Source organism: Rhinoderma darwinii, chromosome 4 (genome assembly GCF_050947455.1).
Source record: "Rhinoderma darwinii isolate aRhiDar2 chromosome 4, aRhiDar2.hap1, whole genome shotgun sequence".
Taxonomy (NCBI): Eukaryota; Metazoa; Chordata; class Amphibia; order Anura; family Rhinodermatidae; genus Rhinoderma; species Rhinoderma darwinii.
The window spans coordinates 317,700,666-317,772,754 of NC_134690.1; the positions used below are offsets into that span (position 1 = coordinate 317,700,666).

Below are 72,089 nucleotides of genomic sequence, written 5' to 3' on the forward strand. Positions count from 1 at the left end.
GCCCCGCTTGTAGCTTTCCCACGCTAATTAAGCACAGGAAAGCTACGAAGCCCTTATACTGCGCTCAGCTTTCTGCCCCTGCCAGGAGTATACTGCAAGGGGGGGGGTCTTGGCGTTTTACTGACAGCAGAGGGCTCTATAGGGGGGAATTATCCCCCCACCATAGAGCCCTGACTAGTTACTATAATGAAAGGTTAGGGGGGTCTGAGCATCTGACTGACTGCTCTAAAGGGGGGGCAGAATCCCCCCCTATAGAGCTCTCTGCAGTAAGTCAGACAGTCAGACCCTCCCCCACCCACACTAATCCTTCCATTATAGTGATGTGGGCTCTATGGGGTGGATTATTCCAGCCCCATAGAGCCCTTTGCTGTCGGTAAAATGCCCAGACCCCCCCTTGCAGTATACTCACGTCACGGGTCCCGGTCCCAGCAAGGCAGGAACTTACCTCATGCTTCTCGTCGCTCCTCCTGCAGACTTGCTCCTCTCTGACTGCATGTGCTGTGTACAGTGTCAGAGAGGAGGAGGAGTGTTTCAGACATTCGGCACGTCTGCTATGTGCGTCTGCATGGCCCCTCCCCCCAGTCCAGTCCGTCCCGGGCTGAAAATTCCGCCCCCCAAGTTTGGGTAGGTGGTGCCGCCTGAGGCTGTCGGCTCACCTGGCCTCATGGCAGGTGCGGCACTGCGTATGGGTACGGAAAGCCATGAGTTCCCGCAAATTGCGGTATCCATACGTCAAATGTTTGGCATCGGCTCAGAAGCTGAGCCGGTGCCATCATCGCCGGATCTCAGCGGTATCTTACAGCTGACATCCGGCTGTAATGGCGGGGACAGAAATTAGCTTTGATCCCCGCCATTAACTCCTTAAGTGCAGCGCTCAAAGCACTTAAGGTGTATGCAGCTCATTGGAACCCCGGCAATGAAATTGCCAGGGTTCCGGTGGCTGCAATGGCAACCGGAGGCCTAATACTGGCCTCCCGGTCTGTTTAGCACGGAAGTCGGTCAGGACCCGCCCGGCGGCGGAGCCTGATCGGCTTCCCTAGCCGCCGGCAAGATGGCGCCGGCTTAGGAGCTGATCCGGCGTCATCAGCGGTGGAAGTCAGCTGTATGTTACAGCTGACATCCATCTGTAATGGCAGGAACTGGAGCTAGCTCCGATCCCTGCCATTAACCCCTTCGATGCATCAATCGAAAGCGATCGCTGCATCTTAACGGTTGCTAGCAGATCGCCAGCCCTGACAGGCAATCAGGACTGGCGACTGCTGCTATGGCAACAGGAGACACAAAGGCCTCCTGCTCTGCCATTACGGAAGCTGATTAGGCCCCGCTGGGAGGCGAAGCCTAATCGGCTTGCTGTCAGTGAATAACTGACAAATCTAATACATTGCACTACATAGGTAGTGCAATGTATTAGAAAAAAAACATCAGACAGTTGGACCTTCAAGTCCCCTAGTGGGACTTGAAAAAAAGTGTAAAAAAAAGTGAAAAAAATAAAAGTTTGAAAACAATAAAAGTTTCAAGTAATAAAATAAAACACGCCCTTTTTCTCTTATCAAGTCCTTTATTATTGGAAAAATAATAAACCATACGTATTTGGTATCGCCGCGACCAAAACGACCTGAGGTATCAAAATATTATATTATTTATTGCACGCAGTGAACAGTGAAAAAAAAACGTAAAAAACTATACCAGAGTTTCTGTTTTTTGGTCACTTTGCCCTACAAATATTGGAATAAAAAGTGATCAAAAAGTCGCACGTATCCAAAAATGGTACCTATAAAAACTATAGCTCGTCTCGCAAAAAATAAGTCAACAAAAAAGTTAAAAAGTTATGGCTCTCACATCTTGGCGACAGAAAAAATACATTCTTTTTACAAAAGTAATTTTATTGTGCAAAAAGTTGTAAAACATAAAAAAGTTCTATAAATTAGGAATCGCCGGAATCGTACTCACCCGCAGAATAAAGTTAACATGTAATTTATAATGCATGGTGAACGCTGTATATAAAAAACTAAAAAAACTATGCCAGAATTGCAGTTTTTTGTTTACCTGGCCTCCCAAAAAATAGGATAAAAGGTGATCAAAAAGTCGCATGTACCCCAAAATGGTACCAATAATAACTACAGCTCGTCCCACAAAAAAAAACAGCCCTCATACCACTACGTCTATGAAAAAATTAAATTAGATATGGCTCCAATAAGTCAGGAAATAAAAAATATGCAGTTGTGCAGGACCAAGGGGAACAGTTCTTCTGTTTCAAGAGGTGATTTATCAAGGACCTAAAATTAGGGAACCAGGAAGGGGAGGTCCCAATAAGAGCCTCTGCAATTGTGAACCAATACTTTGTAAATCGCCAAATTAGGCCTCAATTTTACATGATACACTTTCACTCCTGAGCCTGGTCGAATGTCCAGGCAAAAGATTAGGCCCACATGTAGGGTGTTTCTAAAACCGGGAAACACTGCATAATAATTAGAGAGCTGTCTTGTTATGGTGGCACAAGCTGGGCACCACATATTGCCATATCTATGGAAAAAAAATCCCATTTTCACTCTGCAACATCGAGTGCACACTAATTTCTACAAAACACCTGCAGGGTTAACATGCTTACTACACCGCTAGGTAAATGCATTGGGGGGTGTAGTTTCCAAAATGGGGTCACTTCTGGGGGGTTTCCACTGTTTTGGTCCCACAGGCGCCCAGAAACCAATCCAGCAAAATCTGCACTCCAAATGGCACTCCTTCCCTTCTGAGCCCTGCCGTTTGCCCAAACAGCAGTTTATGACCACATATGGGGTATTGCCGTACTTGGGAGAAATTTCTTTACAAATGTTGGGTTCTTTTTTTCCTTTATTTGTTGAGAAAATGAAAAATTTTGCGCTAAAGCTACGTCTTATTGAAGAAAAAGGATTGTTTTTATTTTCACTGCCCAATTCTAATAAATTCTATGAAACACCTGTGGGGTCAAAATGCTTACTACACCCCTAGATTAATTCCTCAAGGGGTGTAGTTTCCTAAATGGAGTCACTTTTTGGGCGTTTTCATTGTTTTGTCCCCTCAGGGGCTTTGCAAATGCGACATGGCCTCCTCAAACCATTCCTGCTAAATGTGATCTCCAAAAGCCAAACAGCGCTCTTTTCCTTCTAAGCGCTGCCGTGTGGCCAAACAACCGTTTATGACCACATGTGGGGTTTTGTTTTACTCAGAGAAATTGCTTTACAAATTTTGCAGTGCTTTTTCTCCTTAAGTCCTTGTGGAAATGAGAAAAATTAGCTAAACCTATATTTTCTTTGAAAAGATGTAGATCTTTATTTTCAGGGCCTAATTCCAATAATTTCTGCAAAAAAACTGTGTGGTCAAAACGATCACTATACCCCTAGATAATTTCCTCAATGGGAGTGGTTTCCAAAATGGGGTCACTTGTGGGGGTTTCCACTGTTTGTCCCCTTAGGGGCTTTGTAAATGTGACATGGCCTCCGGAAACCATTCCTGCTAAATGTGAACTCCAAAAGCCAAATGGTGCCACATGTGGGATATTTCCTAAAATTGCAGAACCTGGGCAATAAATATTGAGTTGCATTTCTCTGGTAAAACTTTCTATGTTATAAAGAATATTGGGTTAAAAATTAATTTCTGCAAAAAAATATGAAATTTGTAAATTTCACCTCTACTTTGCTTTAATTCCTGTGAAAAGTCTAAAGGATTAAGACATTTTCTAAATGCTGTTTTGAATACTTTGAGGGGTGAAGTTTTTAAAATGGGGTGACTTTTTGGGGGTTTCTCATATATAAGGCCCTCAAAGCCACTTCACAACTGAACTGGCCCCTGTAAAAATAGCCTTTTGACATTTTTTTGAAAATGTGAGAAATTGCTGCTAAAGTTCAAAGCCTTGTAATGTCCTAGAAAAATAAAAGGATGTTCAAAAAACGATGCTAATCTAAAGTAGACATATGGGGGATGTTAGTTAGCAACAATTTTGTGTGTTATAACTGCCTGTCTTACAAGCAGATACATTTAAAGAGGCTCTGTCACCAGATTTTGCAGCCCCTATCTGCTATTGCAGCAGATCGGCGCTGCAATGTAGATTACAGTAACGTTTTTATTTTTAAAAAACGAGCATTTTTGGCCAAGTTATGACCATTTTCGTATTTATGCAAATGAGGCTTGCAAAAGTACAACTGGGTGTGTTGAAAAGTAAAAGTACAACTGGGCGTGTATTATGTGCGTACATCGGGGCGTGTTTACTACTATTACTAGCTGGGCGTTGTGTATAGAAGTGTCATCCACTTCTCTTCACAACGCCCAGCTTCTGGCAGTGCAGCACTGTGACGTCACTCACAGGTCCTGCATCGTGTCGGCACCAGAGGCTACAGTTGATTCTGCAGCAGCATCAGCATTTGCAGGTAAGTAGCTACATGGACTTACCTGCAAACGCCGATGCTGCTGCAGAATCATCTGTAGCCTCTGGTGCCGACACGATGCAGGACCTGTGAGTGACGTCACAGTGCTGCACTGCCAGAAGCTGGGCGTTGTGAAGAGAAGTGGATGACACTTCTATACACAACGCCCAGCTAGTAATAGTAGTAAACACGCCCCGATGTACGCACATAATACACGCCCAGTTGTACTTTTACTTTTCAACACGCCCAGTTGTACTTTTGCAAGCCTCATTTGCATAAATACGAAAATGGTCATAACTTGGCCAAAAATGCTCGTTTTTTAAAAATAAAAACGTTACTGTAATCTACATTGCAGCGCCGATCTGCTGCAATAGCAGATAGGGGTTGCAAAATCTGGTGACAGAGCCTCTTTAAGTTGAGAAAAATGCTAATTTTTGAAATTTTTCGCTAAATTTTGGTGTTTTTCACAACTAAATACTGAACATATCGAGCACATTTTGCCAGTAACATAAGACTGCATGTACCTTGTGACCCCTACTGAGTGATGTTTAACTAAACACTTTAATAAACACAGAGACAACTTGTGGAGAAAAAGTGGGGGTGGCCACAGCTTTTATTAACAATTTTATAAACAAAAGGGAAACCTTGTCCGTTCATTGCGTATTCTATATTATCTTGATATTCCGATGACTATCACCTCGCATGCCGGCCACCGTCTCCTCGGTGGGCATGTCTTAGTTGTTTCGCCAGGTGACCCGTATTTACAAATACCCCTTCAACGAACGGAACAAGAGCCTCCGAACACACCAGCTGTGACAAATGAAAAGCAAAATTACCAACAAGAATGCATTGGAAACAACAAGCTCACACAAACTAATGAACAAAATGGGCGGGCGGGCGGGGGTTCTTATCCAATGCCAGGAAGCGGGAAAAGAGGCTCACTGCGTGGAGTCTCCTCATTTTATTGACTTAACCCCTCCCCCCCCATGTGCTTTCCTTATCCAATTAGCCTTTTACCCACTCAGTATGCTTTGAACTCTTAAAGGAACCCTGACATACAGTCAATGGCTCCCAAACTTAGGCAGCCTGTGATCCCTAAGACTGCATGTACCTTGTGACCCCTACTGAGTGATGTTTAACTAAACACTTTAATAAACACAGAGACAACTTGTGGAGAAAAAGTGGGGGTGGCCACAGCTTTTATTAACAATTTTATAAACAAAAGGGAAACCTTGTCCGTTCATTGCGTATTCTATATTATCTTGATATTCCGATGACTATCACCTCGCATGCCGGCCACCGTCTCCTCGGTGGGCATGTCTTAGTTGTTTCGTCAGGTGACCCGTATTTACAAATACCCCTTCAACGAACGGAACAAGAGCCTCCGAACACGCCAAATGGAGTCGGGTGTACTACTACACCTCACTCCGACCCACCCCCTGAAGCAAAAACAAGGCCCTGTCTATGGCATCCTGCAACCCGGAAAGAAATATGTCCAGCCCAATGTCATTCAAGTGGACTCCATCTTGTAGCATCAAACCCCGATTGTCACCTTCTAACTGGCGATGCCTTATGACCACGTCCCATTTTCCTCTGACGTGCCTGGATACTCTGACATTTAAAAGGCGACGGGTCCTCTCCAAGGATGCCTTATTCCTCGCACCTTTCCATAAAACCCGCGGCACAATTTCGGACCACACCACTACCAGGTCCGGGAAGAAAGCCGCAAATCGTTCAAAGTCCGAGCGCATTATTGAAATCAATTCGGCCACTCTAGTTGAACAAAGATCATTGCCACCGGCGTGAATCACCAAAACCGTCGGTGATTGTGACATTCTGCTAACCGCCACGACTTCCGGCAGGACCTGGAGCCATTTTAGCCCTCGAATACCCCTCCAGTACACATCAGCTTGCTTGAAGCCAAGATCCAAACCTCCCGGGTGATATGCCGCCCTCTGGGCTGCCCAGTAAATATACGAATGACCGATCATCCAAACCGCCGGTCTTCGAACACCTGTGGAAAACATTCGAGATCAACATGTTAACAGATGAGGGCGAATGTACCTTCTAAAACAATCTGACTTCCATCTTCCTAATTTTTTAACTTCTGTCTCAGTCATACCTGCTGCATCTGCCATAGTGGTAGCCCCTATTCTAAAAGAATGAGTGCCAAACTCGTTCGGGGGGACCCCTACCTTGCCGAGACACTTCTTAAACACTGAAGCAAACTGAAATTTTGATAACGGGGAACCGTCCTGATGCAACAAAAAACTGACGCCCAACGGCCGTATAGACATGTATCTTTTAATGGTCCCCACCGGGCAAAATTGAGCATCTAAACCAAAAATCGTCAACCATATCCCTTCCCCCTCAACATCAGTTTTTGATCGACGCACTCTCACCTTTACAGAATCAGATAACGCAACCACATCATCGGCGAACAACGCAGATGGACGCCCTCGTGATTCCGACACTAATTCGCTGACCCGAAGGGCTGCGAAAAACGCAAGCGCAAAAGAACAATTAAACAAACAGGACTCAAAGTCCAAAACGCATACCGAAGCCGTAGCGTCGACTAAACGCCGGAGTAGTACAAAAGACACCGGGCGGCGGCCGTCCGTCGTCCGCATTTCTTTTTTCCAACCCTTCAAAATCTGGGAAAAAATAAAGCGTTTTGTCACGTCCTCCACCCCAATTAATTTTAACGCAAAGGCAACCCCGGATAGACGCTTTCTAGCCGCTGCCGCTGACATGCCTATTACCCTTAACGAACCTAAATACCTTAATGTAATCTGATAACACGTCTGTGGAAAGATCATTTCTTCAGGATGAGCGCAAGCCAACCATTCAGACCAGGCCTTACCATGGCAATTCCATGTTGCTAATGACATTGAATTCTGTAACAGAGGTGCCAGTTGTTCTCCGGCAGGTCCCAGAGAAACGGAGGGCAAGGATATCCTTCCTGATCCGCCCGAGGATGCAATGTCCTGAAACGAAGCCACTGAAAACGAGACAACGCATCAGCAATTTCGTTAATTACACCTGGCACATGACACGCTCTGAAAACGACATTAAACGATAAACATTTTAAAACCAACTGCCTGAGTAAAGCTAATACCGGAAGAGAACTGGATGTCAATTTGTTGATGGCTATTACCGTGCTCTCATTATCTGACCAAAAAAGTATCCGTTTGTTCGCCATCTCCGCTCCCCAAAGCTCCACCGCCACCACGATGGGAAACAATTCCAGTAACGTCAAATTTTTTGTAAACTCTTTTTTTATACCAATCTGCTGGCCACTTACCAGCCGATCATTTTTTGTCCAAAACCGCCCCATAACCATGAGCTCCAGCCGCATCAGTGTATAATTGCAAATCCGCATTCCCCAGCTCCTTTTCCATAAAACAAGAAATACCTTCATATGATGACAGAAACGATTTCCACATCCTCAAATCATCTTTTAATAATTTAGGTAACCTTACAAAATGATGTGGCTTTGCTATACCTGCTGTTGCCATGGCCAATCTCCTCGAGAACACTCTTCCCATGGGAAATATCCTACATGCAAATGCCAACTGCCCTAGCAACGACTGTAGATCATGCAGTGTAGTCTTCTTTGCAAGAAGGCACCTGCCGATGGCTTCACTCAGTTTGTCAATTTTGTCCGCCGGAAGGCTGAGCACCATCTTGCTTGTGTTAATCTGTATACCCAAAAAGGAAAGGCTCCAATTGGGGCCTTCCGTTTTGTCCTCGGCTAACGGAACGCCAAAATTGTTCATAAAGAACCTGAAAGAATTCAACGTGTATAGACACAAATCTTCATCCCTAGGACCTATGAACAAAAAATCGTCCAAATAATGAATTACAGATGAATTGCCCGTTTCCAAACGCACAACCCATTCTAAAAATGAGCTGAACATTTCGAAATAGCGACACGATATGGAGCAACCCATCGGTAAGCACATGTCCACATAGTATAAACCATTCAAATGACACCCCAGAAGGTGAAAACAATCAGGATGGACCGGAAGAAGGCGGAAAGCGGCCTCGATGTCGGATTTTGCTAATAGCGCCAAAGGACCTGCCTTTGCTACCAATTGCATCGCTCTGTCAAAGGAAATATACGACATCGCCGCCTCGTCCGTTGGTATACCATCATTGACTGATTCACCTAATGGAAATGACAAGTGATGAATTAGACGAAATTTACCTGGCTCTTTTTTAGGCACAAGCCCCAGGGGAGAAATTCGAAGGTTAGCTAACGGCGGCTCGATAAAAGGACCCGCCATACGGCCCAAACTAACTTCCTTATCTATTTTTTCTTGTGCAATCATTGGCTGGGATAAAACGGATTTTAAATTAGCAGCAAACATCGAGGCAGGTTGACTAACATGAGGTATATAAAAACCGTGTGTGAAACCATCAATGAGCATTTCTGCTTCCTGTCTCCTGGGGTACCTGTCTAGCCAAGGGAGCATCTTTTTGACGCTCACCGGCGTCCTCTGGCTTACCTGCGGCCACTGGTCTCGTGGCGGTCTTAACTCTCTTGTAACACCGCAGAGCCGAATGTGATCCTCCACATATGGAGCACTCGTGTTTAAATTTGCATGAAGCGAAAAATCTACAATGCCCCTCATTGAATAACCAACACGCACCGGGTCTGCGACCGGCAGACACGGACTGAGGGGGCGCGGTGGAGGTAGAGAGGTAGAGAGAAAGGAATTCTGGGGTCTTTGCGTCATCATTAACTGAATCCACACATCTGTGGCCTTTGAAGACCACCCTATGTCTGGCCGTATAGCTAAACGCCGCCGGAATTCCTCATCGTATCTCCACCATGCCGTTCCACCATGCAATTTGTGAGCAGAGTAAATTGTATCTAAATAAGTAAATAATTCGAAAGCTTTCTCTGGCTTATTTTGACTAATTATGCTAGCCAAGACAGCAAATGCCTGAATCCAGTTCCCAAATGTCTTTGCTACCTTGAGTTTTTTATCTTCCGTGTTATCAAATCTTCTTTCTTTATCTATTGTTAACTGTTCAGGCGACACTAACGACCATATATCTACATATTCACAGTTTTTGATTTTTTTCTCTCACATCGTTATCTACATGTGTCCCCAGTGGGGCGACCCCACAAAAATATGTGTCTCTGAGCAACATACCTTTGTTACCCATAGCCTGCGCAGGCTGCGGCCCTTCCGCTCCTGGTGCATTAACCGGAATCTCTGTCCCGCTCATTTTCTCCAACACATTTTTTAACATCCCATAAATCTCATCACCACTATTTTTACTTTTAATCCATGCTTGACCTCATGCCAACTCACCACTCTGATGCACCACCGGCTGAACCTCAGGAGTCCTCGTTGTGGGCAGCGGAGGAACAACCGTTGCTGACGCTGCCACCGTCTTCTGTCAACCGATCTGCTCCTCCGCCCACGTTGTCTGTGCCCACGAGACTTCCTGCTGTATCTATCACTTGAATCCCCGGTTGAAACCGAGGACGTGCGATAATCCGACCAACTCCTCTGCGAGCTCCGTGAACGACATCTGGACCCTCTACTCCGAGAGCGCTGCCTATGTCTACTTTTTCTATCTCTCGTAGTATGGCACCTGCGGGCATTATATCTCTTCCTACCACGCCTCTCAGATCGATCAGACCCAGAGTCAGAGCATGTGTCCGTTCCACGGCCCTGCTTCCCACCTCTGTGGGATCCACCGGCGGAAACACATCTGCCTATCTGTCCACTAGCTGTAACTTGCGGTGTCCCAGGGATACACTCAAAGAAGTCTTCCTCACTATCTCCCGCTATCTGACTGTCTCTTGCAACACCTGTAGGAGTGCTAACTTCACCATGTTCCAAGCTCCCTTCTACTGTGTCACTAGCCACAATACTGGGTTTCCTCCCAAACCACCTAGCAAGCCTGCCAGGTGGCTTTTGAGCAGCCGGTATCGGCACATCTACACCAGCCGTCCCACTACTGCTTTCTACCGCGTCTGCTACACGCGGGGGTGTGCGCTGCCTCTCCTCCACGGCCTGCCGACTACCCAGGACCGGGGGAGGGGAGACATGGCGGCGAGCACGTACGCTCCTACCGCGAGCCGGCAGTGTTTTCCCCACACTGCGCACTTCTGGCTCTGCTACATGCAGCTGCGCTGCTTGTCTAGAAGGCGCCCTCCCTCGTTTTCTGGGTCTAGTGGGGGATGGGCTTAGACGCGAAGGCGGACGGCACCGCCTGGAAGGCCGCACGCTGTCAGCACGCGGCTCGGACACCGAGCCACATGGTTGTTCTGACCCACCTCGTAGGAGCGGGGTAAGCCATGCAGCACCTTCCTTCTCTATCTTTTCTCTCAGCAAAGCTAACAATGCTTGTTCCGCCATGTTCTCAGGGATCACTCCTCTGTTTGCTACTTAATAGCTTAGGGGTTCTTATCCAATGCCAGGAAGCGGGAAAAGAGGCTCACTGCGTGGAGTCTCCTCATTTTATTGACTTAACCCCTCCCCCCCATGTGCTTTCCTTATCCAATTAGCCTTTTACCCACTCAGTATGCTTTGAACTCTTAAAGGAACCCTGACATACAGTCAATGGCTCCCAAACTTAGGCAGCCTGTGATCCCTAAAGTCCAATGTGTCATGAGAAAACAGTCTCAGAATCGCTTGGATAGGTAAAAGTATTCCAACGTTATTACCACATAAAGTGAAACATGTCAGAGTTGAAAAATGAGGCTCTGTCAGGAAGGTCAAAAGTGGCTAAAGAGGGAAGGGGTTAATGTTAAAAACAAAAAAAACAAAGAATTCTGTTAACCAGTCACAGCTGTATTCCAATATATGTAAACTTTTACATGACCAACACCAAAACAGATGATGCACTAAGAATGCATGGATGGCAGCTGCAGAAGAATAAAAAAAATCAAGGGTTCCAGTCACAAAAAAATAAAATAAAAAATATAATGGAAACGGAAGCAAATTAGTATTGATTTCCTATGGTGGTGGCATTGCATATACAAGCTATAAATCTCAAGGACCCCAATTACAGTGATGGTATTTACAGGAGTGCAGAATTGCTAGCTTCATTTAGGGTACGCAGCAGAAATGTCATTGATTTTAATTATTTAGGTGGTTACTTTTACTGACAAACATAGCCTCACAATGGCACATACAGAACATTAATACACATGCCAGGCAAATCGCATAAATGAATTAAATAATGACCTACTATAAACTTTTCTCAAGAATAGTTTATTGTTGCTCTCATGGGCTTAACTATTGGGGGTGCAGTGGTCGCACCTAGACCCTGAAGCCTGAGGGAGCCCAAAAAGTTCCCCTGTTTCATAGGAGGAGACCAGTACTATAAGGGTATGTGCACACACACTAATTACGTCCGTAATTGACGGACGTATTTCGGCCGGAAGTCCCGGACCGAACACAGTGCAGGGAGCCGGGCTCCTAGCATCATACTTATGTACGATGCTAGGAGTCCCTGCCTCTCCGGGGAACTACTGTCCCGTACTGAAAACATGATTACAGTACGGGACAGTTGTCCGGCAGAGAGGCAGGGACTCCTAGCGTCGTACATAACTATGATGCTAGGAGCCCGGCTCCCTGCACTGTGTTCGGTCCGGGACTTCCGGCCGAAATACGTCCGTCAATTACGGACGTAATTAGTGTGTGTGCACATACCCTAAATAGATATGGTGGGAAAGAAAAAAGTAGAGTAAGTGGTGCGCCTCTACGGTGATATTGTTTCGTGCCATATACACTGTGAAAATGTCTTCAATATTTTTCCTCACCTATTGCTTCCGTGAGTATATATACCATATTTTTCGCACTATAGGACGCACATGACCATCAGACGCACCCATAATTTGTAGCATAAAAGAGGAGAAAAAAAAGTTGCCTTTAACTGTACATTTCCTGCGTAATATTCGGAAAATAGGGCACCACAGTGCCCCAATATTCGCCATAGAAATACAAGATATTGGCAGCCATAGTACTCTCACCCTCCTCTGAACTCATCAGACATCAGAGGTGTGGAGAGGCAGGGGTTAATAGTGATGAATCTGCTGCTCTGTTCTTGGGAGGGGGCGTGGCTAGAAGGTCCTTGCAGATCAGTACCTGCACAGATTTAGACATTCAGACGAGCGTGAATCACGTTTGTGTGCTGTGCATTGAAACAACGCACAGCACATTGATTTCAATGGGGCCATTCACACATGCGTGATTTTGCATGCAGCGAGAATCCGTTGAGTGAAACTCACCACATCTCCTATATTGGTGCATGTTTGTGCATAGTAGTTGCCCATTGAAGTCTATGGGTGCGTGAAAACAATGCACTGAACACTTGCATCATCCGTGTCCTGTGCGTTATTCACGCAGAGTTGCAAAGCACATTGGGACTTTAAAGAGGCTTTATTACTCCATTATAAGTGCCCTATCTTCTACATAATGTGATCGGCGCTGTAATGTAGATTACAGCAGTGTTTTTCTTTTTAGAAAAACGATAAATTTTGATGGAGTTATGACCTATTTTAGATTTATGGTAATGACTTTCTTAATGCCCAACTGGGCGTGTTTTTACCTTTTGACCAAGTGGGCGTTGTGGAGAGAAGTGTATGACGCTGACCAAACAGCGACGATCACATTATGTAGAAAATAGGGCACTTATAATGTGGTGACAGCAGTGGCGGATTATCATATGGGCGATTCGGGCGGCCGCCCGGGGCCCGAGGCTCCCAGGGGGCCCATGGCAGCCCGAACCGCACATCTTCCAAACCTATTCAGCGCGCTAGCGCTGCTAACTTCCGAAGATGAGGAGGGGAGGAGCAGGGAATTGGCCGGGAAAGGGGTAGGACACGCCTCCCTGACAAGTGCGCCATTGAGTAACAGAACAGCGACGGACGGCTGTTCTGTTACTCCAAAGCTGCAAGAGAAGAGAAGAGCCGGGCGGTCACCGGCGCTGAGGTTAGTTATCCTCCTACCCAACTGGTTCCCGACCGCTGGCTGTATTTTTACGGCCAGCGGTCAGGGATGGGTCCTTAAAACCCGAGCCATAGACTTTCTACGGCTCGGGTTTTAACTTGCTGCCCGCGCGATCGGGCAGCTGAATGTCGGGTCTCCGGCTGTCAGTGACTGCCGGGGACCCTGAGGAGAGGATAGAAGCAGCTTTCGCTGCTTCTGTCTTCTCCGATGTCTTCTTACACAGCGTTCAATGAACGCTGTGTATAGGAATAGAGACAGCAGCAGCGGCGCTGTCTCTATTCCTCCCGGTGATCATGTGACTGGTCACATGATCACCGGGTGCCGTTAGTGACAGACTGTTGCTGGGTCTAACTAGACCCAGCACAGCCCTATTAGTGCCAATCGTCACTATGAGAGGGCTGATTTCCCCTGTAACTGGGGCTGCTGTGCAGCCCCAGTTACAGTGGAAAAACCTGGTGTAAAATAAAGAAAAAATATATATAAAGTTCCCCAAAGGTCTTCTTTGACCTTTGGGGGACAGACCATAGTAATAAAAAAATAGTAAAGTAAAGTGCAAAAAAAAAAGAAATAATAAATACACATAAAATACCCACCCCAAAATAAAAACGTTCCCCCCCCCCGCCAAACATTGTTGTAACGCTAGCGCTGACCCAATTACCCTAATATAGACATGTAATATATTAAAATTTACGGTAAACAATGACGATTACAAATAAAAGGTCTATTTTAGGGTAAAACTGTTATTACCAAAAAAAATAGCTGAAACGTAAAAAAGCTTATTTTTTTACTATTATTTTCAAACTTTATGAATAAAAATTCTAAAATAGCAATTGTCTACGGAAAAAACGTCGCAAAAATCACGTCGTTTTTTTTTATTTTTTATAAAAATGTGTGTTTGGTGCAACTTGTAATTCCGTTTTATTAAAAAATATTTTCACTTTTTGAGATACAGCTGCTTTGTATCCTGTATCCGTCAGGTCAGCAGGACTGACGGGATCAGTGAAACGGGCCCTGCGCTAAATTATAATCTTAGATGTGATAGATTTGAGGTGGATCCTGCGTGTCACTGATCCTGTCAGTCCTGCTGACCTGACGGATACAGGATACAAAGCAGCTGTATCTCAAAAAGTGAAAATATTTTTTAATGAAATCAATCAATCACACACATACTTTATATATATATATATATATATATATATATATATATATATATATATATTATAATATAAAGTTTTTAAATGTGTACATAACCTTGTGGCACTATATACAAGGGGGAGCGCTGTGTGCCACTATATACAAGGGGGAGCGCTGTGTGCCACTATATACAAGGGGGAGCGCTGTGTGCCACTATATACAAGGGGGAGCGCTGTGTGCCACTATATACAAGGGGGAGCGCTGTGTGCCACTATATACAAGGGGGAGCGCTGTGTGCCACTATATACAAGGGGGAGCGCTGTGTGCCACTATATACAAGGGGGAGCGCTGTGTGCCACTATATACAAGGGGGGGGCTGTGTAGTGCTATCCACAGTGGTATGTGTGTGGCGCTCTTTATAGGGGGGGCTTTTTGGTGCTATTTACAAGGGGGAGGGCTGTGTGGCGCTCTCTACAGGGGGGCTGTTTGGCACTATATAGGGGGCTGTGTGTAACGCTCTCTATGGGGGGGGATGTGTGATATATAGAGGGGGCTGTGTATGGCGATATCTATGGGGGTGTGTAATATCTACAGGGGCTGTGTGTGGCACTATGTACAGGGGGCTGTGTGTATGTGGTGTTTTACAGTGTGTGGTATTATTATATTCAGGCGCAGTGTTTGGTGCTATTATATTTAGGGGTACAGTATGTGGCACCATGATAACTTTATTTTCGTTTATAGGTGTGGAAATGTTGGAAAAGTGAGGAGACGTCTGAGTGGCAAATTCTGCAGAAATGAGTCATGGCCGGGAGAAGTCGTCATGAGCGCTGGACCGGATGGAGAAGAAAAGAGGAAAAAAACTACTAGAATCTGAGACGTCGTCACCTGTGAGTCACTAGATTTATAGAGAATCTGTCACCTCTCCTGACATGTTTATTATAGGAATCCTTGTATTTCACAAAAAGTCTTTCTGCAGTCCAGGACTGATAGACAATTCCCCTTGTCAGGAGGTTGTGTCCCTGCACAGTGTGATACTGTCAGTATGTAGGGACACCGCGCTGTGACAAGGGAAATCGTAACACTGTTAATGCTTGCCCAAAAAGGTAGTGTTAAAAATAGTTACGGCGCGGCAGGGCGGCGGTGAGGAAGGGGGGCCCAAGTTTGGGTAACAGCCCAGGGCCCATGGTCTACTTAATCCGCCACTGGGTGACAGAGCCTCTTTAATCCCAAATTCGGGCAGTCTTTGTTTGCAGCGTGGGCAGAGGAGGAATAGATCAGTTCTGTACGCAGCAAACTCTCATCAAGCAAGCAGTGATGCCTCAGTCAACTGATGTTGAGAAGTTAATTACTTTGGTCCAGGAGAGGCCTGAGTTGTGGGACTGCAGGTCTGATTTGTAGAACAACCGTCATAAGAAAGACAAGGCATGGGAGGCCATTTCAAAAGCCATGTTTACTCAGTGGACTAGTGCCAGTCCTGCTGAAAGAAACAACTTTGGTAAGTAGAAGCATAGTTCAGACTGTAAATACTGTATGTAGCTGCCCCATTTTTTATAAAATATGATATTGTTATTTTTTCAAAGCCATGTTGTCCAGATAGAAACAGTCTCTTTTTTTCCCTTTTGTCATGTGTCGCTGTTGATCAAGGTTTTGGTCAATAATTTATTAATTGTGTAAGGGCCGGTTCACATCAGCGTTGGCTTTCCGTTCATGGGTTCCGTTGGAGGTTTCCGTCGTGGAACCCCTCAACAGAAAGTCAAACGGAAACTTTAGCTTCCGTTTGCATCACCATTGATATCAATGAGGACGGAAAAATTGCTAATGGTTTCCATTTGTCACCATTCCGGCACGTTTCCGTTTTTTTGATGGAATCAATAGCGCAGTCGACTGGAAAACCTCAGACGGAACCCCTGAATGGAAAGCCAACGCTGATGTGAACCGGCCCTAACATGGGGCCCTGATAGAGACGGACTCAAATATTTAAAAGTAATAAAATGGCCTCATAGTACATCTACACTTTATATTTTTGCATTACTTTGCAGTTATATATTTATTTTACTATTCCAGTGTTTGATATTAACCCCTTAATGACCAGCCTATTTTAGACCTTAATGACCAAGCCATTTTTTACGTTTTTCCATCGTCTCATTCAAAGAGCTATAACCTTTTTATTTTTGCGTTGACATAGCTGTATAAGGTCTTGTTTTTTGCGGGACAAGTTTTTAATAGCACCATTTTGGGGTACATAGAATTTATTGATTAACTTTTATTAACTTTTTTTGGGGGGAATAGGAAAAAAACAGCAATTTCACCACACTTTTTTGCGTCCTAAATTTACGCCGTTTACTGTGTGGTATAAATAACACAATAACTTTATTCAGTGGGTTGTTGCGATTGCAACGATACCAAATTTGTATAGATTTTGTATGTTTTACTACTTTTACACAGTGAAAACACTTTTTTTTCAAAATTATTTGTTTTTGTGTCTCCATATTTGAAGAGCCGTAACGTTTTTATTTTTTTGCAGATGCAATTGTAGGAGGGCTTTTTTTTGCGGGACGACTTTTAGTTTTTATCGGTACCATTTTGGAGTAGATGCGACTTTTTGATCACTTTTTATAACATTTTTTTTTAAGGCTGGATTCAAAGAAAACAGCAATTTTTGCAGGTTTTTTTATTTTATTTTTTACGACGTTCCCCGTGCGGGTTAAATGATGTAATAAGTTGGGGTCGTTACGGACGCGGCGATACCAAATATGTGTAACTTTTTTTACTTTATTTTGTTTGTTAATAATAAAGCAGTTGGTAAGGGGGAAAAGTGGGTTTTTCATTTTTTTTTTCACTTTTTTACTAGTCCCACTAGGGGACTTCATCCGATCGCATTTATAATACACTGCAATACTTCTGTATTGCAGTGTATTATGCCGGTCTGTGTAAAACGGACAGGAATCTGCTAGGTCATGCCAGGGGTATGATCTAGCAGGCATTTACTACAGGCAGGCCTGGGCGCCTTTATTAGGCCCCCGGCTGCCATCGGAGACACAGACACTCGGCGATTTTATTGCCGGGTGTCAGTGGGATGAGAGGGAGGGAGCTCCCTCTCCCCAAAACCACTCAGATGCGGTGCACGCTATTCAGCACCGCATCTGAAGGGTTAAACGGGTGAGATCGATACTAATATCGATCTCACACATTCGAGCAGGCTCGCCCCCAGCCGTCAGCTACCTCTGGCAGCTGAGAGCAGGGAGATTTGATAGCTCCCTGCTCTGTTTATTTATTCCGATGCAGCGAGGTAAAAAGTCTATTGCATCGGAATAAAGCCCGTTAGTGACCGACGTAAAAACACTATGGGGCGGTCACTAACGGGTTAAAGTCAGATGGAGAAGCACCAGGGACCAATACCATCGTGAAATGAACACAAAAGGGAAAAAACAGTTTTGGAACTTCGTGGGTAAAATATAAAAGAAAATTTAGCCTTTAAAAAATGTTCCCGAATCTAGAGTAAAAAATCAATATCGCACAAAATATGTAATAAATGTCTGAGAGATTTGTTTCCCACTAATATCACCTGCACAAATGTCTTTGAAGGGTACCCTAAACACCAAATTTCAGAATTTGATCCTGATGGAAAAAAAACTGTAATACATGTAATATTAATAATTATAATTTCTCATTAAAAATTAGCTCAGAGGACAACGTAGTGGATTCAGGAGGAAGACGAGTGTACAGAGAGGGTGGCGAAGAGGGATGTGGAAGATACCACAAGTCCAGAACAGGAACAACAGGATTGCTAGATTCCTGTGACATCACCTGGGCCAAGTCTTCAGAGCCCTACCACTCCAGAGAATACTTCTCCCTCCAGAGCTGCACCAAAAAGAAAAAAAAGAGTGGAACCATCCACAGCGACCCAGGCAGACACAAGGGTTTTAGAGTACTTGTCACGACATCAGCCTAAGGATGAGGTGGACACATTTGTTCGGTCCATATTTGAAGCAGCAATGCCCCCCAAATGACCCCATTGAGCGCTTTACTGCATTGGAGCACTGGCGGCTATTTGGCCACGCTTCTCCTCAGGCATATGTGCCACAGAGCTATACTTCACCACCTCCTCCTATTCCACAGCATCGTCCATATTTGCAACGCCAAATAGCTCCGGAACCTCAACATTTTTATTGTGGTGGGTACTGCCATCCACACGATCTTTATGCCAATCCACGTCCTTGGCAGTCTGCTGCGCAAGCACCCTCAGAGCGAATGGAGGCAAGTCCATCAACTGTTTCACCATCCTCTCCTGACTTGTATCATTCGTATAACGTTATTTTTATTTATTAACAGACTCTGCCTGTGACTGTTATTTTGTTTTATGTTTTTGGATAAAGTATTGTGTTGAAATTTGTGTTTTTACTTGTTTATTGGGAGGCTCAACTTTATTTTAACCCTTTCCCGCACCTTGGCGTAAATGCACGTCCAGGTGAGCACCTGGACGTGCGGTTACATCCACGCTTTAACAGTTAACTGCCGCGTGGCGCTACACCGCAGCGGTGGTTAACTGTGCAGGGTGTCTGCCCTGCTCTCTGTGTTGCCGATCAGCGGCCCATGGCCACTGATTTCGGCAACTAACCCCTTAAATGCAGCTGTCGATTGCGATCGCCACATTTGAGAGGTTTAGAGCAGATTAGCAGCCCCCACATGCATTTGTGGGGGCTGGCAATCCTTGTCACGGCATCCGGAGGCCAGACAATGGCCTTCGGGCTGCCATGTATAGAAGCCTATGCAGACCAGCCTCTGGCTGGTCCTCATAGGCTTCCTGTCAGAGTGATTGTCACGTCACAATGACAGTTAGAATACATTACACTACGTAGGTAGTGTAATGTATTCCAGCACCGATCAGAGCTGCAAGTCTAAATGTCTCCTAGTGGGACAAGTAAAAAAAGTAAAAAAAAAAAGATAATAAAAATGTTTTAAAAAAGTGTAGAAGTAAAAGTTATAACTTACATAAACAAAAAATGCTTTTTTTCCTATAATAAGTCTTTTATTATAGGAAAAAAACAAAGCACACATATTTGGTATCACCGCGTTCATAACGACCCCAACTATAAAACTGTAATATTATTTTTCCCGCACGGTGAACGCTGCAAAAAAAAAAAAAAAGTAAAAAAAAAAAAACACCCCTGCCAAAATACACAATAAAAAGTGATTGCATGTACGCCAAAATAGTACCAATAAAACTACAACCCGTCTCGCAAAAAACAAGCCCTTACACAGCTTTTTTGACTGAAAAATAAAAAAGTTATGGTTCTCAGAATGTGATGACACAAAATACAATTTATTTTATAATTATCGTATTTTTCAGACTATAAGACGCACCTGACTATAAGAAGCACCCAGGTTTTAGACAACAGAAAATAGGAAAAAAATTCATATTTTACTTTTTTTACAGAGAAAAAACTATTGGTTAAAAAAAATAATTTGTTCAGTTTCACCACATTCTGAGAGCCATAACTTATATTTCATTTAAGCGTTGTGAGGGCTTATTTTTTTGCAGGACGAGCTGTCGTTTTTATTAGCACCATTTTTTTGGTACAAACGATTTTTTTATCACTTTTTATTTCATTCTTTTTAGCGCTATGGTGACCAAAAGACAATGATTCTGGGGTTTTAAATGTTTTTTTTTTTTTACGCTGTTCACTGTGGGTCAAATAATGCTATATTGTAACAGTTTTGGACTTTTACGGATGCAGTGATACCAATTTTTTAATTATTTGTTATTTGTACATTGTGGTTGGGGAAAAATGTGAACATTTTTTTTTTTTTTTACTTTTAAAATTTTTTTACACTCCTGAAAATGTATCTGTTTTTTTTTTTACACATTTTATTAGTTCCCCTAAGGGATCATTAGATCGCTGGTACAATACACTGCAATACATGGATGAGTTACGGAAACAGCGTAACTTGCTGAGCTACGCTGTTTCCGTAACTCCCATAGTAGTGAATGGCAGTTACAGAAGCAGAGTAGCATGCTACGCTGTTTCCGTAACTACTATTCAGTTCTATGGGAGTTACGGAAACTGCGTAGCTCAGCGAGTTACGCTGTTTCCGTAACTCGACCATGTAAGCAGGAAGTGACCGGAAGATAGCGGAGCCGGGTAATACAGAAGCTGACACCTGCAGTGCATATATCATCACCTCCCCGCTCCATGATGTGCCGGCACATCACGGGTCGGGAAGGGCTTAAGTAAGGAGTGGTCAGGGGGCCCAGCACTGCCGGGTTCCCTGACTGCCGACTATAAGACGCAGGGGCTTTCTAGCAAGATTTATTCTTGCTAAAAACGGCGTCTTATAGTCAAAAAAATACGGTAAGTGATTTTATTGCGCAAACGCTGCAAAACAAAAAAAAACCAATATATATATATATGGTATCGCCGTAATCATACCGACTCGCAGAATAAAGTAAACTGGTCATTTATGGCCCAGGGTGAACGCCATAACAAAAAAAGAATAAAAACACATTGGCAGAATTGATGGTTTTTGGTCAACTTGCTTGCCAAAAAATGGAATAAAAAGTGATCAAAAAAACGCTTGTACCCCAAAATGGTACCAATGAAAACTACAGATTGTCCCACAACAAATAAGCCCTCACACAGCAATACTGGAGAAAAAATAAAGAAGTTCTGGCTCTCAGAATATGGCGATGTGCAGAGTATCTAAAAGCTAATAAGATTGCACACTATTTATCAGTGCGACACTGGCAACATATCTGCGGATTATTATTTAATTACCCCATTATTATACCCTCTTATTATGCGCTGATGTACTCCACACAGATTACATATCCCCCCACATTATAAACTGAAATACCAGCAAAACGCGAAAAAGAACTACTACCAAGCTAAATTTGTGCTCCAAAAGCCAAATGCCGCTCCCTCCCTTTTGAGCCCTACAGCGTGCCCAAACAGCAGTTTACGTCCACCGATATGGCATCTCCATACCCGGGAGAGCCCAGTTAATATTTTATGAGGTATTTGTCTTCAGTGGCACAAACTGGGGGCATAACATATAGTGCATTAAAAAGGCATATCAGTGGAAAATTTTAATTTTCACTCTGCACCATCTGCTGCCCATTAACCCCTTCGCGCACCATGACTTAATAGCATGTCCTGGTGTGGGGGATGATGTATGGAGCGGGGTCACGCACTGAGCCCGTGCCATACGATGCGGGTGCCAGCTGTGTATTACAGCTGAAATCCGGGACTAACGTACAGGAACAGCAATTGCGCTGCTACAGGAGCCTGTAAAAAAGACAATATACAGCAATACATTAGTATTGCAGTGTATTGTACCAGTTATCTACTGATTGCTGGTTCAAGTCCCCTAGGGGGACTAATAAAATGTGTAAAACAAAAGTAAATAGTTATTGTTAGTGAAAAAAATTAAATAAATATTTAAAGTCCAAAAAAAAAAAAACCTTTTCACATTTTTTCTCTAAAGTATTTAACTCGCACGATGAACGCTGTGAAAAATAAAAAAATAAAAAATGGCAAAATCGCTATTTTTTAGTCACCTTGGCTCTAACAATAAAAAGTGCTCAAAAAGTTGTATATACCAAAAAATGGTACCAATAAAAACTACAGCTTGTCCTGTAAAAAATAAGCCCTCACACCATTCTATTGATGGAAAAATAAAAAAGTTATGGCCCTTGGAAAGCGGGGAGGGAAAAACGAAAAAGAAAAAGCAAAAAAATGGATCAGTCCGGAAAGGGTTAATTACTTTCTAATGAAAAAAAACATTTATGAACACATGCTCGGGAGAAATAGCTTTACAAATGTTGGAGTGCTAATTCCTTCTTTATCCTTCGTGAAATATAAAAAAATTAAAAATTTTAGTGGAAATAATGTTGATATTTATTTTCACGGCCTAATAAATTCTGCAAAAGACCTGTGGGGTCTAAATGCTCACTATACCCATAGATAGATTCCTTAAGTAGTGTAGTTTCCCAAATGGGGTCACTTTTGGGGGGTTTCCACTGTTTTGGCCTCTCAGGGGATTTTCAAATTCGACATGGCACCCGAAAACCATTTCAGCTAAATTTGAGCTCCAAAAGCCAAATAGTGCTTCTTCCCTTCTAAGCCCCGCTGTGGGTCCAAACAGCAGTTTATTACCACATATGGCGTATATTTCCGTAATTGGGAGAATTTGTTTTACAAATGTTGGGGTGCTTTTTCTCCTTTATTCTTTGTAAAAATTAAAAAGGTCTATGTTTTTTCAGAAAAAAAGTAGATTTTCACCTTTACAGACTAATTCCAATGAATTCAGCAAAACAACAGTGGGTTAAAAATGCTAACTATACCCCTAGAAAATTCCTTGAGGGAGTGTAGTTTCCAAAGTGGGGTCACTTTTGGGGTGTTTCCACTGTTTTGGTCCCTCCAGTGCATTGCAAACGCGACACGACACTGAAAACTATTCCAGCAAAATCAGAAATCCAAATGGTGTTTCCCTTGGGGGGGGTCTTTACTGTTTTGGCACCACAAGACCTCTTCAAACCTGACATGGTGCCTAAAATATATTCTAAAAAAAAAGAAAGCCCCAAAATCCACTAGGTGCTCCTTTGCTTCTGAGGCCTGTGCTTCCCAGTCCAGTAGCACACTAGGGTCACATGTGGGATATTTCTCAAAACTGCAGAATCTGGGCAATAAATATTGAGTTGCATTTCTCAAGTAAAACCTTCTGTGGTACAGATTTTTTTTTATTACAAATGAATTTTGGCCATAAAAAATGAAATTTGTAAATTTCACCTCTACTTTGCTTTAATTCCTGTGAAACGCCTAAAGGAACTTTCTGAATGCTGTTTTGAATACTTTGAGGGGTGCAGTTTTCAAAATGGGGTAATTTATGGGGACTTTCTAAAATATAAGGCCTTCAAAGCTACTTCAGAACTGAACTGGTCCCTGAAAAAATAGCCTCTTGAAATTTTCTTGAAAATATGAGAAATTGCTGCTAAAGTTCTAAGCCTTGTAACATCCTAGAAAAATAATAGAACGTTCAAAAAACGATGCAAACATAAAGTAGACATATGGGAAATGTTAAGTAGTAACTGTTTTGTGTGGTATTACTATCTGTTTTACAAGCAGATACATTTAAATTTAGAAAAATGCTAATGTTTTCAAATTTTCACTAAATCTTGGTGTTTTTTACTAGTAGATATTGAATTTATCGACCAAATTTTTTCACGATCATAAAGTACAATATGTCACAAGAAAACAGTCTCAGAATCACTTGGATAGGTAAGAGCATTCCGAAGTTATTACCATATAAAATGACACATGTCAAATTTGGAAAATCGGCTTCGTCCTGAAGGCCACAACTGGCTCAGTCCTGAAGGGGTTACGTTTTTACATCAATTTTCTTTTAACACACTAAATAACTTCTATTTGAAATTTTTTATTAACATATATATATATATATATATACAAATATACTTGACTACATGAAAAATATGAGGTATTAGTTGATATTCAGGTTGAAAGATAAATATTTGTAAAGGGTCAAGAATTTCTAAAATGTATATTGTAAACCTCGCAATTTATATTTTGACCTAAATATGAAAGCCCGCAACCCGCGTCAAGGGTCCTAATTGTCTTACGAGTCCCTACACTAACTAACCAATCACAAATAAAACTAACAATGTACCTAAACTGAAACAATGTACATAAGGAATAACAATAGTAAACTTCACACGTGACATCAGTAGCAGATAGCGTCCTGCTGCCAGGCCACTACACCCTCGGGCTTATGAAAAGAATGCAAAGAATTCCCGGATTCGGAGACCAGATGTTCCAGGTCTTCCTTGCGTTGTGTTGTCCAAAGTCAATGATCCAGTGAGCATGAGATGTTCCACGTCACCATCGCCTGTTGAGTCATACATTTGTGTGTAGTTGTGCAGGATGACACACGCTTTGATGACGTGATTGACATTGTCTGCATCCATTTGTATTGTGGACATGAACACTCTCCCTTTATTTGACATAATACCGAAGGCGCACTCCACATAGCGATGAGCCCTGGTAAGTCTGTAATTGAATATGTGCCTTCGGTCATCCAAAGCACGCCTAGGAAAGGGCCGCATAGGATGGGTGGATAGTCCAAAGGACTCATCTGCCACTATCACAAATGGTGCTGGGGGTCCAGAAGATCCAGGCAGTAGGCGGGGTTCAGGGAGGCCTAGCTCGTTGCTTAGTAGCCGCTGACCCATTCTGGAAGTCCTGAAGATGCCAGCATCCGCAGTGCTACCATAGGAACTGATATCTACAATTACAAACCGGTATTGACTGTCAGCCAAGGCCAACAGTACTACCGAGAAATACTGTTTGTAATTGTAGAAACGGGACACTGAGTAGTGGCGGCTTCCTCACTCGAGTATATTTTCCGTCCAGCACCCCAATGCAGTTGGGAAATTGTGCGTTGGTCATGAATCCATCAGCTAAACTCATCCACTGTTCTGTTGTCTGTTGAGGCATCACGGTATCTTTTAGTTGACGCCACATTAGATCAGAGGTGACCTGATAATTCCAGAAATGGTCGATGTCCCCACTAGGAATTCGAAATGAAGGGACGCAAACAAATTTCAAGTGGCAAGGAATCTGAAGTTAAAAGAACAAAAAATAACATTAAGTACACAAACTAATTGATAATTGCTAATTTGAAGGCATGTTGTCATAGTTCTACACTAGGACAGTGAAGATTATTTTTAAACACAGACAGTATGTATTCTTACCTCAGGGTGATGATTAGACATTCCTTAGGTGAAATGCTGCGTCGCATGGTCGTATTCTTGAAGGTTAGTCCGGAACGCAGTTCCTCCAGCAGCCGATCAAATGTTGCGACTGACATCCGACAGAAGGCATGAAATTTTGCCGGATGCAGCCGCAGGTCCTCATAAAGGGTGTGGAAGTGCCCTTTGTAATTACGTTGGGAGACATTGGGATGAACCCAAAGCCTCCTCCTCCTCCTAGGTTCTTCCGCTACCATATGGTGTCGCTCTCCATATGTCTTTCCTGTTTTTTCATTGTATAAAATGGTGTACTACCCATATGCAAACTATGTTTTGACCTGATGAAGGGACCAGTTCGGTCCTGAAATGCGTAGTCTGTAAAAAGAAACTATTTTATGATAATCTCCGTTTAATCAATACTTACTAGCCAGGCGCCGTGACCAGAACCCCACATGCATATTTCTCCTATTCTCCGAACCAATAATTTAAATGACACAAAATAATTCAAGGGACTTGTTCAAGATTTTGATTTGTTCCCAGGAGCTTCATGTAATGCCTCTAGTTGCTACAATATAGTTTCTTCAAGCCAAGCAAAGCAACATAGATAAGCTTTAGAAAAATGAATAGGAAATTGCATTATTAATAATCCCACAATATACTGCTAATGATGGAATTTCTCCCACTTGCATCAAGAGAACAGTAAAGGCCCTGTTACACCGGCCGATAAGCGGCCAGTGCAGCGAGCGTCGATCAACGAGGCATCGTTGATCGGCGCTCGTTTACTCCTGTCACACGAAGCTATGATGGGGACGAGCGGTCGTTACTCCGATCGCTCATCCCCATACGTTATTATCATGTCGGTAGCGCATCTCCCTGTTTACACTAGGAGATGTGCTGCCGACAACAACAATATTTTACGTCTTTAAACGATAAGACCAGCAGATGATCGAGTGTTTGCTCGTTCATTTGCTGATCAGTCCCCTGTTTACACAGCGCAATTATCAGCAACGAGCGTTCTATGAATGCTTGTCTGCCCGATAATCGTCCTGTGTAAAATCCCCTATAGGCAACATCAAGGAATTTAAGCTCCTTCGCTTGTTAACTAAGATTTTTACTAAACTGTATCCTTTAAAAACGAAACTCTTTTCCAAAGGGACAGGTAACAGGAGATATATGGTAGCAACCTAACCTCTTCTGGTTGTTTGCAGATACTGCTGTTTCTTTCCTCTTCTCCTGGCTTTTCTAATATGGAAAGATTAATATGTTGAAACTTCTCCAGGTTTGCTTCACTTGATGCTCTTCCTGTCATCCTAACACTGGTGGTACTCCTCTCTTTCACCAGGGTCTTTGCTTTACCCTCTAGCCCATGGGTGGCCAACTTGCCGGTCCATGGGGCATAGTTTGTTGACACACTTCCCGCACCCGTTGTACAGTGCCTTTATGTGCTTGGCATCACCGAACTCAGGGAGAGAGCGGCACTGATCACCAGGTGAGAGAGCAATATTTTATCGTGTTTGTCGCTGCTGAACACTTGGCAAGAACACAATGCAGCACTGCACTCTCTTTCCTAGTGTACACTGTCCCCAAGCACATAATAAAGCCCTGCTCTCTCTTGGTAATCAGTGCCACAAGAACGGAGTTCAGTGACTGCTCAGCAAAAGAAAAAGTTAGAAAAAGTTGGCAACTCTTTTTTCTATGTGCACCCCAATGCTGGCATTCAGTAGCCGCGGTCTCTCCTAGTCGCGGATTAAGTAGAACATAGGCCCTGGGCTGTTCCACAAACTTGGTCCCCCCTTCCCCACCGCTGCTCTGACGTGCCTATAGTGAACACCACCTTTCTGTGCGAGCATAGACAAATGGTTGTTACGATTCCCCTTGTCAAAGGGCTGTGTCCCTACATACTGACAGTCTCCCACCATCGCTGACAGTATCACACTGTGTAGGGACACTTCCTCTTGACAATGGTAACACACATTTGTCTATTAGTCCTGGGTACACAAAGATATGTAGAATACAAGGATTTCCTACACCAGACATGTCAGGAGAGGAGATAGATTCCCTATAGATCCAGGGACTCACAAGTGACGTCTTCTCTGGGAGCCGTTTTCTTTTCTTCTCCATCTGACGCAGACCGTTATGGCGACTGATGAGACATCTTTGCCCATCACTTCTGCAGCTATTTCCAGCCTCTATAGAAACACGCAAATTTAGACACCAAGGCCTAGAACCATACATTAAAGGGGTTGTCCGGGCACGGATAGTTTTTTATTCTGATGAGCTAACCCCTTCTACTCATACTAATAAATTTGGATGCCAGACTAGATCATAGAATAAATGCAGACACCAGACCTTCTAAACTATTGCAGCCCCCAGACCAGACCACCCTAAACAAATACAGACCCCAGAACAAGCACCCTAAATAAATACAGTCCTCAGACCAGACCTCTAAATGCAGACCCCAGACCTGACCCCCTAAACTAATACAGACCCCTAAATAAAGACCCCTAAACTAATACAGACCCCTAAATACAGACCCCATAAACTAATACAGACCCCAGACCAGACTCCTAAATACAGACCCCAGACCAGACCCCCTAAATACAGACACCAGACCTCAAACTAATACAGACCCCCCAAATACAGACCCCAGACCTGACCCCTACACTAATAATGACCCCAGACCTGACTCCATTAAGTAATACAGATCCCAGACCAGACCCCTAAATACAGACCCCTAAATAAATACCCCTAAATAAATACCCCTAAACTAATACAGACCCTAGAACAGGCCTCCTAAATAGACCCTATAAACTAATACAGACCCCAGACCAACCCTCCTAAATACAGACCCCTAAAGAAAGACCCCTAAACTAATACAGACCCTAGAACAGGCCCCCTAAATAGACCCTATAATACAGACCCCAGACCTCAAACTAATACAGACCCCCTAAATCTCGACCCCAGACCCCTTAAACTAACACAGACCCCTAAATATACGGACCCTAAACCCCTTAAACTGATACAGACCCCAGACCAGACCCCCTAAATGCAGACCCCTTAAACTAATACAGACACCAAACCACCTAAATACAGTCCCCAAACCAGGCCCCCTAAATACAGTCCCCCCTAAATACAGACCCCTTAAACTAATACAGACACCAAACCTCCTAAATACAGTCCCCAAACCAGGCCCCCTAAATACAGACCCCACAACAGACCCCCTAAATACAGACCCCTTAAACAAATCAATCCCCCTATATTTACATAGCAGCTCTCTTCAGTCTTCTCTGTGGAATTTTGCTGCTGATGCTGCTGCTGCTGCTCAAGGTCCTGCGGTCATGTGACCAGCAGGTCTCTAAGCAGTAGTAAGAACTTCAGAGATAAGGTCATGTGACCATATGTCTAAAGGTCCTTTTGCAGGACATACACAATGCAGTTTAGTCGCGGTTTTTGCCGCAATTCGGGGCAGAATCGCGGCAAAAACGCGACAAAACTACAATGTACTTTGGGCGGCCATGGGCACCCTGGGAGCCTCAGGCCCCGGGCGGCTGCCCAAAACGCCCTATGATAATCCACCATTGTGCACCCCCCTCCCCAAGCTAGTGCTCAGTAGCCATGGTAACTTCTGTGTACAACCTCCCAAACTGGTGTTCAGTAGCCGCAGTTTCTCCTATATGCTCCCCCCAAATCTGATGTTTAGTAGCTGCAGTCTCTCCAATGTGCACTCCCCAAGTTGCTGTTCAGTAGCCATGTTCTGACCTATGTGCACCCCCACCCCAGCTGGTGTTCAGTAGCCTCGTATACACCACAGATGAATCATCCTGAGGATAGGCAATCAATTTTTATCAGCTGGAAAAACCCTTTAATATCTGTGGAAAGACAATCTTCCACACTAATCTGTAGATATGATCTCCAAGCTCAATGTTCAACATTTTAACAAAGAGTTTAGAAATAATTAAGGCCTGACCATGTGATTACTCCTTTTATTAAAGGGGTTATCCGGGTTATTAAAATTGATAGCCTATCCCTATAAGATCGGTGGGGCCACTGTTTACATCGTTTTTCTCCTGGATCGTACTTGCACGAGCCGTTAAGTTTGTAGCGGCTGTGCAACGTATTGCACCAATGTCCCATTCAAACAGCCGATCGGTGGGGGTGCTGAGAGTCGGAACCCCACTGATCTTATATTGATGCCTAAGGATAGGCCATCAATTTAAAAAAAAACGGATAACCCCTTTAATATTAATATAAAATTATGGAGTCATTTTATTTATTTCTGTTGTTATTAAAGAATGTAAATTTACAGTAAAGGAAAACTAAAACATTAACATAAAGTTAATGCAAGAGCACTCAAGTAAAAGAAAAGTCACTAACAATGTTCCCAGTACAAATTCACATCTTCCACTCTTCCAATCATTTTCATGACCTCAGCATCTATAATGTAATATATGAATCTGTAATGCTGCAGACGAGAAATGATATATTAGTTTCAATTATGACTCTTGGAAGAAATTTTCCATCTTGCCAGTCACTGTCATTATTCCAAGGTTCTAGCTTTTATTCTAGAATATGCCATAAATAAAATTTCTGCTCATACTTTATCATAATGTACATTCAAATGAGGATTTTTTTCTGTGACTGACAATATTAAAGTTTTTGAATATGGGAATAGACATTTACATCAATGTTACTATATATTTTTTCTATCCAATAATAGAGTCAACTTGAGTAGAGTAGGGAAAGGGCCTCCTCCTGACTCTCTGGAAATGGCGGATCATCATAGGGGCGTCTTGGGCGGCTCCCGGGGGCCCACGGCTGCCCAAAGTACATTGCAGTTCTGATGCACTTTTGATGCGAATCGTGGCAAAAACCACGACAGAACTGCATTGTGTATGTCCTGCAAAAGGACCTGCAGACGTAATGTCAAATGACCTTATGCTCGCAGTGCTTGTTACTGTTTAGACGATGCAGGTCACATGACCGCAAGTCCAAGAACAGCAGCAAAACTCCATAGAGAAGACTGAGCTGCTATGTAAGTATAACGGAGATGGATTTGTTTAAGGGGTCTGGTGTCTGTATTTAGGGGGTCTGGTCTGGTGTCCATATTTTAGTGGTCAGGTCTGGTGTCTGTATTTAGGGGGTTTGGTCTAGGGTCTGTATTTAGGGGTTCTTGTCTGGGGTCTGTAATTAGGGTGGTCTGGTACGGGGTCTGTATTTAGGGGGTGTGGTCTGGGGTATGTATTAGTTTAAGGGGTCTAGGTCTGTATTTAGGGGGTCTGGTCTGGAGTTTGTATTTAAGGGTCTGGTCCAAGGTCTGTATTTAGGCAGTCTGGTCTAGGGTCTGTATTTATTTAGGGTGCTTGTTCTGGGGTCTGTATTTGTTTAGGAGTGTCTTTTCTGGGGACTGCAATAGTTTAGAAGGTCTGGAATCCGTATGTATTCTAGGATCTGGTCCGGTGTCCAAATTTATTAGTATGAGTAAAAGGGGTTGTCCGAGCATGTGGATAGGTCATCAATATGAAAAACCTATCCGTGCCCGGACAACCCGTTCAATGTATGGGCTTGGGTCCTTGTGTCTAAATTTTTACGTTTCTATAGAGGCTGGAAATGGCCGCAGAAGCGAGAGGCAAAGATGTCTCATCAGGAAACTCTTTAGTTATCAGGAGAAGTCGCCGTAACGGTCTGTGTCAGGTGGAGAAGAAAATAACGACTCCCATCAGAGAAGTGAGTCACTGGATTTATAGAGGAGCGGTCACCTCTCCTGACATGTCTGTTATAAATAAACCTTATATTCCATATAAAGTCTTTGTGTACCCAGGACTAACAGACAAATGTGTGTTACCATTCCCATTGTCAAGAGAATGTGTCCCTACACAGTGTGATACTGTCAGCGATTGTTGGAGACTGTCAGTATGTAGGAACACAGCCCTTTGACAAGGGGAATCGTAACACCCATTTGTGAATGCTCCCACAGAAAGGTGGTGTTTACTATAGACATGGCAGAGCGTCGGTGGGGAAGGGGGACACAAGTTTGGGGAACAGCCCAGGGCCTTTGGTCTACCACTGCTCTCTGGGCACTTTTCCCTAGAAGCATGGATTGTGTTCTCCATCTTCCTCTTTTTCTGCTTCAGTATTTGGTATTACCCTACTGTGATTTCCCACTTGTCAGCAGTGGTAGGTCCCTGGCCAACTATTAGCTAGTGGGACAGTGCCCCCTCCTCCTAGCCGCTTTTCTCCTTATAACTCCTCTTCCGTTAACCTGCCTACCCTTCTTAGGCATTCACATTCTCTCCTTTCTTCTTACCCTTGTTTTTATTTTAGTCTGTAGTCTATAAGGCCTAGTTCACACTTTGCAGTTTGGTCTAGTTTCTTCATGTGGCAAGAGCTATGCCACTAAAATGTAAAATTGTTATGCATGTCCCGAATCACAGGGTACCTTGGATTAAAGGCGCAACCTGAAGCTACTGGGTCCCAATGCAGAATTTATTAGCCTGGTATTATGTTGCAGAAGGGCTATCTCTATAGTCTCTGTTACCTAATTTGCCTTATTTTAAAGTGATTTTAATATTGCCAACTACGACGATGATGATCATATTTCTTAATTTGCTTATGATATTTCTTTATTATTCTAACTGTTGAAAAATTTATATTTTCCACTAGCATTGTTTAAGAGTTTAAATTTGCTGTATATTGAGAAATCGAATATCCCTTTACATTGTATGTGGAACAAAAAAAACCATAATAAAATAAAGTAAACCTGTTTTCAATCAACAATAAAAAATGAAAAATTAAAAGTGAACTAAGCACCTAATATCTTTCACTTTATTACATGCATTTTGTAAAATTATTCAGCACCAACGCATAAATAAATCAAATGACAGCATTATTAAGACATTAAAATGGCACATAACTCATGTTGCATTCTAAAGAAAATTATAGTTAGGCAGCTTGAGGCAAATTAGGTACATTCTCTCCCAAAGGGCTCAGAAAACAATTATTTTGTACAATTTGGCTTATGTTAATTAAGACAATTAGACCCGTGAAATTGCTTACTAATGTCATACCTTCAAGATGTTTGAAAATGAGAACTCTACACGTGTGTACACTAGCTGGCAGGCTGAGAAAATACATTGATTCAATTTCATCCACACCAATTCAATCTGCATAGTCTGTTTTTAATTTAATCGATGTGACTATTCTCAGCCTGTATCTATTCTCCGTTACACTTTTGGTAGTTGGCCAGATTGTTGTTGTTTATGCTCTTGGTTTTGGCAGAAATATTACAATTATTACAGCAGTACCCTTTTGAAGGTCTAGAACCAGAAGTTACAGTATCTGAGATACAGCTACGTTTGTATTTTACTACATTGGGTATATATCTCTGTGTAAATATACCCCATCTTTAAGAAATACAACATATAATGTGTGCACATTAATAAAGTATATTAGACCATAAATATATGGTTTGAAATGTTCCGAATGTAATGAACCCTATTGAAGGCTATGTGCACTTTTGCAGCCATTTTTTTAAATTGCTCTAATGCATTCTAAAGCAAAACCTGAAGCAACTTTTCAAATCGTTTTGATTAAAAAATATCCCACTGATTTATGTACACAGGTCCTATGCAGACCGATGTGTCTACCCTCTTCTATTGACAAAACAGATGAAAACAAGGACATTTATACAAAAACACAGAAAAAGGCCATACTTACAAATGGACACAGCCAGGTCAGAAACGCTGATGAAGGCGAGTGAGCAGGTGCTTTAAATAATAATAGCCACTCCCACTAGTCTTGAGGGGAGTGGTATGTGGTGCATGGGATGTGTAGTAAGAAATAATAAATGAATAGTGTATGTGCAAGTGTAATAATGTAAGTGAAATATAGGGGGCAGTAATGAGTAAAGTGCCTAAAAAATAAATGAATAATGGGATGCAAGTGTGTGAAACATGGAGGGATAGTGTGTAAGTCATGAGGCGCAACGTGTGTAGCCAGGTAGAAGCCTATTTGTGACGCCTTGATAATTCATAGAGCGGGCTACCCTGCTTGCTAGGCCAAACAACAACACACCATGCTCTCCCAGCATCAAAGACCCGGCTGTGTCCAAAAGAAGCAAATATAAGTAATAATGAAAAATACCTGGGGTATTAGTGATCATTTTGGCCAAAAGAACGCAAGCTCGCAATCCACGACAAGGATCCCCAGACTTGCGAGTCCCTAACTCCCTAACTGGAGCGAAAAGCTCCTGATGTACAGACAAAACAGATAAAAACAAGGACATTTATACAAAAACACCGAAAAAGGCCATACTTACAAATGGACACAGCCAGGTCAGAAACGCTGATGAAGGCGAGTGAGCAGGTGCTTTTTTTCTGACCTGGCTGTGTCCATTTGTAAGTATGGCCTTTTTCTGTGTTTTTACCTTCTTCTATTGTCTGAAGATTGGCAGAAAAAGGGGAGTGGAGTAGCAGGGTTAGACCACACATGATTTGTTTTTAGTCTGTAACCATACAGGCACATTCACTATGAGGCCAAATATATGTGGACGCTTGATTATTACACCTATACTGTAGAATTAGCATTATACTTTACTGGAAATAAGGGGCCTAGCTCAAACCCCGAAAAGTCCAGTGATGGCATTCTTTACACCACTCCATCCAATGCTTTGCATTTCAAAGGGTGACATTAGCCTTATGCGCATCATGGTAACCAATTTTATGAAGATCCGGATGTACATTTAATGCAATGGTCGTGGCTGAAACTCCTGAACTCAATAGTAAGGAGGGGTGTCCACATAGTTTTGGTCATATAGTTTAGGTCTGCACAGGAGCTGCAAAACCAAGACAGTAGGATATTTTTAATCAAAACTATTTGTAAACTTGCTGCCTTTTTTATTTAGATGCAAAGGAAAAATAATAAATGGTTACAAAATTTAAAAAAAAGGTATCCAGTTCCAACAAAGGTAGTATAGGGGAAAAAAAAGTAGAGAAAAAAAGCTAACCCAATAATTTAAACCCCACTTTTCCGATGATTCATTGAATAATTCTGTGTTCCTGCTTCTAGCTGATTTGTGAATAGGTGAATCACCAATTAAAATGTTACATTTCCCAGAATATTTGGTGTGTATATTAGCACATAGGACATAAAAATTAGCTAATATGGAGCTAGTGTTGGGCATTAAAGCCTCAAATAATATGCAACATCTACATTGAATTTTATGGAAACGTCAATACTGCCGTTTTGACTTTACCATCACTTAAGAGGATGATTATTTAAAATGTTAACTCTTTATTTCACTCCCTTTATTACACTCCTGTATATACACAATTGAAATAAATAAAAAAAAATTATATGTATATATATATATATATATATATATATACAAAAATAGAATCCAGCAGCACAGGCTTAAATGGGTGCAAGCCTTAGGGAACTGACCATTGTCCCTCTAGACATAAAGCAGTAAATAGGCAGCACTCACAAAGGCTTATAGTGAAAAAAGTGGGTGCTTTATTGAACCCAAAAGTGCGACGTTTCGGCTCACACAACCTGAGCCTTTCTCAAAGTAAAAGAAAGGATCAGGTTGCGTGAGCCGAAACGTCGCACTTTTGTGGTCAATAAAGCACCCACTTTTTTCACTATAAGCCTTTGTGAGTGCTGCCTGTTTACTGCTTTATATCTGTATATATGTATATATATATATATATATATATATATATATATTGGTATAAAATAAAAAGCAGCACTGTTGCCAAAACGATCAGTTGGGTGCAAATGAGCCACGATAGGACACGTGACCAGTGTTCCAACCTGCCCGTAGACACTTCCAAAAAAATCAAGGCAGCAGTTCCATAGATAGTTAAAAAATTGATAATTTTATTCACCACATGCAACGTTTCCGCCCTGCTCCATGGGGCCTATCTCAAGCAATATAATGAGTGAGCAGTGCACATATAAATACTCAGGTTTTAACAATTTATCAAACAGTAATTAAATATAAAACTATACATAACAACAGTGTCAATGTGGTACAAAATAGTACAGTGCATTTCTGTGCAATTCATATAAAGGTAGCGATTTACAGTTAATAGTGAGAAGCAATAAGTAGTCTATTTGGACTATATAAATATTAATAAATATATAAAGTATTGAGACACCTATACACCTTCAGGAGCTTTTCTGACATCCCATTCTAGATCCATGGGCATTAACATGGATATATGAATACCTATACCAAAACCAGGCCAAATATTCCATATAATAATCTATATATAGCAATATATAAGCACAATCCCCATAAATATATATATAGATACTACCATATAAGTGCTGTAATAACATATGAGTACACCATAGGTACCATGCAAAAAGATTTTTATTATATTTAATCACAAATAGTAAAAACAATGGCCAGCACGACCTAAAAAAATGACAAACAAGTTTAAAACAACATGGTGGTGGTGGGGGGACTACAACATACTGAGCAGCTTATCATACCAGTACAGTACAAAAAAATAGCAGCGAATAACACAGAGTATCACATGAAATGGCAATACATATTGCACAAAGAGACAAGAAATGTATACACTCAGTATATTACTGTTTATCAGTGCTGTTTCAAAAAAATATATAAGATGTCTATAACATGGATATTGCTAGGTTAATATACCAACCACTGTGCTGCATAGTGAGTCCCAACTATAACCAAACCACCACCACAGAACCCAGACGCACGTTTCGCCGTCAGCTTTTTCAAGGGGTGTGGTGTGGTGGGATGGATGTCTTTTATAGGAAGTAGCAGATATAGGTAGTAGCTGTTATTGGTCAAAACACCAAAACAGGAAAGAGCTGTTATTGGTCAGAACACACATGTGCTATAATGACCTCAGACATGAATACTGGCTGCAGGCAAATTATTCACCCACCTGAATCAAGTATATTCAAGACGCCGCTATCTACATGGCGCCTGTCAATGGCGGACACCCCAAACCCGGCGTCCGGAAAATGCAGACAGCGCATATCTATGTGCGCCTGCATGACACGCACAACCGGGAATAGAGGAGCCGGGACGGTGTATGCGCCATACACAGTCGCTCCATGGCCGCCATTTTAGTTCAGGGAAAGGGTCAGATTTTTACCCATACAGTAGAAATACATAATTGAATAGACAATATCGATCAACCAAAATAGTATATAGGGAAAGCTCATGTAACCAATTCCTGATATAGTGCTAAAATTTTTTTGTAAAAAAAAAGAATATATATATACTGTGTATATATATATATATATATATATATATATATATATATATATATATATAGCAGATATAAAAAAAATGGCGACAGCACCCTGCAACACTAATGCCACCTAAACCACTAAATATAAATAGATATGCACTAAAGCTAAATCTACCTACAAATAGGGAGGTTCTTAGTGCACATTTTGATCAAAAAGTGTTAGCCCACCTGCCACGATATATATATATATATATGTATATATGTACACCAATCAGCCGTAAGATTAAAACCACTTGCCTAGTATTCTGGAGGTCCCCCTCAACCCGACAAAACAGCTCTGACCCTTTTGAGGCATAAACCGCAAGACCTCTGTAGGTGCCCTATGGTATCTGCCAGCAAATTGTTAGCAGCAGATCCTTTAAGATTTGTAAGTTGCGAGGTGGAGCCACCATGAATCGGACTTTTTTTTCCAGCACATTCCACAGATGCTCAATAGGATTGAGATCTGGAAAATTTGGAAGCCAATAAACACTTTTAACTCTTTGTCATGTTCCTCAAACCATTCCTAAACAATTTATGCAGTGTGGCAGGACGCATTATTCTGATAAAGGTAGCCACTGCTATTAGGGAATACCGTTGCCATCAAGGGGTGTATTTGGTCTGCAACAATGTTTAGGTATGTGGTATGTGTCAAAGTAACATTCACATAAATGCCAGGACCCAAAGTTTCCCAGCAGAAAATTGCCCAGAGCATCACACTGCCTCTGCCGGTTTGCCTTAATCCTCGTGCCATCTCTTTATCAGACCAGGCCACCTTCTTCCATTGCTCCATGGTCCAGGTTTGATGCTCACGTGCCCATTGTAGGCGCTTCAGCAATAGACAGAGGTCAGCATGGGCACGCTGACCTGTCTGTGCCTATATAGCCGCAAACACAGCAAGCTGCGATGCACTGCATTAACTTTTTTCAGCAATTTTTGCTTTAGTCGCTCTTCTGTGGGATCGAACCAGATAGGCTAACATTCGCTCACCCCACACATCGTTGATCCTCTGGTGCCAATGACCCTGCCGCCAGTTCACCGGTTGTCCTTCCTTAAACTACTTTTGGTAGGTACTAACCACTGTATACCGAAAACACCCCACAAAACCTACCGTTTTGGAGAGGCTCTGACCCAGCCATCTATTAATAAGAATTTATCACTCAGATGCTTAAATCTACCCAATTTTCCTGCTTTCAACACAACAACTGACTGTTCAATTGCTGCCTAATATATTCCACCCCTAGATTGGTATCATAGTAACATGATAATCAATTAATCAATGTTATTTACTTAACCTGTCAGTGGTTTTAATATTATAGCTTAGGGCAGGGGTCTCAAACTCGGCCGGGTAAGTGGGACGCATATAAAAAAAATGGGAAGTTGACGGGCCGCATTACTTTCAAATTTGATACTATACAAAATTATTGTTAATAAATTAGTTATTTGAACTTCTATAACACTACATTACTATAATAATAGCGCTAGGTTTAAAATGTGAGATATTTCTCCACGTGCTTATTTCAACAATCCAGCTTTCCAGTTTAAGTGTCGCTAAATGCAGTCCGGCGGCTCAGTTAGCACACATGTCAAGATTGGGCAGCCCTTTTTTAGATGCTGCCGTAGTGCCCTCTGTGGATGCTGCCGCAGTGCCCTCTGTGGATGCTGCCACAGTGCCCTCTGTAGAGGCTGCCACAGTGCCCTCTGTAGAGGCTGCCACAGTGCCCTCTGTAGAGGCTGCCCAGTGCCCTCTGTACATTCTGCCACAGTGATGTCAGGGGATTGCCCAGAGCTGGAGTCCCGGAGCAGAGCCGCTTCTGGCACTCTGCCTGGGATTCCAGCTCTGCTCCTGACATCACTGTCCATATATGGACAGAGATGTCAGGGGCAACCCCAGAGCTGGAGTCCCAGGCAGAACGCTAGTAGGCGCTTCCTGGGACTCCAGCTGTGCTCCTGACATCACTGGGACTCCTGCTCTGGGGAAGCCCCTGACATCATTGTCGATGTATGGACAGCGATGTCAGAGGCTTCCCCAGAGTCCCGGAGCAGAGCCTATACTAGCGCTCTGCCCGGGACTCCGCTCTGGGGAAGACCCTGACACACTGTCCACATATGGGCAGCGATGTCAGGGAAATCCACAGAGTCCCGGAGCAGAGCCTGTACTAGCGCTCTGCCCGGGACTCAGGCTCTGGGGAAGCCCCAGACATCGCTGTTCATATGTGGACAGCGATGTCAGGGAATTCCACAGAGCCCAGGAGCAGAGCCGACACCAGCGCTCTGCTCCGCTCTGGACAAGACCCTGACACACTGTCCATATATGGGCAGCGATGTCAGGGAATTCCAGAGTCTCGGAGCAGAGCCGATACTAGCGGCTCTGTGTCCCGCGGGCCACAGATGACAGCCCCAGGGGCCGCATGCGGCCCGCGGGCCGCGTGCTTGAGACCCCTGGCTTAGGGCATGTTCACATCAGCGTTGGCTTTCCGTTCCGGTGAACCCCGCAACGGAAAGTCAAACTGAAACCACAGCTTCCGTTTCAGTCACCACATTCACCCAACGGAAACCTCCGACTGAACCCCGGAACGGAAAGCCAACACTAATGTGAACAGGCGCTTATTGGTATAAGCTATTTGGACAAAAGTATTGGGACACCTACACATTACACCTACAGGAAATTTTATTACATCCCATTCTATATCTAAAGGCAATAATTAGTAGTTGGTCCCCCTTTGCAACTAAAACAGCCACTACTCTTCAAGGATGGCTTTCTACAAGATTTTACCATTTTTCTGTGACAATTTTTTCCCATTTATTCTGAAGAACATTTGTGAGGTCAGACACTGATGTTGGACAAGAGGTCCTAGTTAGCAAACTCTGCTCTAATTTACCCCAAAGGTGTTTGATGAGATTGAAGTTAGGGCTCTGTCCAGGCCAGTCAAGTTCTCCCACACTAAACCATGCCTTTATGGACCTTTCTTTGTACACTAGGGCACAATCATGCTGGAACAGAAAAGGGCCTTCCCCAAACTGTTCCCACAAAGTTGGAAGCAAACAATTGTCCAAAATGTCTTGGTATGCTGAAGCATTAAGATTTCCCTTCACTAGAACTAGGACCTAGGCCAACACCTGAAAAACAACCCCATAGAATTATCCCTCCTCCAGTGCAGTCAGGCAGGTAAAGTTCTACAGGCATTCACTAAACCAAGACTCGTTCATCAGACTGCAAGAGAAGCGTGATTAATCAAGCCACATAACTCTTTTCCACTGCTCTAATGTCCAGTGGCGGGGTGCTTTAGACCACCCCATCTGATGCTTGGCATTGTGCTGGTGATGTAAGACTTGCATGCAGCTGCTCAGCCATGGAAACTCATGCCATGAAGCTCCCGGCGCACAGTTTTTGTGCGGATAGTAATGCTAGAGGAGTTTTCGAACTGTGCAGTTTTTGAGTAAACCGGGTGTTGGCGACTTTTATGCACTATACAAGGTCTCAGTATTGTGAGAAACTGGACATGGACCGCACATCCACAATATATACATTGAGCCGCTAGGCATAATTAAGAAACATGAACATGAGGTCATTTGTTAACATTTTGATCAAACTGTATAAGCCCACTTGCTACTTTAAGGTGACTTCCTTCAAAGTGGGTCCCTACTCTATCGGTTGCAGCACCGAATTGTGGCCACTGCCACCACAGCACCGCTCCTGCAGAGGGAGCAACCCAGAGGCCAAAAAGCACCCATTCTATCAGGCTGTGTCAAGCCTCCTTGGCTCTGGGCCACGTCCCCCACAAGTACAGCACTACAGCAACAGATACCACCCCACAGCACCACAACACGTGAACAGATGGAATAAGCACACCTTACCATGCGCTCCCAGTGGCCAACTGAGAGAACAAGCAAGAGCAGAAACACTTATGAGGTCATTCCTAAATTAAAATCAGCTGGGTCACCGATAGAGTAGGAACCCACTTTGAAAGAGGTCGCCTTGAATTGGCAAATGGGCTTATACAGTTTGATCAAAATGTTAACAAAGAACCTCATGTTCATAAATTATGCCTAGCTCAGCTCAATGTATATTTTGTGCATCTGCGGTCCATGTCTAGTTTCTCACAATACTGATATAATATAGTCTATCCTCCTCAATTTCTTGTTTTTACCTGGCACCAGCACTCCACACATTTGACCCAGCTGATTTAAATTTGGGAATGACCTCATCAAGTGTTTCTGCTCTTGCTTGTGCTCCCAGTTGGCCACTGGGAGTGCATGGTAAGGTGAGCTTATTCCATCTGTTCACATGTTGTGGTGCTGTGGGGTGGTATCTGTTGCTGTAGTGCTGTACTTGTGGGAGGACGTGGCCCAGAGCAAAGGAACCTTGGCACTGATAGCATAGGTGCAGTGGCCACCATGCGGTGCTGCAACCGATAGAGGCAGGACACACTTTAAAAGAGGTCACCTTGAAGTTGACAGTTTGATTAAAATGTTAACAAAGAACCTCATGTTCATGTTTATAAATTATGCCTAGTGGCTCAGCTCAACATATATATTGTGGATGTGCGGTCCATGTCTAGTTTCTCAGAATACTGATACTATACAAGGTCTGCCACTTCATTGCTGAGTTTCTGTGGTTTCTAAACACTTCCACTTCGCAAAAATACCACTCACTGTTGATCATAGAATATCTAGAAGGGAAGAAAATTCACGAACTGACTTGTTACAAAGATGGCATCTATAACAGTACCACAATCAAATTCAGTGAGCTTTTTAGAACAACCCATTCATTCACACATGTGTGTAAAGGCAGACTGCATGGATAGGTGTTTGATTTATTACACCTTGGGCAATAGGACTGATTGAAACACTTGAATTCAATGGATAAGAGATGTGTCCCTAAACTTTTGCCCATATAGTGTATTTTTAACATATTGCCGCAGGTTACATGTTCAGACATTCCACACGCCTGCCTCATTTGTTGGTTATATTGTTGCCCGAAAGACTGGCTTTTTACTACCAGAAATTGACAAGACAAATAATAAAACTCAAACTAAACTTACTTGCGCTATTCCCATGAGATGTTAAAATCGTTTTATACCAAGATATCAATAAATATAGATCCTAACCATTCCTGGACAAACAATTCCTGCCGGAGGGTGGATGAAGAAGAATTGCTTAAACAAGATTGTTCTGTAAAATTGTTTTTATTGACTAATTCAGGATTTTAAATGTATCGAGTTTCCTACAGAGCTAGTGAAAAAGTGAGGCAGACAGATATAAATGAAATATTCTGACTGGTTTTATAGAGAAGGGAGCTCAGTATCGAAGAGAATGCCATGGGAATCGAATACACTAAAAAGCATCCTTGCCACACATTTTACAGAACAAATTGATAGTGACTTCCAATGACCTTGAAGATCTATTATATAATCTTCCTTGCTTCTGCATTGTGTAATTAGTCAAAGCTTGAGTGATAACACACAAAGAGGTAAACAGATCAGGACAGGAAAAAATAAGTGAGAGAGCAGGCAATATAGAAGAGACATTATAGGTGGTATCCATATTGACAGCATAATGATATGGCATCACACCTAGTACATACCATATTCTACATATTTATCAATTGCTTATCTTGGGAAGGTTGTTACTACTTTTCACCATTCCATTAATATAATTATTTGGAAAAGCTGTGAACTACAATTATTTTAGGCATGAATGATTGAAACTGTTCTGGTAAAGACATGATGCTATAATACTTTAAATGACCTTCATACTGCTGTGCAGATATATTAAATATATAAGGGGGTTAATTTGTTAGACGTGTTTCCAAGCAACCAAATGTACCCGACACTGTCTACACTGAAGGTGAGGCAATATTTTATTGCAGCTATGAAGTAAGGTGAACTCATTTTGAAAGACAAACAAGATACAAATGAAATCATTTTATTCCAACCAAAGCTGATAAATAAATCATAAGTAAATAAAGTTTTTCTTTGTTATGCAAGGCTTCTTTGAGAGTCTGTAAAGTTAGTTTCCCAAACTTTGACTGACACTCAACTACACCAATTTTCCCAGAACAGTAATGTTTTTTTCCAACATTGCTTAGGCATCTAGGACCGTTAATGGTGCCCAAAATGGTACCATTATCTTTAGAGGTCATCATTTAGGACTAGCTATACCATTGGCGCTATTTTGCAGGAAATAATAAATTGCAATTTGCGAAGATATCATTACCAGAACTGTTCCCCATCTACTGGAGCACTTAGACCAACGGAAATGATTTAAAAAAAAACGCTACAAGGGGAATTCCATAATAAAGTGCAGCTCTGATGTAGAGTATTTCATAATCTCTAATACAAGAGCAAGCTCGATATCGTGGTCCTTTGTAATGTTGAGCCTCATTTACCATAATTGATCAGAGCACATCCTGAACAGGTTAATGTCCTATAGAGCAGTGGGTGTTGTATTCAGTGAAATAGATGAATATGATACAAGACAGTAGAGAATAAAATATAAAAGATATTAGTAAAGGTGGAAAGACAGATGAAGTCATTGTAAAAGTCAAGATAAGAGATCTAGCCATTGTTTATTTAATGTGTTAAAAGTCAAGGTAAAGACGGGTACATCTGTAGATAGATAGATGATAGATAGATAGATAGATAGATAGATAGATAGATAGATAGACAGACAGACAGACAGACAGACAGACAGACAGACAGACAGACAGACAGATAGATAGATAGATAGATAGATAGATAGATAGATAGATAGATAGATAGATAGATAGATGATAGATAGATAGATAGATAGATAGATAGATAGATAGATAGATAGATAGATAGATAGATAGATAGATAGATAGATAGATAGATAGATAGATAGATAGATAGATAGTCGTCCAAGAATAGGCAGCACTCCAAGTCACAGTGAAAAAAATGGCCTTTTTATTAGCCCTTGTGCAACGTTTCGGCTCTTACATATGGAGCCTTTTTCAAGCATACAAACCGTGTATAAAATGGTGAAATATATGGGGACCAGACAATTGGTCCCATTAACAAGTGATAAGCATAAAAGTAGAAAAATACAATAATACAATCATTGTATTTGTGAAAAAAATATATATGTATACAACATAGTGATAAATACACTTAGTCATCCCAATAAAAGTTGAAATCACTGTATACATAAGACATAAGTGCTAATTAGAGAGCACAACATTAACCCCTTACCGCACCAGGACGCACCGGTACGTCCTGTATTGAAGTGCTTTAAGGCACAGGGAGCAGTGCATCCTGGCTAAAAACTGTCACCCTGTCAAAGGACAAGGTGACAGAACTGTGCCGTCAACTGTTTATGACAGTTGATCGGCACAGTAAGACGGCAGGGGACCATTCACAGCGGTCTCCTGCCAGCGATCGCTGTGATTGGCCAGTCAAAGCAGACTGACCAATCAAAGCTCCATGACGTGTGTATGTGATGGCCTTGGCTCAGAAGCTGAGCCAGCGCTATCACCGCCGGGTGTCGGCTGTGCAACACCCCGCTGTAATGGCCAGGACTGGAGCTAGGCTCCGATCCGGCCGATTAACTCCTTCGATGCATCGATCAACGCGATCGATGCATCAAAGTGTCTTGTAGCCTGTCGGCAACCACGATGGTTGCCACGGGCGCGGGTGTCAGCTGTTTGTCACAGCTGACATCGTTCCCTAACGGCCAGGACCGGAGCTAGGCTCCGATCCGGCCGATTAACCCCTTAGATGCAGCTTTGGCTGCATCTAAGTGATTAGATCGTACCCTATGGTTGCTAATGACAACCATCGGCACCCGCGGGTGTTCCGATGGTTGCTATGGCAACCGTAGCCTAACAATCGCTTCCTAATACGGAAGCCTATTAGGCCCCGCCGGGAGGCGAAGCCTAACAGGCTTGCTGTCAGTGAATAGCTGACAGCTCTAATACACTGCACTATGTAGGTAGTGCAGTGTATTAGAATAGCGATCAGGGCTTCATGCCTTCAAGTTCCCTAGTGGGACAAAAAAAAAGGTAAAACAAGTTAATAAAAATGATGTCAAAAAGTTAAAAAAAATAAGTTTCATGTTAAAAAACACTATAACAGCCTTTTTTCCTATAATAAGACTTTTATTATAGGAAAAAACAAAAAACATAAAAAAAAGTACACATATGTGGTATCCCCGCGTCCGTAACGACCCAAACTATAAAAATATCACGCTATTTTACCCGTACGGTGAACACCGTAAAAAATTAAATAAAAAACGATTCCAGAATAGCTGTTTGTTAGTCACGGGTAGTGACTAAACAGAATAAAAAAAGGGATCTAAAAGTTGCATGTACCCCAAAATTATACCATTAAAAACTGCAGCCCGTCCTGCAAAAAACAAGCCCCCCGACCGCTTTTTTGACGGAAAAATAAAAAAAGTTATGGCTCTCTGAATATGGTGACACCAAAAATAAATTATTGGAAACAAAAGTGATTTTATCATGCAGACGCTGCAAAACATAAGAAAAACTATATATATCTGGAATCACCGTAATCGTACCGACCCGCAGAATAACGTAAAATTGTCATTCATAGCGCATGGCGAACGCTGTAAAAAAAAACAAAAAAAAACATCAGAATTGCAGGTTTTTGGTCACCTTGCTTGCCCAAAAAAATGAAATACAAAGTGATCAAAAAATCGCATGTACCCCAAAATGGTACCAATGAAATATACAGATTGTACCGCAACAAATAAGCCCTCACCCAGCTTTGATGGAGAAAAAATAAAGACGTTTTGGCTCTCAGAATATGGCGATGCAAAATGTGCAGAGTGTCTAAAAGCAGATAAGATTGGGCACCATTTATCAGTGCGACACTAACCACACATCTGTGGATAATTATTTATTTACCCCATTATTATACCCTCTTATTATACCCTCATGTACTCCGCACAGCTTACATATGCCCCCTCATTATAAACTGAAATACCAGCAAAACCCCAAATGAAACAACTAGCGAGCAAAATCCACGCTCCAAAAGCCAAATGGCGCTCCCTCCCTTCTGAGCCCTGCAGCGTGCCCAATCAGCAGTGTACGTCCACATATATGGCATCGCCATACCCGGGAGAACCCGCTTAACCGTTTGAGGTATTTGTCTTCAGTGGCACGAACTGGGCACAAAATATTGTGCACTAAAATGGCACATACCTGTGGAAATTTGCAATTTTCACTTTGCACCATCCACTGAGCATTCATTTTTAATAGAAAAAAAAAACCTGTGTGGTAAAAATGCCTTCAGGGGTGCAGTTTCCAAAATGGGGGTCACTACTTGGGGGTTTGTTTTACTATTTGACCCCAGAGCTGTGGGCTAATGCTGCGAAAATCACCAAAATAGGTCTCACATGCGCCTTTCACTCCTAAGCCCTGTCTTATGTCCAGGCAAATTATAAATGCCTTGAGGGTGTAGTTTACAAAATGGGGCCACTTCTCAGGCTTTTACGCTCTACTCTAGTACCTAAGGGAGCTCTGCAAATGCGACATGGCGCCCGTACACCAGTCCAGCAAAATCTGTGCTCTAAAAGCCACATGGCACTCCTTCCATTTTGAGCTCTGCCATGGGCCCAAACAGCAGTTTAGGGCCACACATGGGGTATTGCCGTACTCGGGAGAAATTGGGTAACAAATGATGTGTTGTTTTTTCTCCTATTACCCCTTGTGGGAAAAAATATTGGGTGCAAAACTATATATTTTTGTGAAAAAAAAAAATTTTCATTTTCACTGCCTCATTCTAATACAATCTATGAAACACCTGTGGGATCAAAATGCTCAGTACACCCCTAGATGATTACCCTGAGGGGTAAAGTTTCCAAAATGGAGTCACTTCTCAGGGGTTTCTACTGTACGGGTACTTCAGGGGCTCTGCAAATGCGACATGGCGCCCAAAAAACAATCAACCAAAATCTACATGCCAAGTAGCACTCCTGCCATTCTGAGCCCTGCTTTGTATCCAAGCAGCAGTTTATGACCACATATGGGGTATTGCCGTACTCGGGAGAAATTGCTTTACAATTGTTGGGGCGCTTTTTCTCCTTTATTCCTTGTGAAAATGAAAACAATTCAACATTTTAGTCGAAAGAATGTAGATTTTCATTTTCACTGCATAATCCTAATAATTCAGCAAAAAAACTGTGGGATCAAAATGCTCACTATACCGCTAGATGAATTCCACGAGGGGTATAGTTTCCCAAATGGGGTCACTTTTGCCGGGTTTGCACTATTTTGGCCCCTCAGTGGCTTTGCAAATGTGACATGGGGCCGCAAACCATTCCAGCAAAACTTGAGCTCCGAAAGTCAAATGGCGCTCTGTCCTTTCTAACTTCCGCCATGTGTCCAAACAGAAGTTTATTACCACATATGCTAACTAAACCCCTAGAAAAATTCCCTGAGGGGTGTAGTTTCCAAAATGGGGTCACTTTTGGGGAGTTTCCACTGTTATGGTCCCTCCAGGGCTTTGCAAACACGACATGGCACCGAAAACCATTCCAGCAAAATCTGCGCTACAAAATCCAAATGGCCCTCGTTCCCTTCTGAGCCCTGCCGTGGGTCCAAACAGCAGTTTATTACCACATATGGGGTATTGCCATAATTGGGAGACATTGCTTTACAAATGTTGGGGTGCTTTTTCTCCTTTATTCCTTGTAAAAACTAAAACATCGTATGTTTTTTCAGAAAAAAAGTAGATTTTCATTTTCACAGACCAGTTCCAATAAATTTAGCAAAAAACCTGTGGGCTAAAAATGCTAACTTTACCTCTTGAAAAATTCCTTGAGGGTTGTAGTTTCCAAAATGGGGTCACTTTTGGGAGGTTTTTACACTGTTTTGGCACGACAAGACCTTTTCAAACCTGACATGGTGCCTAAAATATATTCTAATAAAATAGAGGCCCCAAAATCCACCAGGTGCTCCTTTGCTTCTGAGGTCGGTGTTTCAGTCCATTACCATACTAGGGCCATATGTGGGATATTTCTAAAAATTGCAGAATCTGGGCAATAAATATTGAGTTGCGTTTCTCTGGTAAAACCTTGTGTGTTACAGAAAAAACTGTATTACAAATGAATTTCGTAAAAAAAAATAGAAATTTGTAAATTTCACCTCTACTTTGCTTTATTTCCTGTGAAATGCCTAAAGGGTTAAAATAATTTCTGAATGCTGTTTTGAATACTTTGAGGTGTGCAGTTTTTAAAATGGGGTGTTTTATAGGGCGTTTCTAATATATAAGGCCCTCAAAGCCACTTCAGAACTGAACTGGTCCCTGAAAAAATAGCCTTTTGAAATTTTCTTGAAAATGCGAGAAATTGCTGCTAAAGTTCTAAGCCTTGTAACGTCCTAGAAAAATAAAAGCACGTTCAAAAAATGATGCAATCATAAAGTAGACATATAGGAAATGTTAACTAGTAAATATTTTGTGTGGTATTACGATCTGTTTTACAAGCAGATACATTACAATTTAGAAATCGCAGATTTTTGCAAATTTTCTCTAAATTTTGGTGTTTTTTACAAATAAATATTGAATTTAACGACGACATTTTTTCAGTATCATAAAGTACAACATGTAACGAGAAAACAATCTCAGAATCGCTTGGATAGGCAAAAGAATTCTGGAGTTATTACCACATAAAGTGACACATGTCAGATTTGCAAAAATCGGCTGTGTCCACAAGGCGAAAACAGGCTTAGACACTAAGGGGTTAAGTACTCACATGTGTAAACAATACATTACAAATTAAAAACATCTACCATATATGGTACCGTGGAACCATGTTCCAGTGTGTACTTCCGCGCATGCGCATAGTAGATTTGAGGCCAACAGTGGCCATTTTGGTAAAGTAGTCTAGATCTATGACTGTTGCGTTGCACCAAACGGCGCATGCGCAGAACAATATGTGTAACGAACTGTTTGTAACTATAGAAGGATGTAAATAACTATCCAGATGAGAGCTCCAGCTCAGGTATACATTTACCTAAATAACTATATTATATAGTATATGTTACGTTCCTCCGTGCATGCGTATAGAGATTAATGAGGCCAACAGTGGCCATATTGGTAACGAAATCTTTATCTAAGGCTATTGTGCTATATTAAGCAACGCATGCGTTGAACAATCCACGTAACGAACTCCTCATGACTAAAAAGATGTAAATAACGGTCTGGATAAAAACTGGCTCAAATATATATGTGACTAGATAACTGTAATGTATTGTATAATTTATATATACTTATAGAAAAATATGACATTTATAAAGTGATCAATTCATATATCAAGTAATAAATGAGTTAGTATTTCTTTAACAGAGAGCTCGTTCTTGAAAAACGTGAATGTAATAAACAGTCAATCCACTTTGTTAAAAAGAACGCTACTATAACGTGCAATGTGTATACTGGCAGAGAGCAATCGCATATATGTCTCAACAACATCAGAATAGAGTTTCAATAAAATTGTAATTACTATGTTTATACAACGTATCTTTATAGACAGTATTTTTAATAACAGCGCATAATATTGAAAAGTGTACGACATGCTTATGGACATTTTTACACACCGGGACAATGGGTCCAAAGTAGACATGGTAGGTACTTGATGAATTCTTTGTAGATGATCTGAAAGAGATATACAATAATAAAATATGCTAAATATTATATCAATTTTTAATACACTAGTTCATATACACAGAGGGTATATATCCATCGCATCCCTCCCTGTGGGCAAGCAAGTTTCTAAAGCACACCATGCGTGACAAAGTCAACATTGAGACCATTAGGTCTCAATGTTTGTAACCTTTCTATCCACTGTAATTCTTTATATTTGAGCAATTTTATACGATTACCTCCCCTGCGTGGAATAGGTATATGGTCTATCAAACAAACCCGTATTTCTCTCTCCGTATGTCCTGCCTCTGTATAGTGCTTGGATACCGGGAGATCCAACCATTTTGTCCGGATGGTATAACGATGTTGGTTTAACCGTATCTTAAATTCAAGGGAGGTTTCCCCAACGTACAGAAGATGACAAGGACACTCTAGGATATATATGACATGGTCAGATATACAATTCAAATAAAACCTTATGTCATATGACCGTTTAGTATGAGGATGGATATATTTTGGTCCTTTTTGTATCAAGGAACAATTTATACAATTAAGGCAGGGATAACAACCTGTATTACTCTTGGTAAAATAGGTTTGTCTGTTTGTTCTGCCAGGGCCTATATCGGAATTTACCAGTCTGTCTTGTAAATTGGGTGATCCCAAAATGAAAATAAGGGATTATTTTTAATTTCAGGAATATGTCTCAGCATGGGCCAATATTTTAATATGATTTTATTAATAGAGTCACTACTTTCAACAAATGTGGTAACAAAGGATATACGGGCAGGTAACAACATTTGTGTCTTGGTCTTTAACAGTGTATCCCCCTGCATTTGTTCCACTTTTGTCCTCTGATATTTAAGTGACAATGCTGGATAACCCCTACGAAGGAATTTATTTTCCATATTCTGGAGAGTACTGTCAACTTTGTTTTCTACACTAATGATGCGTTTAGCACGGATATAATGACTGATAGGGAGATTTTTTTTACCATGGAGCGCGGATGATTACTGTTAAATGTTAATAAGTTGTTCCTATCTGTGGTTTTTACAAAGAGTTCAGTAGTTAAACTATCCTCCTGGATATTAATGAATACATCAAAGAATTGAATAGATGTGTCCGAACTGACCAAAGTGAATTTGACCATAGGATCGATAGTATTTAGAAATGCATGAAAAAGTTGGAGCTCACTATCGTTGCCTGTCCAAATGAGGAAGACGTCATCTATGTATCTCCACAACCTCAGGACCCGACTGAAGTGGTGGGAAACATAGACGAACGTCTCCTCAAGGTATCTCATATATGTGTTTGCGTACGTGTTTGCATACGCTTGATATAGTACAATAGCCATAGATAAAGATTTTGTTACCAATATGGTCACTGTTGGCCTCATTAATCTCTATACGCATGCGCGGAGGAACGCAACATATACTATATAATATAGTTATTTAGGTAAATGTATACCTGAGCTGGAGCTTTCATCTGGATAGTTATTTACATCCTTCTATAGTTACAATCAGTTTGTTACACATATTGTTCTGCACATGCGCCGTTTGGTGTAATGCAACAGTCATAGATCTAGCATACTTTACCAAAATGGCCACTGTTGGCCTCAAATCTACTATGCGCATGCGCGAAAGTGCGCTTCATATTCATTGATATATGCCATATACAAGCGCCACCCAATTCCTAGGGCGCCGGAAATACACACTGGAACATGGATCCACGGTACCACTTGGTAAATGTTTTTAATTTGTAATGTATTGTTTGCACATGTGAGTACTTAATGTTGTAATCACTAATTAGCACTTATGTCTTTATGTATACAGTGATTTCAACTTTTATGGGATTTTAAGTGTATTTTTCACTATGTTGTAAATATATATATTTTTTTCACAATTACAATGATTGTATTATTGTATTTTTCTACTTTTATGCTGATCACTTGTTAATGGGACCAATTGTCTGGTCCCCATATATTTCACCATTTCATACACGGTTTGTATGCTTGAAAAAGGCTTCATATGTAAGAGCCGAAACGTTGCACAAGGGCTAATAAAAAGGCAATTTTTTTCACTATGACTTGGAGTGCTGCCTGTTCTTGGATGACTATAGGAGACTTGGAGTTGTGATCGAGCTCCTAGGGTGTGCACCTACCCATAACCTTGACTGGTGCTGCTGGACGGTGGACTAGATAGATAGATAGATAGATAGATAGATAGATAGATAGATAGATAGATAGATAGATAGATAGATAGATAGATAGATAGATAGATAGATAGATAGATAGATAGATAGATAGATAGATAGATAGATAGATAGATAGATAGATAGATAGATAGATAGATAGATAGAGTTATATCCAGGGCCGATTCTAGCTTTTCTGCTGCCTGAGGCAAAACTCGAAATGGTGCCCCCCTCCCCCATTTAGAAAAAATCATAAGAAATCCAAGTAGCCAACCTCTATTGTATCATTGACACTTGTAGATTGAAACAAAAAAATGAAAACTATGTAACATAAAAAATTTATACTGCTAACTCTTCTGTTTTTGGTAGGTTCCGCTGGACCGTTTGGTCTAAGTCATAGATTTGTTGGACTACTTCAGTGATCTATGTTTTTTGTAAAATAAAATGGTGAAAGAGGGATTCACCCTATCTGGTGGATAGGTCATCAGTTATCCGGTAGTGGACAACCCCTTTAAGTACTGTGTTATTTCTTTTTAGACTGTATGTGTCAAAATACTGCAATCAAGATTAGTGCCAACTCAGCCTCTGGGTACACACATCAGAAGCTATTTCTTCCATGCCATTAAATAACAGACTTCCACAGAAAGTGAAGTTGTCCCCACGGCTGTTTCCCTTTTTTTTCTGTTTTAAATTATTCCTGCCCCACAAATGTGCTTGTTTCTAGAGTAGAATAGAATAATGTTTCTTTAGTCTTCTTTACAGTTGCTTTCTGTTAATTAACTACTTCTGATTTCCTGCGTAACTGGGCAGCTCACCAAATACCTTTTATCCGTCATTACAAATAAGACTTCTCTGGTAGAGAATATTTCATCCTTTCCTTTTGTCGTTCAGTTCTAATGTCAGGGTTATCTCAAGAATTAAACAAATATTGGAGAATTACCTTCGTCATTTCATTTCTGCTCAGCATGACAACTGGGTGCAGCTTCTTCCTTGGGACAAGTTCTCGTACAACAATCACACAAGTAAATCTACTGCCTCTACTCCATTCTTCATTGTTTACAGCAAACATCCACGAATTCCACTTTCTGTTTCTGCTACATCTCAGGTGCCCGCAGCTAACTCTGAATCGGGAGACTTTCTTCAAATCTGGCAGCAGACCAGGTCCTCTATCCTACTGGCGATCGACCACATGAAGAGGAATGCTGATAGGAGAAGAAGGGAACCTCCTCAGTTTCTTTCTGTTACCAAAGTCTGGTTATCTTCAAAAAATATTTGTTTAAAAATCCCCTTACGAATTTGCTCCCAGGTTCCTTGCACCTTTCGAAGTCATGCAACAAATGAACCCTGAATCCTATAAGCTTTGGCTGCCTGCTATCCTCAGAATCCCCAACTCGTTTCATGTGTCCCTCTTGAAGCCTGTGGTTCTGAACAGATACAGTAAATCTCCTCATTCTGCAGTTGCTCCCAGCGGTTCTTCTGACAGATTTAAGGTGAAAGAGATTCTGGACTGCAAGAGGGTAGAAGGAAAGACGTTCTATATGGTGAACTGGAAAGGGATTGGCCTGAGGAGAGTTCTTGGGAGCCAGAAGAGAACATCAATGCCCCGGCCCTCATTCAAAAGTTCATCTTACGCTCTGGACCTAAGAAGAGGGGGCGTAAGGGGCGGGTACTGTTATGCCTGCGTTCGCTGACCACTGGCACATCCCACTTGCCGACAGCCACGACTGCAGGACTGTGTATTCATGGCGGCGTCTCCCTCCCCGGAGTCGCTGACAAACGCAGCTGCGGCTCTCTCCTATGTGTAGGGTGCGCATGCGTTCAGGCCCGATCTTAAAGGGCCAGCACGCACACTTGTCTAAAGTTCCCCAGCCAACCCCACTGCACCCCGGACTTTTAAAAAGGACTCTGCCCTTCCTCTCCTTGCCTGAGCATTGTTTGTATTACAGTGTTTGTCTATGAAAATGGTCCCTTAGTTGTATCCTGCTCCCAGTGTTCCCCTATCCTGCTTCCCATATCCTGTATCCTGTTGCTGTGTTTGTTCCTGGGCTTAAGCCTGTTGTTGGGGTCGTGTGGCCCTCATCTGCTGCGTCTGGTGTCATCTGCCATGTCTGGTGCCATCTGCTACACCACGCATCATCTGAGCCAAGTGTCTGCTTCACCACGTGTCTGCTTCTCCGACTATCTGCCTGATCATCTACCCAGGTACTCATATCCGTTAGACTATTATTTACTGTTGTTTATCCAGCTGCTTCTCCGCTACGGCAGAGTGGCCTAGTGGGTCCACATACCCTACAGCTGTGACACACGGACACTTGCTTTAATCTTAAGGTTTGTTCTTTATTCAGGCTACGTGTTACGACGCCGGACCAGCGTTTTCTTCAGGCCAATGGTAAATACAAAAAAAGAAACACATTTATAGACTTTAACCCGTTAGTGACCGGCCCATCGTGTTTTTACATCGGTCAATTAACGGGCTTTATTCCGATGCCATAGACTTTTTACGTCGCGACATCGGAATAAAATAGCGCCGCCGGGGGGAGGTTTAGCTCCCTGCTCTCAGCTGCCGGAGGTAGCTGAGGGCTTGGAGTAGTGACTAGGGACCGCTGTTTGCGGTCCCCATACCTGCAATCGCCGGTATTCAACGAACACCGGCGACCGCCGTTACAATGAATGTGCCGATGCAAATGAGGTTTTTATCTCCTCTCACCATGTATGTTTGGTGAGAGGAGATAAAAAAACTGGTTCTTAGGCCCCCTGCTGCCACCGATCGTGTCCCCCGTCCCCCCCGTGCCCCCCCCCGTCCCTAACTGCCGGGAAAAAAGAAAAATGGCGCATTCTGCCTGTACATAGAAACTGATCAGGGACCCTGATAATTGGTCCCTGATCAGATGGTCACTGTGATATACCTATCACAGTGACCACAGTTCCCTATTTACACAATACAGCACAGGATTTGTGCTCTTTCCCTCCCTCCTCTCACTGTAGCTGATCTGTGAGAGGAGAGAGAGAAATACTATAAAATCTTGTGCTGTATTATACTGTAAAATACACCACATACTCGCCAGTGTTCCGATATTGTCCGTAATCACCCGATTACCCGTAATCACGCCAGATTATCTGTAATTACTTGTTATCTCCGTAATTCTTTTTTTTTTTCGCTGAATTCGTTTTAGTTGCTGTAATTAACAGCGGTTTACCGTATTTTTTAATTTTTTTCAGTTAGTGTTGTGTCTATATTATATATTTTAAAAAAAATCCCCCAAAAATGTAAAATACAAAAAAAAAAAAATTGACTTCTTAGTTTAGTGTTAGAAAATAATGAACCGCAGAAGCCGCAGAATGTTCTCTGCAGAGCAGGCATACGCCATGCTATGCTCTAGCGGTTCCGGCAGTGATACGGACACTGCATCAGAAGCAGAGCTTGGCTCAGAAAGCGACACAAGTTCTGCTTCTGCCATTGGCACCACAGCCCAATGGTGGTGGACGCAGCTGTCACCGGTGAAGGGTCAGGAGCAGGGCCTAGTACTCCAGTCCCTCCCGCAATGTGGGATCCTGCAGTTTCTTTCTCCCCCCAAATTCCGCCATTTACAGCGACTCCAGGCATCAACTCTAATGTCACAAATTTTACCCCCTATCATTTTTTTAATTTGTTTATAGGCGATCAGGTCCTGGAACTAATTGTCCAGCAGACGAATTTATACGCAAGGCAATTTGTCACCCAAAATCCCAGGTCTTACTATTCCAGAGGATGGATCCCCACAACCGTCTGTGAAATGAAAACATTTTTGGGAATTACACTAAATATGGGGATAGTAAAAAAACCTTCTATCCGCTCCTACTGGGCTACCAGCGCTATCCATAGCACCCCTGTATTTGCTGCTGTCATGACCCGAATGCGCTATGAGACTCTAATGCGCTTCATGCACTTCTCGGACAACTCCCAAATCCCCCCAAGAAGTGACCCAGGCCATGATCGCCTCAACAAGTTGAGAGCACAACGGGCTACACCTGTGCCTTTTTTATATATGAGGGCAGGGACCGCCACCTTAATCCCCCAGGATGCCCAGAGGATATTGGCATTAGTGGGAAAATTGTCTGGGAACTCATGGTGCCATTCCTACAGAAAGGGTACCATGTGTACTCCGACAATTACCACACCAGTGTCCCCCTGTATAAGTCCCTCCATGCTGCAAATACAGGGGCCTGTGGGACGGTACGAAAAAATAGAATCGGCTTCCCTCAACAACTGGTGTCCAGGCGACTAGTAAGGGGTGCGTCACTCTCATTCACCAGTGACCAGTTGCTCGCTATCAAATGGAGTGACAAAAAGGACGTGTACATGCTCTCCACCGTGCACGAGGACACCACAGTGGCAGTGAGAGAGAGGAGCGCTACCTCTGATAAGAGGAAACTGGTCTGCGTGGTGGACTATAACAAGTTCATGGGGGGAGTCGATCTATCTGACCAGGTCCTACAACCGTACCTGGTCAAGCGCAAAACTAGGGCCTGGTATAAAAAGGTAATGATCTACCTTATCCAGATGGCCACTTACAACAGCTATGTGCTGTACAAGACCCAGGGAACGCTCAGTTTCCTCCAGTATCAGGAGAAAATTATAGAGCACCTCCTGTTTGACTCCCCCGCACCTGGAGAATCCTTTGAGTCATAGAATGTCAAAAGGCTCACTGAGCGCCACTTCCTTCACCCCGTCCTTCAAATCCAGGCCTGTGCAACTAACCCTGTTTTGAGACCTACCACACCGTTTCTAATTATTAATTTTATCTATAATTTAGGGAACACCAAAAAGGGTGGGGTGGGGTGGGGGGATTCTTTTTAGGGAGTCAATTTCATTTATTCATATTTATTTTTTTTCGTTTCTGAGCTTTCCAAGGGAGGGAGGGATTCCCATGGGGAGGTAGTAAAGTATTTATATCAGACTGTAAAACAAATTTTCCCCTTTTTGATTTTTTTTTTATACATTTCTTGGACAATTAAATCCAGGACTTGATCACTCACAAATTAATACAGTTTATTGTACAGGAGCCCACATCTGTCTATTCAGAACATGGACCCACACAAGTGTTCTTGAAATAAAAAATAAATGTGGGCATTGCATTTATTAGTAGATAAACCCAACACCTGCGGCCTAAGCCGCCCCTGAATTAGTGGAAGTCGTGCAATTTAGCAATGGTTACAAGAATAAATTGGGGTTATATTTCCTTTTTCTTATGACTATGTCCTGCCACATACGGCTGTTACATTCCTAATTCTGTACCGTGATATGGGCATGATATTTTTTTTTTTGAGGATCTCTAATAATCGAGCTGTTCCTTATCAATACACCATGGGCTTTGTTACGGTTCTTCTGGAAATACTGACATCATTTTGGGGATTAGTGATCCTTTACTGTTCCTATAGATGGTTTTGGACATTGCCCCTCTATATATTCTGTAGGTGATTGGTTGTTTTGTGCACATAGCGGTTCCTACCTTGCCGGGCAGGGGCCTGTTATGGTGTACCGCGTCACTTGGCACGTTCGTCCCTCATATAGGAATTGATAGAGCTAAAGAGACGTTGTACAACCAGTCACTGAAAAAAAAAAACCTTGTCATGACCGCCCTGCAGGTGTTCTTCTATCTAGTGAACAGACTCGAGTTTGCAACATAGTTGGATACATTTTCCTCCATTTTTTTGAAGATATTGCCCGTCACTCCAGTACAGTTTATTTTTTCCTCTCTGACTGATTTTATATTAGGACAGAATTCTGTCCACAATGACATCATAATGGCACCAACTGCTTCTTCAGCAAGACATAGTCATAAGTACAGGCAAATACGTCTATAGCAACATGTATTTGTTATGAATACACGGCTTCACTTCTCTTCTGTATGCCGCACAAATTTATTAATGTGGCATATTTCTAACAAAATAACCTTCTACCACGTCTCCTCTATTTAATGTGGAAACGTAATAAGAATTTGAAGAAAACATTATATACCCATAGTGTCTGAAATAATACCCATTATTTCCTCCTTTAAAAAATTTTTGGTCCGCATGCTCACTACACCACTAGATGAATACCTTTAGGGTTTTAGTTTTTAAAATGGGGTCATTTCTGCGTGTTTTTTTTTTTTTTTTTCAGGCTGCTCAATGCCTCTAAATGCATGATATGGGGACGAGAATTTATTCAATTGTGCCCTGAAAGCCAAAGGGTGCTCCCTCTCTTTTTGGTCCAGCCACACATCTAATAAGCAGATTGGGGCAACAATGAGAGTATTTTTGAAAACAGGAGAAACCGGTGATAGATTTTGGGGTGTGTTTCTTCATTTTCATGTTCGCTTTACAAATAAATCGGTCTTCAAACTGATACTTTTATGAAAAAAGTGACGTTTAATTTTTTTTCACCTGCTATGTATTCAATTTAGCAAAAAACTGTGGGGTCAAAATACTTACTATAACCCTAGATAAATACCTTAAGGGGTCTAGTTTTCTAAATGGGGTCATTTATGGGGAGTTTCTATCATTCTGGCAGCTCAAAACCTCTCCAAATGTACATTGGGGACTAAAACATTTTCAAGCAAAATAGGAGTCCTGAAAGCCTTCGGGTGCTCCCTTCCTTTCGTGCCCTGCTGTGTGTCCAGGCAATGCATTAGGGTCACAAAGGGGGCATTTTTGAAAACCGGAGAAACAGGGTGATAGATTTTGGGGTGTGTTTCTTCATTCTTATGGTCGCTTTACACAGAAATCTGTCTTCAAAGTGATACTTTTATGAAAAAAGTGATTTTTTTTTCCACCTGCTATGCATTAAATTTAGCAAAAAACTGTGGGGTCAAAATACTCACTACACCCCTAGATAAATACCTTAAGGGGTCTAGTTTTCCAAATGGGGTAGTTTATGGGGAGTTTCTATCGTTCTGGTAGTTCAAAACCTCTCCAAATAAACAGTGGGGCCTAAAACATTTTCAAGCAAAATATGAGTCCTGAAAGCCTCCGGGTGCTCCCTTCCTTTCAAGCCCTGCTGTGTGTCCAGGCAATGCATTAGGGTCACAATGGTGGCATTTTTGAAAACAGGAGAAACAGGGTGATAGATTTTGGGGTGTGTTTCTTCATTCTTATGGTCACTTTACACAGAAATCGGTCTTCAAAGTGATACTTTTATATAAAAAGTGATTTTTTTATTTTTTATTTCACCTGCTATGCATTAAATTTAGCAAAAAACTGTGGGGTCAAAATACTTACAACACCCTTTAATAAATACCTTAAGGGGTCTAGTTTTCTGAATGGGGTCGTTTATGGGGAGTTTCTATCATTCTGGTAGTTCAAAACCTCTCCAAATATACAGTGGGGCCTAAAACATTTTCAAGCAAAATAGGAGACCTGAAAGCCTCCGGGTGCTCCCTTTCTTTCGGGCCCTGCCGCGTGTCCAGGCAACGCATTAGGGTCACAATGGGGGCATTTTTGAAAACAGGAGAAACAGGGTGAAAGATTTTGGCATGTGTTTCTTCATTCTTATGGTAGCTTTACACAGAAATCGGTCTTCAAAGTGATACTTTTATGAATAAAGTGATTTTTTTTCACCTGCTATGCATTAAATTTAGCAAGAAACTGTGGGATCAAAATACTCACTACACCCCTAGATAAATACCTTAAGGGGTCTAGTTTTCTAAATGGGGTCGTTTATGGGGAGTTTCTATCGTTCTGGTAGTTCAAAACCTCTCCAAATATACAGTGGGGCCTAAAACATTTTCAAGCAAAATATGAGACCTAAAAGTCTCCGGGTGCTCCCTTCCTTTCGGGCCCTGCCGTGTGTCCAGGCAATGCATTAGGGTCACAATGTGGGCATTTTTGAAAACAGGAGAAACAGGGTGATAGATTTCGTGGTGTGTTTCTTCATTCTCATGGTCGCTTTACAAAGAAATCGGTCTTCAAAGTGATACTTTTATGAAAAAAGTGAGATTATATTTTTTTACGCCTGCTTTGCATGAATTCTTACAAAAAAACTGTGGGGTCAAAATACTTACAACACCCCTTAATAAATACCTTAAGGGGTGTAGTTTGCAAAATGGGGTCACTTGTGGGGGTTTCCACCATTCTGACACCTATGAGCCTCTGAAAACCTGGCTTGGTGCAGGAAAACCAAATGTACTTCAAAATGTATAAAATTATTACTAAACTTGTAAGTCTTCTAAATTGCTCCAAAAAAAATTTTTTTTTTTCAAAAGTGCTGCCAAAATAGAGTAAAGAGATGGAAATATATATTTAATAAAAAAAATTGTACAGTATGTATGTACATATGTGACATATTGCCGTTAAAAATAGAGAAAAATGATAATTTTTACAAAATGTCTTCATTTTTTCTATTTTTTTTATTAATTTCCGCAAATCGTATCAGTCTACTTTTACCACTAAAATAAAGTACAACATGTGACGAAAAAACAATGTCAGAATTACTTGGATATTCAAAACTTTCGCAGAGTTATTCTCTGATAAAGTCACACATACCAGATTTAACAAATCTGGCATGGTCATTAAGGCCCAAACAGGCCCGGTCATTAAGGGGTTAAAAAAAGAAATGCTGAGTAATCCCGTGGTGTGATGTCATGTGAGGTCAATAGGTTGTAAGTGATGGACAGAAAAGTCAGCCAATCAGACAATGTAGGGTGACAGTCTAAAGGAAAATGAATACAATTAAATAAAACCACAAGGATATACATATAAAAATATTTTTGTTGACACAATAAAAAATATTTATCATAAAATTGATGGTAAATGCATACGTGATTGCATAAATACGGAAAGGGGTGAACAAATGCGGCATTTACGATAGCTAAAAGTATTTATCGGATAAACCCAGTTACATGTACTGAATGAATGAATACGTACATACATGATAAAATAAATAAATAAAGTGCCATAGTGTTAGGGCTTATTCAGACGAACGTATAATACGTCCGTGAAACGCGCGTGATTCTCACACGCCTCGCACGAACCTATGTTTGTCAATGGTGCCGTTCAGACAGTCCGTGATTTTCACGTAGCGTGTGCCCGCTGCGTAAAACTCACGACATGTCCTATATTTGTGCGTTTTTCGTGCATCACGCACCCATTAAAGTTAATGGGTGCGTGAAAATCACACGCAGCAAACGGAAGCACTTCCGTGTGACACGCGTGATTCGCGCAACAGCAGTAAAAACTATGAATGAAAACCGAAAAGCCCCACGTGCTTTTCTGTTTAGAAACATACAAACAGAGTGTCATCATGATGGCGGCTGCGCGAAAATCACGCAGCCACGCATCATACGCTGCTGACACACGGAGCTGTTATGAACCTTTTGCATGCGCAAAACGCCGCATTATTTTGCGCGCGCAAAATGCACACGCTCCTGTGAATCCGGACTTAGTTAGATAAATTCCATTATGATGCAAAGACTTTGTTCAGAAGGCAGATACGTACTGGCACTAGTCAGTGATTGCACAAATTGCAATGTTGGAAAAGATGTAGGCATTTAAAGTTTCAGTAAAACTGGATAATGGTTACCATTATTATTTTTGTTACTGTCGTGTACTCTCTGCCTGTGGCTCCCTTGGTTTCCAGGACATCGAGAGTTACTTGCTCGGGCGTCGCCTGGCCTGGCAGACTGAGGCAGTCTGCAGCCAATAGGAGCTCAGGAGCGTCAGGCCAATCAAAGCCTGGCTGATGTTCCTGAGCTCCCGCCCTCTCCTTATTTAGTTCAGCCTGAGATAGTTGGCCTTTGTCTGTAATTAGAGTTTCCTTGCCTGGTGCTTACCCTTGAGCGACTTGCTTTGTGACTTCTTGTGTCCTGACCTTGGCTGGACTCCTGACTTTTCTTTGCCTTCTGACTTTAGTTTTTTTCCACATTCTCCTGGTTTGACCCTGCCTGCCTGACTCCGCCTTTTGCACCCGGCGCAATTGTTCGCGGTGCAATTGCCCTGCCTCACCCTCCGTGCACTTCCCAGGTGACCCTTTGTTATTTCGTACTGTCTCTGTCTTATCTGTTTGTCCGTTTCACTTGTACCAGTATAGGGAATGCCACCCAGCTGTGTGCTGTCGTTTAGGTCGGGTCGTACAAGTAGGTAGGGAAGAATAGGGACCTCACTGTTTACTGTGTATTTGTTCATGACAGAATTACAGACCTTTTACCTGCTCTTCCCTGTTGTCTGGCTTTGTTGGCCATGGACACCTTGGTAGTGTTAACAGAGCAAATGCAGAGTTTAACACAATTGGTGCAGGATCTGGCCCAGAGAGTCTACCAGCAGGAGCATGCCCCGCAGGTGGCTTCCCCTGTGTTACCCGTGGCAGCCTATCCTCCCGCACCTGTGCTGGAACCCCAAATCCAGTTACCCAATCATTTCTCTGGCGATAAAAAACTTTCTTGCATCTTTTCGTGAGAGCTGCATGCTTTATTTTCAGTTACGGCCCCATTCTTCTAGCTCTGAGTCTCAACGTGTGGGGATCATCATATCCTGTCTACTGGGGGACCCCCAGGATTGGGCATTTTCCTTATCTCCCACTAATCCCCAGTGCTCCTCTGTCGACGCTTTCATTTCCGCCCTGGGACATCTCTAAAAGGCCGGTAGAGGAGTACTGCTCTGAGTTTAGGCAGTAGTCTGTGGAATCTACCTGGGGTGACTCAGCCCTGAAGTACCACTTCAGGCTAGAACTGACTGACACCCCGAAAGACCTGCTAGTAGGTTACCCCCCCTCCCCCCGACTCCCTAGATCAGCTCATGAATCTCGCTGTCCGTCTCGACCGACGCATCCGGGAGCGTCGCCAGGAACGGTCCGGTCCTCCTACTTCAGTCGATCCTCCTAGGTCTCGAACTGTCCCAGTGCCATCTTCTTCAGCTGACTACCAGGAGGAACAGATGGAGATAGGGATCACAGGAGATCCGAAAGTTCGCAGGGAGTTCCGCTGCAAAAATGCCTTATGCTTCTACTGTGGAGACGCGGACCATCTACTCAGCGCCTGTCCCAAACACAAAAAAGAAGACTCCGGAAAACCTCTGCGCTTAAGTGGTCATCGGGGCCATTCGTTTTAATAAGGTCTTGTTGCCAGCCCAGGTGTCATTTTGGACAAGACTGGGATAGGTTCTGCGTTTGTGGACTCAGGGTCCGTTGGCAATTTTATTTATCACAGTTTTGCTTTGTTGATTGGTTTACCCCTTATTGATTTGTCTGTTCCTATTCCCCTCTTAGGGGTAGACTCCTCCCCGTTATCTTGCGGGCATGTTTTCCAGTCTACCCCTGTGTTTTGTTTAAAGATTTGTTCAATTCACTTGGAGGAATGTACTATGTTTGTCCTTAAGGGGCTATCCACCGAAATTTTATTAGGTCTCCCCTGGTTGACCCTGCCTGCCTGACTCCGCCTTTTGTACCCGGACTTGTCCGCAGCGCAATTGCACTGCCTCTCCCTCCGTGTACTTCCCAGGTGACCATTTGTTATTTCGTACTGTCTCTGTCTTATCTGTTTGTCAGTTTCACTTGTACCAGTATAGGGAACGCCGCCCAGTAGTGCGCCGTCGTTTAGGACGGGTCATACAAGTAGTTAGGGACAGAGGTTTGGGAAGAACAGGGACCTCACGGTTTACTGTGTATTTGTTCATGACAGTTACTTAGATAGTGCCAAATTCTGCAGCACTGTACAGAGGTTGTCTTCATTCACTGTCGCCATTGGGGCTCACAACCTACATTCCCTATCTGTATGTATTTGGAGTGTGGGCCGAAAACCACGCAAACTGGGGAAGAACATACAAAATCCATGTTGTCCTTGGTTGGATTTGAACCCAGGACCACAATGCTGCAAAGCACATGAATGTGCTGCTGTGTAGGACATTCAGGAAAGTCTAAATTTATTTTATTATTCTCCTTTAACAGCAGCAGCATATAACTATCCACTCAATAAATATTTTTTTCTTGCATCACATTTCAGGTATGGAGCATTGTATTCAAAACCTCCTGTGTTCTCTTTATTCTTGCTCATCACTTACCTCTTGTTCAACATACACTGTTTGCTTGTGATCCAACCGATCGTACTTTACCACGTCTGGATCTTAGTCCTCCTCCATTTCCTGATTTTGGCTAGTTTGACCATATTTATTAGTTTCTGGTTACTTGTGCTTCGTTTTGGCTACCATACTTCTCCATCCCGACCCAGGCTAGTTTTAGACTTCACTCTATCTGTATTCTTAAGCACTCTGTTGCTTTATCCTGACCCGGCTAGATGACTTTAATACTTTCATTGTTACCGGCAACTGCTGACTGCACTACGTTTGTTTTCTCCCCCTATTCCAAAGAGAATTAGTTACGCACTTAACCCCTTGGAGACACAGCCAGTTTTGGCCTTGTGGACACAGCCTATTTTTTCAAATCTGACATGGGTCAATTTATGTGGTAATAACGTGGGAATGCTTTTACTTATCCAAGCGATTCTGAGATTATTTTCTTGTGACATATTGTACTTTATGTTAGTGCAAACATTTAATCGATAAATTTAATATTTACTTGTGAAAAACACCAAAATTTAGAGAAAATTTGGGAAAATTTGCATTTTTCTAAATTTAAATGTATCTGCTTGTAAGACAGATAGTAATACCACACAAAATAGTTACTAGTTTACATTTCCCATATGTCTACTTTATGTTTGCATCATGTTTTAACATCCTTTTATTTTTCTAGGATGTTACAAGGCTTAGAACTATAGCAGCAATTTCTCACATCTTCAAGAAAACTTCAAAAGGCTATTTGTAATAATTTTTTTCCTGGAACACAGAAGGTTTTACCAGAGAAACACAATTCAATATTTATTGCCCAGATTCTGCAGTTTTTAGAAATATCCTACATGTGGCCCTAGTGTGCTAATAGACTGAAACACAGGCCTCCGAAGAAAAGTAGCACCTAGTGGATTTTCAGGCCTCCTTTCTATTAGAAAATATTTTCGGCACCATCTCAGGTTTAAAAAGGTCTTGTGGTGCCAAAACATAGGGAAAGCTCTCAAAAAGACACAATTTTGGAAACTACTCATCCAAGGAATTAATCAAGAGGTATAGTGAGCATTTTGATCCCACAGTTTTTTTTGCTAAATTTCTTTGAATTAAAGAGGCTCTGTCACCAGATTATAAGTGCCCTATCTCCTACATAGTCTGATCGGCGCTGTAATGTAGATAACAACAGAGTTTTTATTTTGAAAAACTATAATTTTTGAGCAAATTCTGAGCAATTTTATATTTATGCTAATTACTTTCTTAATAGACAACTGGGCGTGTTTTTACTTTTTACCAACTGGGCGTTGTAAAGAGGAGTGTATGACGCTGACCAATCAGTGTCATACACTTCTCATTGTTCCAGCCCAGCTTCTTTCACTGCACAATCACGCTGTGTGTGATTATGTAGGAGATATCTGGTGACAGAGCGACTTTAAGCCAAAAAAATTAGAATCTACATTTTTTCAAATTAAACATACAATGTTTTAATTTTTCAAGGAGTAAAGGAGGGAAAGAACCCCAACATTTGTAAAGCAATTTCTCCCGATTATGGAAACACCCCATATGTGGTAATAAACTTACGTTTATTAACACACAGCAGCCCTGAGAAAGTAAGGAGGGCCATTTGGTATTTGGAGCTCAAAGTTTGATATAATGGTTTTCGGTACGATGTCGCATTTGCAAATACCCCATTTTGGAAACTAAACCCCCTTATGGAATTAATCTAGGGGTATAGTGAGTAGAGATTTTTTGCAGAATTAATTGGAAATAGGCTGTGAAAATGAAAATCTAAATTTTTTTCCCATAAAATGTAGTTTTAGCTTAGATTTTTTCATTTTCACAAGGGCTAAAGGAGAAAAAGCACCACAATATTTGTAAAGCAATTTCTCCTGAGCACTGCAATACCCCATATGTGGACATAAAATGTTGTTCGTACCCAAGGCATGGCTTAGAAGGGAAGGAGCGTTATTTGGATTTTAGAGCTCAAATTTTGCTAGAATGGTTTGCGGAACTATGTCACATTTGCAGAGCCCCTGCAGGACCAAATCAGTGGAAATCCCGCAAAAGTGACCCCATTTGGGAAACTACACCTTTGAAGGAATTTATTGAGGGGTATAGTGAGCATTTTGACCCCACTTTTTGCAAAATTTAGTGTAATTATGCTGCGAAATTAAAAAAAAAATGTTTCTGATAAAACGTGGAAATGTTAAATTTTTACAAGGAATAAAGGAAAAAATGCACCTCAACATTTGAAAAGCTATTTCTCCCGATTACGGCAATATCCCATATGTGGTAATAAACTAATTTTTGGACCCACAGCAGGGCTCAGGAGGGAAGGAGCGACATTTGGCTTTTGAAGCTCAAGTTTTGCTGGAATAGTTTTTGGGTGATGTGTTGCGTTTACAAAGCCCTTGAGAGACCAAAACAGTGGAAAACCCCCAAAAGTGACCCCAATTTGGAAACTAAAGCCTTCATGGAATTTATCGAGGGGTATAGTGAGCATTTAGACCCCACAGGTTTCTTGCTGAACTTAGTGGAATTAGGCTGTGAAAATGAATATCAACATTTTTTACACTAAAATGTTGATTTTTTTAATTTCCACAAGGGATAAAGGAGAAAAAGCACCCCAACATTTGTAAAGCAATTTGTTATGGCAGGAAGGAGGTGAAGGGAACAAGTGAGCCCTAATCTACCCACCGCCCTGTCCCTGCCTACTTGCAACGACCCGCCCTAGGGGTACAACTTGGCGGCGGTCCCTACGCTGACTAAGTGCAAGGGGATACAAACAGGGAATAAGAAAGGGAAGGGGCAGTAGCCCACGGAACACCGTGAGGAAACGGAGTGGTGAACGAGCCAGTCAGGATCAGGATGTAATGGAGTATACAAACGCAGAGCACGGTGCAGGAAGCAAGCCGGGGGCAGAGCGAAGCAGGATAAGCGGGAACTGAAGCAAGGCAGAAGCACGGCAGAAGCAGGCTGGAGCAAGGCAGCAGTGGGGCCAGGAAACCAAGAAGAATCACAAGCAATGAGGAAGAGAAAACCGCAGGTATAAATGGACAGGGGGCGGAGCTAACTCCGACTGACCAGGCCGCGATAGGCTCTCCCACTCCTGAGCCTGCCACCCTGATTGGTGGGAGCCGGTGTCAGTCTAAGAGGTCTGGCCTCAGGTGTCGACTGATTAATCCTGGGAGAATCCACAGACGTAGTGCCTCGCAGATTCTTTACAGTACTCCCCCTTTTATGAGGGGCCACCGGACCCTTACTAAGAGGACCCGGTTTAGTGGGGAAGAGAAGGTGGAACCTCCTGACCAATACCCCAGCGTGAACATCTCGAGCAGGTACCCAAGTCCTCTCCTCCGGCCCGTATCCTCTCCAATGGACCAGGTACTGGAGGGAGCCCTGGATCATCCTACTGTCCACAATCTTGGCCACCTCGAATTCCACCCCCTCAGGGGTGAGAACGGGAATAGGAGGTTTCCTCGAGGGGGACCAGGACGGGGAGCAGCGTTTAAGGAGGGAGGCATGAAAGACGTCGTGTATGCGAAAGGATGGGGGCAGCTCCAGACGGAAGGATACAGGGTTGAGGACTTCAATGACCTTATAAGGCCCAATAAATCGGGGAGCAAACTTCCTGGACGGGACCTTAAGGCGCAAGTACCTAGACGACAACCACACCAGATCCCCGACGACAAACCGGGGGTTAGCAGAACGTCTTCTATCAGCCTGAATCTTTTGTACGCTCTGGGATGCCTCTAGGTTCTTCTGAACCTGGGCCCAGACTGTGCACAGTTCCCGATGAACGTCCTCTACCTCGGGATTATTGGAACAACCAGGAGAAACGGAGAAGAACCTTGGATTAAACCCGAAATTACAGAAAAACGGGGAGACCCCTGACGAGTTACTGACCCGGTTATTCAGGGAAAATTCGGCGAGGGGAAGGAATGAGACCCAATCAAATTGACAGTCAGAGATGAAACACCTTAAATATTGTTCCAGGGATTGATTAGTCCTTTCCGTTTGGCCATTAGTTTCGGGATGGAAGGTGGAGGAGAAGGACAGATCAATCTCCAACTTTTTACAAAAAGCTCTCCAAAATAAGGAAACAAATTGTACCCCTCTGTCAGAAACGATATTGACTGGGGCCCCATGGAGACGCAGAATGTGTTAACAAAGAAGCTAACGTCTTAGCGCTAGGTAGTTTCTTAAGGGGCACAAAGTGGCACATCTTGCTGAAGCAGTCTACTACCACCCACACCACCGACTTGCCCTGAGATGGAGGCAAATCGGTGATAAAATCCATGGAGATATGGGTCCAAGGTCTCTGGGGAATGGGCAAAGAACGTAGTAAGCCCGCTGGTCGGGACCTGGGAGTCTTGGACCTAGCACAAACCTCACAAGCGGCGACGTAAGCCCTAACGTCTTTAGGCAACCCAGGCCACCAATAGTTTCTGGTAATGAGGTGTTTGGTACCCAAGATGCCAGGATGACCAGATAGTGCGGAGTCATGGTTTTCCCTGAGTACCCTTAGCCGGTATTGCAGGGGGACAAACAGCTTGTCCCCAGGGAGGTTCCCGGGAGCTGAACCTTGATCAGCCGCAATGTCAGAGGCTAAATCAGAATCAGTGGCAGAAACGATTATACCAGGGGGTAAAATACAAGCAGGATCTTTCTCAGAAGGAGGATTGACCATGAAACTACGTGACAGTGCATCACCCTTAATATTTTTGGACCCAGCCCTATAGGTAACCAAGAAGTTAAATCTGGTAAAGAATAGCGCCCATCGAGCTTGTCTAGGATTAAGCCTCCGGGAGATTCTAGGAAAACCAGATTCTTGTGGTCAGTAAGGACCGTTACCTGGTGTCTGACCCCCTCCAGGAAGTGACGCCACTCTTCAAAAGCCCATTTAATGGCTAAAAGTTCGCGGTTGCCAATATCATAGTTACTCTCCGTGGGCGAAAACTTCCTAGAGAAGTAAGCACAGGGGTGGAGATGGGTGAGGGAGCTGGTACCCTGGGACAAGATGGCCCCCACTCCCACCTCGGACGCGTCAACCTCCACAATAAATGGCTCCCTTTGGTTGGGCTGAACCAGCACGGGGGCCGAGATAAAGCACTTCTTGAGGGTCTCAAAAGCCTGGACGGCCTCAGGAGGCCAGTGGAGGACATCAGCACCCTTGCGAGTGAGGTCCGTAAGAGGCTTAGCGACGACCGAGAAGTTGGCAATAAATCTCCTGTAATAGTTAGCGAACCCCAAAAAACACTGTAGCGCCTTCAGGGAGGCAGGTTGGACCCATTCCGCCACAGCCTGAACCTTGGCAGGGTCCATGCGGAATTCATGAGGAGTGAGGATTTGACCCAAAAATGGTATCTCCTGTACCCCAAACACACATTTTTCGGTTTTCGCAAACATATTATTTTCCCGGAGGACCTGGAGGAACTTCCTGACATGCTCCACGTGGGAGGACCAGTCCTTGGAAAACACCAGTATGTCATCAAGGTACACTACAAGAAAATTTCCCAGGTAATCTCTCAGAATTTCATTAATAAAATTCTGGAAGACGGCAGGGGCATTACACAACCCAAAGGGCATGACCAGGTATTCGAAATGACCTTCGGGCGTGTTGAACGCAGTCTTCCACTCATCCCCCGCTTTGATGCGGATAAGGTTATATGCCCCCCGTAGATCGAACTTAGAGAACCATTGGGCCCCCTGAACCTGATTAAAAAGATCCGGAATCAAAGGAAGGGGATACTGGTTCCTTACTGTGACCTTATTCAAGTTCCGATAGTCAATGCACGGCCTAAGACCACCATCCTTCTTCCCCTGGAAGAAGAAGCCAGCACCTACAGGAGAAGTCGAGGGGCGAATGAAACCCTTGGCCAGGCATTCTTGGATATACTCCCTCATAGCTTCACGTTCAGGACATGAAAGATTAAATATCCTACCCTTAGGAAGCTTAGCACCAGGTACCAAATCGATGGCGCAATCGTAATCTCTATGAGGGGGCAACACCTCGGAGGCCTCCTTAGAAAACACATCAGCGAAGTCCTGAACAAACTCAGGTAGCGTGCTTACCTCCTCACGGGGAGAAATAGAGTTAACCGAAAGACATGACGTCAGGCATTCACTACCCCATTTGGTGAGATCCCCAGTATTCCAATCAAACGTGGGATTATGCAGCTGCAACCAGGGAAGACCTAATACCAGATCGGACGATAATCCCTGCATCACCAGTACAGAGCACTGCTCCAAATGCATGGAGCCAACAAGGAGTTCAAAAACAGGAGTATGCTGAGTAAAATAACCATTAGCAAGAGGAGTGGAGTCGATACCCACTACCGGGACAGGATAAGGCAAATCAATAAAAGGCATTTTTAGAGACATAGCAAATTCCACAGACATTATATTAGCAGATGAGCCAGAATCCACGAAGGCACTACCAGTGGCAGACCGGCCAGCAAACGAGACCTGAAAGGGAAGCAAAATTTTATTGTGTTTCATATTAACGGGAAATACCTGTGCGCCCAAGTGACCTCCCCGATGATCACTTAGACGCGGAAGTTTTCCGGCTGCTTATTCTTGCGCCTGGGACAGGTGTTCAGTTGATGCTTGTCATCCCCACAATAGAAGCAGAGACCATTCTTCCTGCGGAACTCTCTACGTTGTCGAGGGGACATGGAGGCCCCGAGTTGCATAGGTACCTCCGAGTCTTCCGTGGAAGAGCGAGGAGACGGGACCTCGGGGGGAATCGCAGGGAAGTCAGAGGGGAAAACATTGAAACGTTCAAGCTGACGTTCCCTGAGACGTCGGTCAAGTCGTACTGGTCTAGGGAGTCAGAAGAGGGGTAGCTAACAAGCAGATCCTTCAGGGCGTCAGATAATCCTAACCTAAACTGGCACCTTAGGGCCGGGTCGTTCCACCGAGAAGCTACGCACCACTTTCTAAAATCAGAACAGTATTCCTCAACAGGTCTCCTACCCTGACGTAAGGTCACCAGCTGACTCTCGGCTAAGGCAGTCCTGTCAGTCTCGTCGTAAATGAGTCCGAGGGCAGAGAAAAAACGATCAACGGAGGAAAGTTCAGGGGCGTCAGGAGCCAAGGAGAAGTCCCACTCTTGGGGCCCTTCCTGGAGTCGGGATATAATGATTCCCACCCGCTGGTTCTCGGAACCTGAGGAGTGAGGTTTTAGACGGAAGTAAAGTCTGCAACTCTCCCGGAAGGAGAGAAAAGTCTTACGGTCCCCTGAGAACCGGTCAGGTAACTTGAGGTCAGGTTCTAGAGGTGAGGTGAGGGGTACTACTATGGCAGCGTCAGACTGGTTGAGGAAGGAGGTGAAGGGAACAAGTGAGCCCTAATCTACCCACCGCCCTGTCCCTGCCTACTTGCAACGACCCGCCCTAGGGGTACAACTTGGCGGCGGTCCCTACGCTGACTAAGTGCAAGGGGATACAAACAGGGAACAAGCAAGGGAAGGGGCAGTAGCCCACGGAACACCGTGAGGAAACGGAGTGGTGAACGAGCCAGTCAGGATCAGGATGTAATGGAGTATACAAACGCAGAGCGCGGAGCAGGAAGCAAGCCGGGGGCAGAGCGAAGCAGGATAAGCGGGAACTGAAGCAAGGCAGAAGCACGGCAGAAGCAGGCTGGAGCAAGGCAGCAGTGGGGCCAGGAAACCAAGAAGAATCACAAGCAATGAGGAAGAGAAAACGGCAGGTATAAATGGACAGGGGGCGGAGCTAACTCCGACTGACCAGGCCGCGATAGGCTCTCCCACTCCTGAGCCTGCCACCCTGATTTGGTGGGAGCCGGTGTCAGTCTAAGAGGTCTGGCCTCAGGTGTCGACTGATTAATCCTGGGAGTATCCACAGACGTAGTGCCTGGCAGATCCTTTACAAATTTCTCCTGAGTACGGTAATACCCCACTTGTGGTCATATACTGCTGTTTGGACACAAGTAGGGCTCAGAAAGGCAGGAGCGCTATTTGGGATGCAGATTTTGCTGATTTGTTTTTTTGGGCGCCATGTCGCATTTGCAAAACCCTGAGGTAGCAGAGTACAGTGTAAGCCCCCAAGAAGTGACCCCATTTTCGAAACTACATCCCTCAAGGCATTTATCATTTGCCTGGACAAATGACAGGCTTCAGAAGTCAAGAGCACCATATGCATTTGAGGTCTATTTTGGTGATTTCACAGCATTGGCCCACAATTGCGGGGCTCCGAGGTCAAATAGTAAAACAAACCCCTATCTTGGAAACTACTAAAGTAGAGCTTATTAAGGGGTGCAGTGAGCATTTTGCCCCAATGTGTTTTTTCATTAGAAATGAATGCATAGCGGATGGTGCAAAGTAAAAATTAAAATTTTCTGCTGAGATGCCATTTTAGTTCAGTTTGTGCCACTGAAGACAAATACCTCATAAACTGTTAAACGGGTTCTCCCAAGTATGGTGCTGCCATATATGTGGAGATAAGCTGCTGTTTTGGCACGCTGTAGGCAGGGGTGAACCTAGCCCCTCAGCTGCCTGAGGCGAACTATAAAAAGGCGCCCCCCCCCCCAAAAAAAAAATCTATCCGAGTTTTCTCATTACGAGCTTTACACATCAAACACGCAATATATACATTTTTTAAATAGGAAAACATTTGATGTTTATTTGTTAAAGTGCTGTTTGAAGTATAGAAAAGATTTAAATAATTCTTCTTACTACCAATCAACACAGTGCAAATAGT

General features: G+C 42.8%; 1 protein-coding gene across 1 annotated transcript; it reads right to left on the minus strand.

Annotated features, from left to right (window-relative positions):
- Nucleotides 1-5,565: 5,565 nt before the first annotated feature.
- On the minus strand, nucleotides 5,566-52,915 carry LOC142759946 (uncharacterized). The gene is made up of 4 exons (XM_075862756.1): nucleotides 52,304-52,915; nucleotides 49,131-49,188; nucleotides 7,261-7,398; nucleotides 5,566-6,411 (listed from the first exon to the last, which is right to left on the minus strand). Exons 1-4 carry the CDS (start codon nucleotides 52,430-52,432, stop codon nucleotides 5,813-5,815), a joined length of 924 nt encoding a protein of 307 aa, XP_075718871.1. The 5' UTR covers nucleotides 52,433-52,915; the 3' UTR covers nucleotides 5,566-5,812.
- Nucleotides 52,916-72,089: the final 19,174 nt, after the last annotated feature.

Excerpts from the sequence above, each read along its gene's own strand:
- LOC142759946 (XM_075862756.1), bottom strand. The coding sequence starts at position 52,432 with ATGTTTGCTGTAAACAATGAAGAATGGAGTAGAGGCAGTAGATTTACT. Across the intron at positions 49,189-52,303 it reads GCAGAAATGAAATGACGAAG|ATCATCTACAAAGAATTCAT; the intron begins GTAATTCTCCAA and ends TATCTCTTTCAG. Across the intron at positions 7,399-49,130 it reads ACTTTGGACCCATTGTCCCG|TGGCTTCGTTTCAGGACATT; the intron begins GTGTGTAAAAAT and ends TCTCGTTTTCAG.